This window comes from Arvicanthis niloticus, chromosome 25 (assembly GCF_011762505.2).
Source record: "Arvicanthis niloticus isolate mArvNil1 chromosome 25, mArvNil1.pat.X, whole genome shotgun sequence".
NCBI classification, from domain to species: domain Eukaryota; kingdom Metazoa; phylum Chordata; class Mammalia; order Rodentia; family Muridae; genus Arvicanthis; species Arvicanthis niloticus.
In genome coordinates, this window is record NC_133433.1 from 12,144,652 (window position 1) to 12,216,740 (window position 72,089).

General features: G+C 37.7%; 1 non-coding gene and 1 pseudogene across 1 annotated transcript; both read left to right on the plus strand.

Annotated features, from left to right (window-relative positions):
- The first annotated feature begins 20,490 nt into the window (after positions 1-20,490).
- LOC143438382 (small ribosomal subunit protein eS24 pseudogene) lies at positions 20,491-20,955 on the plus strand (annotated as a pseudogene).
- Positions 20,956-21,765: 810 nt separating this feature from the next.
- Positions 21,766-21,898, plus strand: LOC143438703 (small nucleolar RNA SNORA17). The gene has a single exon (XR_013107401.1). It is a non-coding gene; the product is annotated as a small nucleolar RNA SNORA17 (small nucleolar RNA).
- Positions 21,899-72,089: the final 50,191 nt, after the last annotated feature.

Sequence of the window (72,089 nt, forward strand, 5' to 3'; positions counted from 1 at the left end):
CAGAAAGGGAAGTCCATGTATATTAATAAGTATTTAATATGTACATTTATAATTTGTGCCAATAACAGCACAAATCGTAACTCCACTGTACAGATACAGACTAAACATCATAGAGGAAATACATGAATAACTAGACACATAGAAACTATCAAAATAAATTCAAGAAATGATTGAAAAATTTAATAGATTTTTTTTCTGTCTTTGGAAGTTCTTTATTTTGATACAGGAATACTGTTCCTCAATAAATTTCTGTATTTTCATATACACATTACACAGAACACAGCAAAATTCCTCCTAATAGCTGAAATAAAAGTACTTTCACATAAATATTACAAAAAAACACCATACATGTGCATGCCTCTGTGTTACTCTCTGTGCTATATCAAGAAGAGAGTTTCTTTTAGTTATCCAATATTCAGTTAGCTTTAAATACCGTATGCAGAAAAAGTGTAGTTTTAATAAGACAAGAGCCTTTTTTCCCCAATACACATCATGTTCAAAACTCATTCAGTATGCCCTGTCTTTGGGATTGCTTTATTTGGAACAAGAATACTGTTTCTCGTTACTTTCCTGTTTTTTTTTATATACGTATTACACAGAACACAGTAAAATTCTTCTTTATTGCTTAAAGAAAAGTAGTTTAACATAGAGCCACACAAACACAGTTCAATGTGCATACTCAGTTAAGATTACACCAGAATTTACTTAACCTGATAAATGGTACCTAGGAAAAACCCATTTGGAAAGAAATTTTCACCTAAATCAGGAGCAACAAAAGATAGCCATGTAGCTACATCTATTTATAATTTGGTAGACATTTTTAGCAGCATAATTTAACAGCATAAATGAAAGGTTTTTATATTGAAGGAGAGGAAAATATTTCAATTTGTAGTTGACACTATTTTGTGTATAGAAAACGCATTAAGTGTCCATTAAAAACATTATCAGAGGCAATGCAGTCTCATAAGAAAGCATAGTTATAAACTTCTGTAACCTTTATCTAACGAACGGTTTTACTACATCACACAAAACATTAACAATAGCAAAATAAAAGTAACTATATGACTGAAATTGATGTACCCTGTGCATCAAAATTCTATCAAGTAAATGAAAATACTATTCACAGAATAGAAGATAATGATCATACCTTTTTCATTTAACAATGTTACACTATTAAGAACACTTAGAGAACTCTTTTTAAAAAAGCTTTATAGTTGCAGTAACCACCACGGACTACTCATTAAAATAGATATTAGAGGCAGATGGACAGAGAGAATGGGCTGGGGGAGAGGTTGGAGAGCAGAAGTGGGTGGGGAAATCAGATGTAGGGAGACTAGGGGAAAGAGAACTAAATTCTCTCTTGGTGGGTGCATGTGTGGTAGTGAGCATCTCTAGGATGTGCCAGTGACCTGGGATGGGCGAAGCCCTAGAGTGGCTACAGCAGTGACTCGAGCTGAAACTCTTAGTAGCTGGGGATATGGATCTTGAAGTAGCCACTTCCTGGAGCCAGACAGAACTCCCAGTGGAGGGATAAGGACAGCAACCTACCCACAAAACCTTTGACCTAAAGTGTGTCCTGCTTACAAGATGGACAAGGACAAAGATAGAGCATAGAAGGAGGGAACGGCTAACCAATGATTGGCCAAACTGAGACCCTTTCTATAGGCAAGAATCAACCCCTGACACTATTAATGATACTCTGTCATGCTTACAGACAGTATCCTAGCATAAGTATCCTCTGAGAGGCTCCACCCAGTAGCTGACTGAAACACAGAGATCCATGGCCAAATATTTGATGGAGCTGGAAAGTCTTGTGGTAGAGTTGAGGGAAGGATTGAAGGACCTGAGAAAGATAGGGACTCCACAGGAAGAGCAACACAGTCAACTAACCTGGACCTCTGGGGGCTCAGAGACTGAATGATCAACCAGAGTGAGCATGGACTGGACCTAAACCCTCTGCACATAGATAGCAGAAGTGCAGCTTGATCTTCATGCTGTTCCATCAACTGGAGCAGGTGTTGTCCATAAATGTGTTGCCTGCCTGTGGCTCTCATTCCCCTATCAGAACTGCCTTGTCTGGCCTCAGTGAGAGAGGATGTGCCTAGTCCTTTAGTGACTGATGTGCCAGTATATGTGGAGGTGATACTGGGGCTCCCCCTTCTCAAAGGAGAAGGGGAGAATGAGTAGGGGAGGAGCTGTGAGGGGGGAATAGGAGAAGAGGGGGTGATATTGGAATGTGTAAAATTAATTATTTAATTATAAGTTATCCTCCATAATAAATTATACAAAATAAAAAAGAATCGCTGTGTTTCATGGTACATTAAAATTGTCGGAGCAGTTTATTTTATTTTTACTGGAACATAAAAATATTGACAAAAGCAAGTCATTTATTTTTAAAATAGACAAAAGCACATATCTATTATTGCCAATGACACTGAGCAATAGGGAAGTGTTAGTGTTGATTAAAACAGAGTGTAATAAGAGTGGATTATTAAGCCTCCCAGTGGCAACCACAAAAATTACTCAGTGGGAAAACTTCTTGTCACACTAGCATAAAGACCTCAATTTGAATCACGAGAACCCACATAAAAGCCAGGGTAGTAGCACATATCTGTAACTCTAGTGCTTCTATAGGACACACACCAGAGCTTGCAGATCAGCTATCTAGTGAAGGCAGTGAAGGACAGCTAGAGAACCTATGTCTAACAAGGCAGAAGGCAAGAATTGGTAGCCATTGTCCTCTGCTCTCAATACCTGAGCTGTGGGATGTGCCTGCTGCCATACAGATGTACATGTACACATTCACATGCATGCTCACACAGAGCATTTACATATGTCATACACATGCAACAAAAGATTTTTTTCATGGGACAAGACTTCTCTGTTGTGTAGTCCTACCTGTCGTGAAACTCCTTATGTAGGCCAGGCTAGACTTGAATTCACAAGGATCTGCAAGCCTCTGCCTCCTGAGCACTGGGATTAAAGTCCTGTGCCACCATACCCAGCCATAAGCCTCTTCTTTTCCTTCCTTCCTTCCTTCCTTCCTTCCTTCCTTCCTTCCTTCCTTCCTTCCTTCCTTTCTTTCTTTCTTTCTTTCTTTCTTTCTTTCTTTCTTTCTTTCTTTCTTTCTCTGTATAGCTCTGGCTGTTCTGGAACTCTGGAACTCACTCTGTAGACCTGGCTGGCCCCGAACTCAGAAATAGGCCTGCCTCTGTCTCTCAAGTGCTGGGATTAAAGGTGTGCATCACCACTATCTGTCTAAGCTTCTTTTTTAATTGACAGGTGACGAATATATAGATTTAGTGAAATTTATATAGTTGTCCTTCTTGGTATTTCTGTTTTCACATTTTGACAATATCATATCTATTGTTTTTGTAAATTAAAATATCTACCATCAGTTTAATTCTTTTAACTGCATCAAGTGCCCTGGTAGCACATACTTTGTGGAAAATGCCTGCTTCCACAACCTGTATCCTGGAATCTCGAAGGACAAGCAAGCTGCAACTTTTTACATCTCATGGATTTCCTCATTGGAAACTGACAACATTGTGGATTTGCTTAATGCCAGTAAATTGCTTTGAAGATGAAAATTGCTACCTAAGTGCTGAGTATTGTTATTGATCACTACGATTCACTTGCCACGGCACAAGTGATTCTTCATTACTGGCATGAAAGCCATTTTCTTTAGGCAAAGGGTAAGGACTCTTACTCATGATATTGACATTTTAAAAAGTGTATTATTAGGAGACATGGTATGCTGGAAACACTTATCTTCCCTTTCATTTAAGCTCCATTGCTAAAACATCTATTTTGTAGTGAGGCCTATATTTGTATGTGTCAAATGCTAATACTTTTATAGTATAGATTTTGCATGGAACTACTTTATCAATGCATTTTCAAAAACAATGATTCTTTTTGACAAGAATTTTTAAGATGCCAGTAGTGTTCAATGAAGTGCTGGTTTACCTGGTCTTAGATGGGTGATTATTACATCTGGAAATGACAATAATGTCAACACAGACATTTTATGGATTATAGAGCAGCATAGGAGGTACGGACTCAGCAAAAGCCAGTGTGGACTTCCTGAAGTATGATTGCTGAGTGTTACCTTTATTGACTGTCATTTGCGTGTTTTATAGCCTTATATTCATTCCTAATGAATATCTATTAAGAAAATATTACTGTCATACACATATAACAAAGAAATTGAGGTTCGGAGTTTGTTACATGACCAAGGATACATAGATAATGTTTCACAAAAGTACTATATTGATTTTTGGAAGAAGAGGAAGTTTCAGTTTTCTCCCTTAGGGAGTAGGTTTTAGCTAGAAAAGTGAAGAGGCTCAAATGAGAAACACCAGCATGCTGACTATGTGGTTTCTGTTCTTGGTGATATTCATTTGATAAAGAAATCCCAGCAAAGAATCTTATATCACTGTTACTTGGCTTCCAGATCCTACTTGGTAGAGTTTGTATCTTCATCTTTCTTGACTTCTTCCCTCGTATTTCTGTATCACTAGGCAACTGACAGAGGAAAACATTTATGATTTTTCAAGTTCCTTGCTTATCTGATATATCAATTTCTCTATACACTATATAATTAATATTTAGTTAATGCTGGATTTTAAAGTAACTTAATTTTTTCCTATTGTTGTGATGAAATATCCTGGCAAAAGCCACTTAAGGAAGAATTCGTTTACTTTGCATTATAAGTCAATATCACAAGTCCATCATGACAAAACATTCAAAGTAACAGAAGTTTAAAGTAGCTGGTGACATCATATCCCAGAAGCAGCTGGTGACATCACATCCACAGTCAGGAACAGATAGCAATGGATGCTTCCTGATGCTCAGTTCTCCTTCTCCATTTATATAGTTCAGGATCCCCTATCCAAGGAACAGTGCCACCCACAATAGAGACAAGTCTATCCACATCACTTAACAAAATAACACTAACCCCTTATAGCATGCCTAGAGTTCTACTCCTAGGTGATTCTAAATTCTGTCTATGTAACAGTTATCACCAACTTTTGCAGAACTGTTCCATCATCTTCTGACTCTTACATTATTAAAAGGAAATTTTATGTTAGCCCCAAGTCTTTTTCCCCCGTATGTTTTTCCTCTTAGACTATTTTAGAAAGCTCTTTTTACTACTAATGTAGTATGCTCATGTGTCTCTGTATCGATCATTTTATTCAGACTCGCCTCCACTAAAAAGGATATTTAAATTTAAAAGCCAACATTCCTTTTATTATTATCAAATCTATTTTAATTACTTGACAATTTCATACTTTATCTTTTGGAACTTTTATTAGCAGAAAATGAAATATTTCATTATTGCTTTGTACTTCTTGTGTGTTATATAAACATTCCAGTTTCTCTGTGTGCTCAGGGTGATCTACACAGTATGAACTTCCATTTGTCTAAGTTGTTAATGCAACGTATTTCTGGGACCTAAGACATTTCTCTAACTTCAAGAACACAACAAATTCAAGAATACATCAAAAACATCATCTATCATGATCAAGTAGGTTTCATCTCAGAGATGCAGAGATGTTTCAATATATGAAAATCATTGTAATTCACAATAAAAAAACCTGAAAGAACAAATACACATGATCATTTTATTAGGTGCTGAAAAAGCCTTTGATAAAATTCAACAACCCTTTATAATAAAAGTCTTGGAGACATCAGGAATACAAGGAACATGGTTAATAGTAATAGAGGAAATTTATATCAAGCCTATAGCAAATATTAAACTAAATGCAGTGAAAGTCAAAGCAATTTCACCAAAATCAGGAACATAACAAAGCTGCCCACCCTCTTCATGCTTATTCAATGTAGCACTTTAAATTCTAGCTACAGCAATAAGATTACTGAAGGAGATCAAGGAGCTGGAATTTTGAAAGGAAGAAATCAAAATACAGTTGTTTGAAAATGGTATGATAGTTTACATATATGACCTCAGAAATTGTTCCAGGTAACTCCTCTAGCTAATAAACATCTTCTGTGAAGTATCTGGATACAAGATTAACTTAAAAAAAAATAGTAACCTTCCTATATACAAGTGGCAAATGGACTGAGAAAGAAATCAGGGAAATAGCGCCCTTCATAATAGCCACAAATAACATAAAATATGTTGAGGTAGCTCTAACCCAGCAAGTAAAAGATTTGTATGATAAGAAGTTCAAGTCTTTGTGAAAGAAATTAAAGAAGCTATCAAAAGATGGAAAGATTTTTCCATATGTAAGGATCAGTAGGCTTAATATAGCAAAAATGGAAATCTTAGCAAAAGCAATCTACAGATTCAATGCAATTCCCCATCAAAATTCCAACACAATTCTTCACTGATCTTTAAAGAAAATACTCAACTCTTTTGGGGGGGAAACAAAAAATCCATACTAGCTCAAATAATCTTATACAATAATGTAGACCTTCTGGAGGTGTCATCATCCCTGATTGTAACCTCCACTACAGAGTCATAGCAAACAAACAAAAGCAACATCAACCCTCAAACAAACAACCAATCAAACAAAAACAAAACAAAAAACCCCACATGGTATTGGCATAAAAACAGACAGGTTGATAAATGGAATTGAATAGAAGACCCAGAAATAATTTCACACACCTTTGAACACAAGATTTTTTTTTTAAAAAGAAGCCAGAAATATACAATGGAAAAAAGAAAGCATCTTCAACAATGGTGCTAGACTCACTAGATCTTCACATGTAGAAGAATGCAAATAGATCCATATCTATCACCCTACACAAAATGCAACTGGATCAAAGACCTCAGCATAAAGCCAGATACACTTAACCTAATAGACGAAAAAGTAGGAAATAGTTTTCAACAGATTGGCATTGGAGACAACTTCCTGAAAAGAACACCAATATCACAGGCACTATGATTAACAATTAAGAAATAGCACTTCATAAAACTGAAAAGCTTTTGTAAGGCAAAAGACACCATCAATTGGACATAATGTCAGTCTCCAAAATGGAAAAAAACAATTTTAACCAACTCTACATCTGACAGAAGGCTAATTTCCAAAATATATAAAGAACTGAAGAAACTAGACATTAACAAATGAAGTAATCCTATTTTAAAATGGGGTACAGGTCTAAACAGAATTTTCAACAGAGGAATCTCAAATGGCTGAAAAGCAATTAAAAGAAATGTTCAACATCCTTAGCCACCAGGGAAGTGCAAATCAAAACGACTCTGAGAATCCAATCTTATACCTGTCAGAATGGCTAAGATCAAAAACCCTAGTAATAGTTCATGCTGGTGGGATGTGGAGCAAGGAGCAGCTTCTTCCATTGTTTATAAGATTATATATTTTTAAAACCTACTTTTAATAAGGGTTCTTCAATTCTTTGAACCCCCTTCTTGCCCACTGTACAAAGGTAGGGGAGAAAAGATGGTAAGTAGGACAGGGGGAGGTGGACCTGTTAGAAGTAGTTCTTTGACGTGATTCCAATCTCTGTTAGTCAGGATGCCAGTAGTCAAGTTCAGTAGTGTCAGGATACCAAACATGAATCAGCAACATTGCCATGATTCAGTAGAGACAGCCAGGCTTCCACCGAATTGGCCTGAGTCAATGGAAATGACCAGAATCAGCCATGACGCCAGGAGAAGTTCTCTGCTGTTCCTCTCTTAAGGAAGCGAAGATCAGCAAAGACAAGAGACCAACAAAACTTTACAAAGCCAGCTATGCAAGCACATCATTACTGTCCATTGAGTCCTATTTATACTTTCTCCAAACATCAAGTGTCCCCTCAGGGATTTTGCCTCAGCAAAACACAAAGTGAGTCTGTATCAGCAAAACACCAGGTGAGTCTGTATCACCTGACATATCTAGAAACTTCCACTTCAGTTGTTGGTGGGAGTGAGAACTTGTACAGCCACTTTGGAAATCAATATGGGGGTTTCTCAGAAATTTGAAAATCAGTCTACCTCAAGACCCAGCTACACTTAGTGGATGTATACCCAAAAGATGCTCTGCCATACTACAAGGACATGTGCTCTATTATGTTCACAGCAGTCTTATTCATAATAGCTAGAAACTGGAAGCAACCCAGGTATTCCTCAACTGAAGAATGAATGAAGAAAATGTGGTATGTTTATGTATGAAGAATTACTTAGCAGTTAAAAACAATGACACCATGAAATTTGAAGGCAGATTATTGGAGTTAGAAAAAAAAAAAGCATCCTCGGTGATTCACCTTAGACACCAAAAACCAATATGGTTTATACTCTCTTATACGCAGATACTAACTGTAAAGTAAAGAATAATCATGCTAAAATTCATAGACCCAGCAAGGTTAAGAAGCTAGGAGTGCCCAAGTGTGGACTCATGGTTTTCCTTAGCAAGAGGAAATAAAATAGATATGCTGATGGGCCGTGAGTATGTGAGGATGGGAACAGCGAAAACAGGTAGGCGAGAGGATGAAGGGAATGAGTACTGGAAGGAAGAACTGGAATTGGGGTGTAATTTCAGAGCAACTTAGAAATCTAGTGTGTTGCTGTAGTCGAGTACCCCTCTCTAATCTCCCCAGAGGTGGTATATACATTTCTTGCTTCCCGTCATGATGCTCTGGATTTTTGAATGGAACTCTCACACATGCAAGTGCATGCACACACACACACACACACACACACACACACACACACACACACACACGAGAGAGAGAGAGAGAGAGAGAGAGAGAGAGAGAGAGAGAGAGAGAGAGAGAGACTGAGAGACTTATATTTAATATGTTCAATCTGCTCAATGGTCACTCCCAAATTTTCCTGTCACTAATGCCTCCCTTCTGATACCCCAGAATTATTACTTAACCAAAATCTATATTTCATCTTTGTTTCCCTAGATTCAATTGGGGGGGGGTGGGCTACTGGGGCTGCTCTTCTCTAGCTCTTACATGATTGTATGCTTTCCCTTTTGCAGATATCAAGCCTGAATCTTCTTGTTCTCCCAACAATGGCGATTCTCGTTCTTCATTGGTCCCCTTGCCCATGAATCCTAAAGTCCTGCCTTGTCTCCCTGCCTAGCCATTGGCAACTGTATTTAGCAATAAGAGCCAACTGGGGGCAGGGGCCCTCAGCATCTCACATACGGGATTCTTGTGAAATTTTGGAAACTCAAATAACATAATGCAAGCATCAAACCAAATCCACAACATAGTGCAATGGAAACTTCCAAGAATTTATTAGGGTAATCTTACTAAGACTCCTAGTAATAAGTGATACAGAGCCTGGACCAGCCATCTCTTATAACCAGGCAAGGTTTCCAATGGAGCAAATTAGAAACAAATCCAGCTACAAAACCTTTGACCTATAATTTGACATGTTAGGGTAAAGGTGGCACCGAATTGTGGGAGTGGCTAACCAATGATGGGTCCAGCTTGAGACCCATGCCACCAGATGGAGACACTGCCTGAAGGACCAGAAGCAGAGGCCAAATGGACCACAACTTAAGATCATACCAAACTAGAAAAAAATGTCAATGAAATAATGCCTAATGATTCTCTATTATTCTCATCGATTTGTGCCTAACCAACTGTTATCAGAGAGGCTTCATGCAGCAACTGAAAGAAACAGATACTGAAACCCACAACCAACTTTAGCCAAAGTTCAGGGCATCTTTAGGAAGAGGGGGAGGAAGGATTGTAGGAGTCATAGTGGTCAAGGACACCACAGGAAAATCCACAGAATCAATAAACCTGGACTCATAGGGACTCACTGAGACTGAATCGACAATCAGGAAGCCAGCATGGGTCTAATGTAAACCCTCTCTGCATATGTGTTGGAGTTGTGTAGCTTGGTGTTTTGAGACTCCTAACAGAGTGTGTGTGAGTTATTTCTGATGTTTTTACCTGCTTTTGGGACTCTTGTCCTCTTAATGGGTTACCTTGTCCACACTTACTATGAGGGGAGGTGCCTAATCTTACTGCAACTTGACACGCCATGTTTGGTTGATATCTCTGGGAGGCCCGACCTTTTCTGAAGGAAAACAGAGGAGAAGTGGGTAGGGTGGGAAGATGTGGTGGGGAATGAGCTGGAATGACAGAGGTGGGGGTGGAGGTCGACTGTGGTTGGGATGAGAGAGTAAATTAATAAAAATGCTTACAATACTCTTCATTGTGAGTGCCAATGTGAGAACCCTAACTAGCATTTTATCAGTTTAGTATCTCCTGATAAACTATTAAAATGTTCTTTTCCTATCCTTTAATGTATACAAATATTTGGAACAATTAGCAAGATATGTATTATCCATAAATTACAAATTCTCACACGAGTTAAGATTATTCTGAAAATTAGAAACTATCAATTTCACTTTAATTGACTCCTAATAGTCTTCTTGGGCAAATATGTTGCAGAAAGCAGATCGCCTTAAGTGTTAACTCTTATGTATTCCTCTTTTGTGGTTTTCAATAGATCACAATAGTATCTCAAATACTGAAAAGAAAATCTTCTGGAAATTTTCAGTCACTTGTCTTTAGTTTATGTGATAGAATCTTGACACTATTTTTTTCCTGGGGGAAATAAGAATATAGTGAATAAAACAGTGGCATTTCTAGGCTAACTCCTAACTCTAAGTGAGATTTCAGAAAAAAGTATGTTTTAGAGCTACATTTAGCATGACTTAACTTATGAGGCTGGCATAAACATTTTACATTTTGGGGGTAATTGTCAGCATAAAACATACATAAACTTCTTTTTTAAAAAAATGTTTATCTGTAAGTTTGAACCACTTAATTTAATTTTTAGTTCAAAAGAAAGAACCCAGAAATGAGAGATTTTCCAAGTTAGAATATTTTTGGTAATCCAGACCTTTTGTTGCTGTTGTTGTTTGAAGGGAATAGAATTTTATCTTTTCTGTGGCATTTATTAAACTATAAAATTTGGGGCTGGAGGGATGGTTCAGCGTGAAAGGCATTGGATACTCTTCCAGTGGGAATCGGGTTTGATTCCCAGCACACATGTAACAGATTACAATCATCTGTAACTCCAATTCCAGTTGATCTGTTGTCTTCTAGCCTCTGTGGACATTACTTGAATATAGTGTACAGACAAGCATTGAGGGAAAATGTGTGAGTGCACGTGCATGTTCACACACATATTTTAATGTTATAAAATTGTATTGGAGTTCATAAACTTATTATATTCACTATTTTATGACAACAATGTGCTTATTGGAAATACTTATTGTTTTAACTATTTTTGCACTCCTAGGTCCACAGTACCCGAGTAAACAGCTTCCAGGGTGAAGTGTTTATCCAGCTCCCAGTTTGGGATCTTTCAGTTCACTGTCCATGGCCTCTAGCTCTTGGGCATGGCATCATGGTAGCAGGAGAATTTGAAAGAGGAGAAAGTTTTCTCATGGAAAACAGGAAGAAGAGCGTGATCTTTGAGAACATGACCCCACTGAGTCTCTTTCTCCAGAGACAACCTGTTTCCTGAAGTTTCCACAAAGCCTAATATAGAAGAACTTCCTGGAAACTATGAGGGTTATTACTGATTATGTACTTGACAAGATCTAGAATCACTCATACGACAAGACTGTGAGCATGCATGTGAATGTCTGCCTAGATTATATGGCTTGAAGATTAGTGGCTCTCTAGACATTCTCCATGTCTTCAACACTAGACCTGGACTACAGATGTCTCCAGCTCAATGGGCTTAGCAGATGTCAGGTTCTCTGCTTCTACAGTAGGAGGATAGCCATTGTTGGGCTACTCAGACTGTACCATGTAAGCCAAGTTAATAAATATATTATACATAATCCATCTAATATACATAAATATATATTCATCCCACTGCTTTTGTTTCTCTAGAAAACTTTAATACATAGGTCAAATATTTAAAGCATAACACCTAATGTTGGAACATTTACAGGAGAGATCAATAATTATTCATTGTTGACATGTAATTAATTAATTAAATAACTTCAAATTATCTTCTTTATTAGAGCCAGCTGGCAGAAATATTTCCAAGATCTATATCAAACTCCTACGCTAGGTGAACAATATAAATAAATGTTTAATTCCAATGTAATCCTGTAATTTTTTGTTGTTGTATCAAAAGGAAAGCACTGTGTGTATCATAAAGCCATCATCCACCATATAAGGACTGTTTGGACATTATACCCCAGCATCCAATCTATTATATGACTTGAATATGTCCTCTGACTTGTCTGCATCCCATAGTTTCTTTCTTTCTTTTTTTTTTTTTTTGGTTTTTCGAGACAGGGTTTCTCTGTGTCCTGGCTGTCCTGGAGCTCACTCTGTAGACCAGGCTGGCCTCGAACTCAGAAATCCGCCTGTCTCTGCCTTTTTTTAAAGAACAATTTGACTGGGTTAAGTTCAACAAAAGGTTGGGGATAGTGAGATGAATACTTATAGCTCCATGTTGAATTTCATTTTCAGGAAATAAAACATTGCACTTTATTGTATGAACAGGAGCCCAAAGGGAGGCCCTAGACATTTAGCAGTAATACCTCTTCCCCATCAGTACCCAATGTCATTATCTCTTTATGAGTCCTAGAATCTAGATTCCACACAAATGGCTAAAGAAAAATAGCTCTTTTAACTGGTGTCATATTATTTATCATTGATGATATTGAAAAATATCATCAAGTATTTATGATTAATTACTTCCATCTACTTTACATGTATTTTGCAGCAATCATAAAATGGTGAATGGCAGATGAATGGAGGTTGATGATTATATATATATATATATATATATTATCCATATATATATATGGATAGATAAATGGATGGATGAATAGATAGATGGATATATATATATATATATATATATATAGAGAGAGAGAGAGAGAGAGAGAGAGAGAAGGTAGATGATAGATAGGTAAATAGATGATAGACAGACAGATATATATCATCCTCATGCTTTGTTACCTCTGTGTTCTTCAACAAATAGAGCAAGAGCTGGTGACAACAGAAGCTTTAGAGATGCTCATGAAATGAGCGAGTATGGGTCCTGTCATATTTTTCTGGGAGGATCTATTTTCTCCACACCTCAGCAAGAATAATCAAGGTAGATAAAGTTTGTTGAATTAATGACATATTTTTTCATTTAAAATGTACTGAAACCAAATGCCTGCTACACATACTCAGTGAAATATTTCAAATTTCATTTTCACCTCTGGGGTTCTTGTTGTGCTCAGAACAAATAAGCCTTGGTTCCTTTCATTAGAGCTACAGCTTGATCTATGCCATTCTACTGACAAAATTTATGTGTCAGGCATTCTCAGGACAGTACACACTATTAGAATCCAAACTTTATACACAGAGTTCTACTTAATAATCATTGAACATGAAATTGGTTGCCTGACATTATCAACTGTGTGTTACTGTGAATTTCTTAGCTGCTTAATGATATTAAATAATGAAATACATTGTTTGTGTATTTTAATGTTAGAGCCCAGAAGTCTAATTAATGGGAAGTTTAAATAGTGGGGTTAGTCATATAAAATTGTCACTATTTTCAAGAAACAAGAAATAATGTATTGAGAAATTATTTGAAATAGTTATCTCCACATAATTAGATCTTTTATGAAATGCTTATGTTATTGTTCAGAGAACATATAATACTACTTGAATCATGACATCCCAGAATTTATTATATGAGTAACTTAATCACATATCTGTTTTTTTCATGTGGCTGCAACATATATTTTATACTTAAAATCATAGTCCTCAGAATATTCTTGGAAAATTGGGAGGAAATTACCTAAGGTAGCATACAAAAATAAGAACAAACACATGTTTTTATGAGCCCATGACATGACATTGAATATGCAACCTCAGTAGCTGATCCAATTACTATGGTTGTAAAATTTAGTAGCATAAGCAAATATTCATTATGCTCACAAATCATGCTGTCAAAAATCCAATCACAGCACAACGATGATAGCTCACCTTTGCTCCTTAGTGTGTGGGGTCCCAGCAGCGAGGGTCAGAGCCTGGAAACCAGTACTGGAATGTCTGCCGATTGACACAGGCTGGTGGCTAAGTCCTTGAATGCTGTTGACAACTAACTTGTGCAATAAGTCCTGTCATGTGTCTTGGGATTCATGACATTGTGAATGCAACTTAAAGGCAACTTCCAAACCCAAGAGAAACCAAAGAAAAGTTGATGTGTGTTAGAATTTCTTCAACAACAGGTCTGTAATTTCCCCTTGTTCAGGCAGTCATATACTTTATCCAACTTAAAAATGGAAAATAGATACCATCCTTGATACAGAACCAGAATGATTTAGAAAAAGAGGTTAGTATAGTTTTATGACCACTGTGGAGATTAGAATTTGCCATATTTGCCATTTTCATCCCATGCATGAAGGAAATCTTAAGATAGTGTGAGTGTATCTAGTTAAACATGACCAGATGCCATGGCTTTCCCTAATTGGAACTTGCCAGCCCTCAAGCCTCTCAGATAGTCTAGGCTGTCACTGCAATGCACTTTCAGTGGGTTTTACTGCATGTGGTAGTTGCTGCATGGGTTTCTTTACAACATTCTAGCATCATTCCTCATTCTCTCATTGTACTCTGTGTCTGCCATAGGATGTAACTAGTAACATATAACACTTTTTACATGCTGGTGAGTTTCGATTTTTATTATGTCAATATATTGCTAGTCCCAATATGATGGATGACACTAAAATCCATGGCTTCTCGTTGTTAGTGCTGTTTTCAAGTCTTTATGCTTTTACCCTCTAAAAGCTAGCTACCTAGTTTTAACATACTGTCTTTGATTTTTGTCTTTATAACATTTCTTAGGGTATCCATTTGTTCTTGATCCCAGACTCTGTACTTTGGTGTTGTTGGCATTGAATTCCAGAACATGTTGTACTTGCTTAAAATTCTTTATTGACTATATCAATATGATAACATACACAATAAAAAGGCATCATTTACAACATTCCATGTTGATGGATGAATGAATATCATTCATCCATCAACAGAAACAGTTTTCACAAAATTTTATAACTTCCTTCCTTTTATCTCCCTCCCTGTCTTCCTTTTTCTTTCTATTATTTCCTTTTAATTTTATTTATTCACACACAAAAAAACTATTTTTTACTAGGAACTTTGCTGGGCTCTGGACCTATCATTTGGGTGTATATGGTAATGAAAAGAAATAGACTTGTATCTAACAGTCATGGGTAATAAATGTCATGTTCTGCAAAAATGTCATGTTATGCAAAGTTACACATTGTACAGTGAGAGTATGGAATAAGGGCATTTGACCTTGTTCAAAAGACTTGGTAAAAGAAGATAATGTAGATTATTCTAGCGCTTGGTGTTGGGGATTGGTTCTAATGCTTTGATTTAATTGGGAGTCTGCATGTTCGAATGCTGAAGGTCTTTGTCTCCAGTTGGTTTTTGATTGATCAGTAAAGATGCAAGCAGCTAATGGTTGGGCAAAGAGAGACAGGGCAGGATGTTTATATTTGATCAGGCATGGAACTGGGAAAAGGGAGACAGAGAATTGTTATGTCTTGGGAGAGAAGGATTGGACATAGGAGCTGCAGAAGAGAAAGCCAACCAATCACATGAGAATTTGGGTAGGTGGCCACTGGCCACTTTCCTGATTGGGCCTGTGGAAGAAGAGGAAGGTTTAGGAGTACCTCGCCTTTGAACTAGCCAAGGCATTTTAAAATTAACTCTCTCTCTCTCTCTCTCTCTCTCTCTCTCTCTCTCTCTCTCTCTCCCTCCCTCCCTCCCTCCCTCCCTCCCTCCCTCCCTCCTTCTCTCCCTCCCTCCCTCTTCCTCCTTCCCCCCACTCTCTCTCTGTGTATGTGTGTGTATATCTTCCATTTGAAAATCTGAAGTGCTCTTGGGTGGGTGGCTGGAAGCACACAACCCACCGAGAGCACAAAGCAGTATAGCTAAAATTATTGCTACACTTGACACCATGTATAAAGTAATAAGCTGTTAGTTTGCCATTCATGATTCTAATACACTATTCTAATTCACGGGAAAAGAAAACTAAACCACACAATACAGAGAAGTAACTCTACTCTTTGCCAATTATCTAAATTAGGGAAATAGAAATGAGTCTTAGCTCTCTAAAGTTTATTGTAGTCAGCTGAGCTGGGTTATGAGAACCCAACTGCAATGAGAGGCAGTAGGTAAGAGACTGGCAAGAACATCTTTAGCTGGAGAGGGAAAACTTTGGTTCATCCCACGGTGAGCATCACTTCTGCCTCCCTCCAACCTCATCTTGTCCTGCTGGCTATGCCTGGCTTTCCTTTCTCATGACATTGACTTTTTTTTAAGTTGGGAAGTTAAATATTGTTTGTTAAAGATTCTTTGTAATCCTATAATACTCATGCATGTTCCATGTTAGTTAAACTGTGTGTGATGGGAAGCAAAGAGTATATTTTACTAAATTTCAAATGAATTATAAATGATAACCAACTTGAAAATCCAAGAAGAAACGTGGTGATTTTAGGAAAAGTCAAGTTTTTCACATCATAATTATATTAAATATTTCTTTTCTGGGTCAATTACTTACAGCAGTTTCTGACACTGAAAAGTTGCATCTTTTCATTTGTATATGGAGAATGGTGGATGTTAGATAAAGTAGGATAAATTAATTATAACGCACAAGAGCTCAAGTTCTGAATTTCAGGAGTTTTTATTTGAGATCTCTAGAGAATTTTTATTTCTAGAAACATATTATTAAATTAGAGGACAAATCCATTGTACATTATAAAGCCATTGAGAGTCATAATAAGCGTGTTCCATGAAATTCAAAATAGCAGAATCATATTTTACAAACTAATTGAGCATTAGGCAGCACAAATGGCACATCACAGATTGCTGTAGATTGTGCATCCATAATCTAAAAATCCAAAATCTAAAGTTTTCCAAATTATAGAATTTTGAAGATCAGCACTACTTGGGAATTTCTATATTTAGCTTCACATAGTAGCTTCAGTCAACATGCAGGGATGCTAAGAGCACTGTGTGAAATCCCTTTCTTTTGTTTCATATAAGTTATATGCAAAAAATGAGGTTTCTTTGTTTAGACTTGAATTCTTTCTTTAACATAACTTGTGATGTACATATGCATCTAAATCCAAATTGAAATCTAAACCCAAACTCAAAATAAATCTAAAATCAAAGCTCCCTGGTGCCAAGTATTTTAAATAAGGGTTAATTGGCCTACATAAACATCATGTACAATGATCTAAAATAAATCTATTAACACATGTATCTGTAACCTTTGAAAAAAAAAATCCAAGCTCAGATTAAGAAAGCTAGCAAGACATTTGTTCCGTATCACATTGAGGAAATTTTCTTCTATATGGCTTAAAGATGGTGATATACATTTCTGCTCAGACATATTAAATTCATCTTTGCCTCATCTGATAAGCTCATGTGAATTTTTTAAAGTTTAATTTGCTTACATAGTATTACCACTCTATTTTTGTCCCTACAGTTCTTTCAGACAGAAACAATTATGGGTCAGAGTGTTTGACTGTGGGATGGCAATCCCATCCCTCACTTGATGCCCTCACTTTCTGCTGAAGGTGGGCTCTACAAGTAGGAAATTTCATCTAAGGCCCTTCTCTTTGAGCCCTGAGAGTTTCTCACCTCCCAAGTCTCTGATACATTCTGGAGAGTCCTCCCACCTCCTACCTCCAGAGGTTGGCTGTTTCCATGGTTTCTGCTGGTCATCAGGGCTTCAGTCATTTTCCCTCACCCAATACCTGATCAAGGTCCCCTATTCCCCTTCCTGTCCCCTTTACCACCATGTCTCTTCCTTCCTCCCCCCTCCTGTAATTTTTTTCTCCCTCCCAAGTGGGATTGAGGCATCCTTACTTGGGCCCTTCAGCTTGTTATCCATTTTGAGTTCTGTAGACTGTATCCTAGGTATTCTGTATTTTTTAGCTAATATCCACTTATTAGTGAGTACATATCCTTTCTGATACCATGCATATCCTTTCTGGTCTGAGTTACCTCACTCAGGATGATATTTTCTAGTTTCATTTATTTGCCTACAAAGTTCAGGATGTCTCTATTTTTAATAGCTGAGTAGTATTCTACTGCATAAACAAACCACATTTTCTGTATCCATTCTTCTGTTGAAGGACATCTAGGTTGTTTCCAGCTTCTGCTTATCATAAACAAGACTCCTATGAACATAGTGGAACACATGCCCCTGTGGCATGGTAGGGCATCTTTTGGATATATGCCCACAAGTAGTATAGCTGGATCTTCAGGTAAATCTACTTTCAATTTTCTGAGGAATCTCCAGATTGATTTCCAGAGTGGTTGTACCAGTTTGCAATGGAGAAGTGTTCTTCTTTCTCCACATCCTCAACAACATGTGCTGTCACCTGAGGTTTTGATCTTAGCCTCTGATTTGTGTAAGATAGAGTCTCAGGGTCATTTGGATTTGCATTTCCCTGATCACTAAGGATTTTGAACATTTCTTCAAGTGTTTCTCAGCCATTCAAGATTCTTCTGTTGTGAATTCTCTGTTTAGTTCTATACCCTATTTTTTGATAGGGTTGTTTGCTATTTTGGTGGCTAGCTTCTTGAGTTCTTTATATATTTTGGATATTAGCTGTCTATCAGGTGTGGTGTGAGTGAAGATTTTTTCTAATCTGTAGGTTTTTGATTTGTCCCATTGTCTATATCCTTTACCTAACAAAAGCTTTGTAGTTTCACTAGGTCCCATTTATCAATTCTTGATCTTAGAGAGTGAGTCACTGGAGTTCTGTTTAGGAAATTTCTACTTGTTCCAATGAGTTCAAGGTTCTTTCATACTTTCTCTTCCATCAGATTGAATGTATCTAGTTTTATGTTGAGGTTCTTAAGAGGCTGAGGAAAAGGAGCTCCAGTGACAGGCCCATAGTGGGATCCAGCTCAAGGGGAGGCTCTAAGGACTGACACTATTACTGAGGCTATGGAGTGCTCACATAAAGAAGCCTATCATGACTGCCCTCCAAAAGACCCAACAAGCACATGAAAAAGTCAGATGCAGACATTTACACCCAACCAATAGGCAGAAGCTGCTGACCCCGTGGTTGAATTAGGGAAAAGTTGTAAGAAGCTGAGGAGGAGGGTGACCCTGTAGGAGGACAAGCAGTCTTAATTAACCTGGACCCCTGAGATCTCTCAGACACTGGCTCACCAACCAAGCAGCATAAACCAGCTGATATGAGGAACCCAATACATATTTAGCAAAGGATTTCTGTGTCTGGGTTCAGTCAGAGAAGATGCACCCAACCCTCAAGAGACCGGAGGGAAATCCTCCAGGGATTGGAGAGATCTGGTAAAGTGGGGTGTGTGGGGATGTGTGGACATCTTTGTAGAGGCAGGAGGAGGAAGTATGGGATCTGGAACAGTCAGAGGGTGTACCAGGAAGGGGATAAAATCTGGAGTGTAAAAAAAAAAAAGATTAAATAAAATTAAAAAAAATGAATTACTACTCTAGTTGGTGACATGAAGATGGGACATTGAAATCTAAAAATGAGACAGACTAAAGTCTTATACAATAGCCAACTGATTTGGTTAGGGTTCTACTGCTGTGAACATACCATGACCAAGGTAATTCTTTTAACAACACTTAATTGGAGCTGGCTTACAGGTTCAGAGCTTCAGTCCATTATCGAGGTGGGAGCATGGCAGCATCCAAGCAGGCATGGACCATGAGTAGCTGAGAGTTCCACATCTTCATCTTGAGGTTGCTAGGAGAATACTGACTTCCAGGCAGCTAGGACTAGGGTATTAAAGCCCATGTGACAGTGGCACACCTACTTCTAACAAGGCCACACCTATTTCAACACACCACACCTCCAAACAATACCACTCCCTGATCCAAGCATATACAAGCCATCATACAACTATATTCAAACATCAGACAATTTATATTTTTAGGGTTAGACAATGTCACATGATCAAAGTTCACATGTCTTTAAAGTGTATACAGTCATAAGGGCAAGGAATGTTCACATGAGTTTAAGCTGTATAAAGCTGCAAGGGAAACAATGGTAGAAATATCCTCTGAATAATAGTAAGATGATGGAAAGTATGATGCAAACCCACTTCTCCCACAACTAAGAGGAGGACAAAGTCACATTCCAAGAGCAAACCTCTGGGAGGAACACCAGTCACAGGACTGTAGAAGCTGCTCTGCCAAGGGATCACATCCAAATCCTAGGTCTGTGTAATCTGGATGAAATGGAGATATGCCATACACCTTTAATCCCTCTGGCTGGAATACAGAAGTCTTTAAGGTAAAAATTAGTTTATAGAAGGAAGTAGCCATGTTTGAAAATGACATCTAATTGAGGGGCAGACAAGGTGATGAATCAGTGAAAGACTTGACAGAATGAGTCAGAGATAGGATATGCCCAACACTCAGGAGAACAGCATAGGAAAGAAGCTATTTAAGAGCAGTGAAGGGCTCTTTTCCTCCTCTACAGCTCTGGCACTGTAGCCATCATGAATGATATGGTAACCATCCGGACCTGGAAGTTCATGACAAACCTTTTGCTTCAGAGGAAACAGATGGTCATTGTTGTCCTTCATCCCAGTAAGGCAACAGTACCAAAGACAGAAATTTGTGAAAAGCTGGCCAAAATGTACAAAACCACACCAGATGTCATCTTTGTATTTGGATTCAGAATACACTTCAGTGGTGGCAAGACAACTGGCTTTGGCATGACCTATGATTCTTTAAATTACGCAAAGAAGAATGAGCCTAACCACAGACTTGCAAGACATGACCTTTATGAGAAGAAAAAAAAAAAAAAAAAAAAAAAAAAAAAACCTCTTGAAAACAGCAAAAGGAATGCAAGAACAGAATGAAGAAGGTTGGATGAACTGCAAAGGCCAATGTTGGTGCTGGCAAAAAGCAAAAGGACTAGATCTGTGGTGACTTGATGTTCTGCTGTGATGTGCAGATTTTTGAGAGAACAAATAAACTCAAAAACTTCAAAAAAAAGCAGTGCAGGGAGAAAGAGTGAGTTAGTTGGTCAGTCAACTCATCAGTAAGTCGGGAGTGGAGTCAGTTGGGAGACATTGTAATGAGCTCAGAGGAATGAGTGCACTGTAGTGTCAGGAGTACAGTAGAACTGAGTTTGTGAGTTTGTGCAATTCAGTGCATGTCAGCAGAGGCAGTTGAAGTCAGAGAATAAGAAGGAACCAGAAGATTAGATCAAATTGTTTGAGTTAGTTTGAGGCCAAGCAGAGTAATTCAGTAAGAAGCTGAGAGAAACCAGTTTGAATCAGTCAGCTTGGAGAGTAGTTTGAGTCAGAACAGTTGAGTTGAACCAGTCAACCAGAGTTCAGAAAGAGGCAGAAAGAGTGAGCTTACTCAGATGACCTCCAAGACAACGAATATATCTAGAGACTAAAAGTTACTTTTACACAAGACCATTGTCTTGTTTTCTTGGAGTTGTCTCACAAGCCCTCAGAATTCTCCTCACACAGTTTAATTCATGTTGTAACAAGGTAGGTTAGCTGTCTTTGTGAATATTGAACTAACTATGAATATCTAGAAAAATTCTGCTCGATCGTAGTATATATATTTTTGTACATATGGCTGAAGTAACTTGCTATTAGATTACAGTTTCCTATCTTATTTGTAAATTATATTAGTCATTTTCTTCTCCTATAAATTCTTTGGATTATGTTATAGCCTCATAGAATGTGTTTCTCTTGTAAGATACAGTGTGGATGAATGTCTTCGTTCTTGAATGAGAAGAAGACTCTACAACTGCCTCTAGATGCATTGCAGGTATGGCTGCTTTGTTAAGTGTGTGTCAGTTAAGTGGCAGAGAGGAGACAGGCTGTCTGTACACTCAGTGTTCTGACCTGTGAACATCTGAATTATTAGTAGCCCTACACTCCCTGACAAAAGCAAGCCTGAGACAATCAACCACTAGTTAGCCCCATGTGGCCCAGACAGGGAACTAGACTGAAATGGCCACCAGCCCAGCACTGTACAGACCTCAGGGTTGGAAGCAGACCATACCCTAGATAACCCCTACCCGGTACAATGGATCTCCTGAGAGAACTGTACAGATACCCCCAAGATAACACCTACCCAGTGCAATGGATCTCCTGAGAGCACTCCAAATAAGATCTCAGACACTCAGAGACCCTGAGTGCCACTAAGAGGAGCAGTAGAGAAATGGAAAGGAAAGAGAAAGAGAGGAATGTGAGCACAATGAAGAGAGGCAGAACTGGAGACACGTGCGGGAACAATAAGTAGCCTCATGTGAGTAGCTGGTGAAGCCACCAAGGACAATGGTGGGGTCCTAGCCTGTGCAGCCACTGGGGGCCATATCTGAGTCTGTAGCCTTGTAGCAGCAGGTGTCTGTTACCACCAAAAGTCAGGCAGGCATCCCTGGTCTGGGGTGCCACCCAGAGACATGTTGATGTTTGAAAGGCTTCACAAAACTGGCCCCATCCCTCACCCAGGATTCATGTGAGATCTGGCCCTGGGGGGTATGAGAAGGAGAGCTGACCCCAGCCATAGCAAGCTGCTCAGGAGAGTGATTCTGCACATTTCAGAGTGGCAGGTGAGCTAGCACCAAGGATATGAGCATGGGATAGCTGGCTCTGCTACTGTGCAGGGCATGAATGAGAGAAAGAGATCCCACCTCTCCTCTGGCCCCTTGAGACATGTGGCAGATGGGAGACCTGGCCCTAGGATCATGGCAGCGGGAAAAATCATTGTGACCCTCACCATCTGGAACAGCTCCTCATCTGGGCAGCAGAGTGGAGCTGACCTAGGTGGCAATGGCATGCATGGGCAAGCAGGGCCTGAGAAGGTGGACATGGGAAACCTGGTCTCTCCACATGTCTGTCACTTATGTGATGACATGGTGCCCCTTTAATTTTGGACCAACTCTTGTCCCTTTGCCTCTTATAGCAGGCAGGAGAGATGTCCTGGGTTATGAGAGTAGAAAATCTATCCCTGCCCCTCTTTGGCTGCAATACTTGGGACAGAGGACTGTGCACCTTTCCTGGGAAGCCAGATAGAGCTGGACCTCTTTGTGGGGGTTGCAGGTAGGCTAGCATTGAGAGTCTGAACAGGGGAGAGCCAGCCCAGCCTCTTGTCTGCTGCAGCACTCTGGAGAGGGGATCCTGCATCTTGATTGAGCAGCACAAAAGAACTGGCCCTGTTGATATGGGTGGAAGAGCTGGCAGGCTGATCAACTCAGATATCTCTTAGGTCCAGATCCAGGGCTTTACATTGGTCTACCTCAACATCTACCCCACTACTGGAGTTCATGAAGGGGTCAATCCTACACATCCAAAACTAAAGGATCTCCATCACACAGAGCAAGAAGATACCTGAGAGGATTCTCAATGAGGTTCTAGTACAGATAGAGTAGCAGAAGCCAAAGGTCTCCTACCAGACCAATGGCTCATTGCAGTGAACATTAACAAAAAATGTGGACAAAAAGATACATTGTAGGACACACTGGCACATGCTACAGCTTCCTCAATGATATTTCTTTTTTCTCTGTTGGAGGGGAAGGTTTCAAGGGTGGAAAACAGGATGGGGGTAGCAGTAGATGGATGAACAGAATTTGGGTCCATTATGTGAAATTCACAAGGAGCCAATCCAAAGTTAAAAAATGGAGCAAACAAAGCAAAAAAAAAAAAAGCCAGAAGGAGGAGGAGGAGAAGAAGGAGGAGGAGGAGAAGGAGGAGGAGGAGGAGGAGGAGGAGGAGGAGGAGGAAGAGGAGGAGGAGGAGGAGGAGGAGCAGGAGGAGGATGAAGAGGAGGAGGAGGAGGAGGAGGAGGAGGAGGAGGAGGAGGAGCAGGAGGAGGATGAAGAGGAGGAGGAGGATGAGGAGGAAGAAGAGGAGGAAGAAGAGGAGGAGAAGAAGATTAAAAGATTCCACAAGTTCACATCTCTCTGGATCTGGTTAATCATGGTTTAGATTTTAAAATATTTATTCAGTTAGGATGGTAGACTATTGGGAAACTAGTTACTTCTAGCAGATTTGGGTGAGAATTTTTTTAAAAGCATACTATATTTTTCAAGAAATTGATTATATATCTGAAGAAATCGGGTCAGTTTGTGAACACAGTTTTGTGCTGAGTACTCCCTTGTCTTTACAATGTCTGAACAGTAAACAATGGTGTCTACTTTTTCTGATATTTACCGTTTATGGACTCTTTCTTTGCTCCTTTGAGATAATTACAGAATTTATCTAATAAAACTAATGAGCTGTACAGAACTTTTCAATGTTCCACCCTTTGCTTTCATTGATACTGTCTTGTTTTCTTTCTTATAATTGCATTAATTTATTTTGGGTTGTGGTATGTGTGTGTGTGTGCATTTGTGTGTAAATGTGGGCAGATGTTTGTTTGCTTGCTCATGTGTGTGAGTGCAGGCACAAGTACACCATGGTGCACGGGTGAAGTTCAAAGAGCAAGCTTGGGGTGTTGTTCTTTTGTTTTCCACCTTGTTTTGAGAAGAGACCTCTTCTTCATCCCATGAGCCTGGCTAGCTGTCCTACAAGTTTCTCTTGCAATTCTCCTGTCTCTGCTTCCCACATTCTCTAATGGACATTCTGAATCTTGTACTACTGTTTCTGGATTTTACATAGATCTGGGTATCCAAGTAGTTTCACTCGTGAGACATTTACCCAGCCTAACAATGGCAAAAGTTTTTTCAGGTTCACTTTTTGAGCCATATGTTATTTAGAAGTATGGTTAATCCCTCCAAATTTGTTGATTTTCTAGGTATTGATTCCTAGTTTAATTCTGCTCTTGCCTGAGAATGTGGTACTTAGTCTGCTGTTAATTCTTTCAGCTTAGCTATGTATATTTTAATGTCTAAAGTATTGTATAGTCCAGTTAATGGTCCTTCAAGCTTGGAGAAAATGAGAAACATGCAATTAGATGTAAAAAATTCTGCAACTAAACTTTTAAAAAATTTTACATGGATAAAAAATAAGGAGTAGATATAAATCAAATTTTTTGGCTATCACGTTCCAATGAGACTTAAAATTGCTGCAACTATTTATAGAATACCACCTGCCATGCATAACTTTGTTATTGGGCAGAGTATAAAATTATTTAGGGAAATAAATTTGACAAAATAAGCGCAGCTTTCAAATTTCACTTTTCTTGAACATCATTTATTTGTATTGACAAAAAAAGATATGATTTTTGTTGGCTATATAATAAAAATGGAAGGAAATCAAGAATTTACTGATTTTTTGGTGAAGTAAAATTAACGGATAACCTAATTATATCACACGGTGAGTATTTGCTTCCAAGGGAATTTACATTCTTGGTCACTGAGCAGTCCAATATGTTCAGTCTCTTGGAGTTGTATCATCTGAATCTAAAAGTGACTGGGTTAACTAGATTCAGGTTCTTTATAAAGAACTATGTGACCGTGTTTCATAACCGCTTGCTACAGGCTTGAAGTAGAGAAACAAGGAGGTGTTCATGAGAACGTCATACTTTAGATGTAAGATAAATGATTTGGGGGTCTGGGAAGTGATGATGTGGAGATTAATCTGATTGTAATAATTACACAATTTATGCATATAATATGTAATCACTTTATATACCTTGAGCATGTATAGTCTTTGCAAATGAAATATTTTAAAACAGAAAAGGTAAACAAATTAGCAAGCACAACATTTTTTAATACAGTCATTATTAACATCCTTTTTTGCTGTTGGTATTTCAAGTGCCAATCCTACCCTGGATCTCATTATGTAGTCTCAGTTGACCTTGAACTTAGAGTCCTCCTCCTCGCCTTCTCAAGGACTGTGATTATAAGCTTATGCCATTATGCCCAGGTCAATGACTGTTTTAATTAGTGTTTTCACTACATGATTCACAAAAGTACAGGGTTTTGTTTCTATAAACAAATAGAAATCATCTCTACTTCCTTAAACACACATCTCTCTAGAACTGGCCTTCTATCAGAACAAGGAAGTACTTTCAATACTTTAATTTATATAATAGTAAATTTATATAATTTACTATTTTTATTATAGTAAATCTGAGAATTTACTATAATAGTCATTTTAATATGATGGGTAGTTCTGGGGGTGGGGGCTTATAATATTATTTGTTACAAAATGAGAAGTCTCTGAAAACAGTAACAAGTTCAGCCAGAATTCAGGAAAACATATTGTTCAGGTTGGCAAAATGCTCTAAAAACAAATAAAATGTTGTTGGCAGGTGCTGAAATTGTTAGAAAACAACAGATTTGAAAGATTGAAAGCTCCAGTGTCCCTTGATTCTTGCCACCCTGAAGTGTAGGAAATTGAGGAAGCATTGATTAAGTGATTTTCTGAGTGAAATGTATGCTGTTGACAAGAGCGCAGCTGTGTCAAAGACCTCGGAGCCTCAGACCCATGTAGGCACAGCTCCCTCCCAACATGAGGTAAGGGTCAGTGCCATGGCAAAGCCTTCCTTTGGGGACTGAGAATGAGTATTGATAATATGTGCAGAAAGTTTTCATCATATCTTTGTCCTTTTGGATATTTAAAGCCCGAAGGCTGCTTCCCTGCAGAGACTGCTCCCACTGCAATTAGCTAAATCCATGTCTTCAATCCAGCTATATATCATAAACCCTTCTCATTGTTTTTCTGGGTGAAATACCCTCTACCACTTTTTTCAATTCTATATATAGAAACAAATAAACAAATAAACAAACCAAAACAACAACAACAACAACAACAACAACAACAACAACAACAACAACAACAAAAACTAGGCTGACCATCTGGGGTGTTGAGATTCCTCTAGCAGAGAGCCCAGATCACCCAGCCTTAACTTTTCTATGTATCTTTCTGTCATTTCCTGTACTCATTCAGGTTCAAGTCCCCAGAGGCTGTGCAGGGCACAGGACCAAAGACTTACTCTTATTTATATTATAAATGGTTCTATTTCCTATATCTGACGTCCATCTCCACTCTTCCTCCTTCTTGTATATTGTCCTCTTCCCTTTCAATCATCTCCAGTGCTCATTTTCATCTACAGAGAGACAATATCTCTTTAGTAATTTCATCATTCTGTGTCTGTGTTTATCACATTGTCGGTTTACATAGAAAGTATGCATACCAATTATTGTGATTATACATTGTTATTTACATAAAAATCAACAATCAAGATAATGTAATCAACAAAATGACTAAAATAGCAAATAAATGATAGAAGTATTTTATATGTAATAACATATCAGTGGCTAAAGATATGGTTCAGGAGGTGAAGTGCTCGCCATGCAAGCATGAGGCCTGAGATAAGATTCTTGCCATGAGAATACATATGCACACACATATAAACAACCCACACACACTTTCACACACATAAAGTACATCTACATAAGAAAACTTCAATGCTGTTGTCTCATCTACTAATTCTTATGTTGAACTGGAACTTAGCTTTCAACATGTCGTCATCCATGTTTTTAAATGAGTAATGTCACCAAGTACAGTTGCAAACAGTCAAGTGAAAAGTAACAAACTTGTCATTAAAACAGGACAGGGGACTGACAAGAAACCTGAATCCAAGTCTATGTATAGCATGTTAGAATCACACTGAACAGCAGTTCACTCTGTTATAAAGGATGGATACACAAATTGAAATGGAATGTTTATAACCAAGTGGACCTCCTAGTGCAGCAAGTCCCATTCCTGATGTCTAACTAGAAGGCTGTGCCCAGGCAGCACACATGTCAGGATCTTTGCACGTGTTGCGAGAGCACATCAGTCCTACAGAAGTCTGTTTGGATTGCTGTCTAAACAGAAGAAAATGTTGTGTTAGGTTTTTTTTTTTTTTTTTTTTTTGGTTCTCATTTTTTTATATTAATTATTTTTACTTATTTACATTTCAAATGTCGTCCCCCTTCCCACAGAAAAAAATGTTGTGTTGGATTTTTTTTGGTTCTTATTTTCTATATTAATTATTTTTACTTATTTACATTTCAAATGTTGTCCCCCTTCCCTGTTCCCTCTCCATGAGCCCCTCACCCCATCCCTCCTCTCCTTCACCTCTAAGAGGGTGCTCCCTTACCTACCCACCTACTTCCACCTTTATTATCCCCCTTCTTGAGGAGTCAAGCCTCCACAAGACCAAGCACATTCCACTGAGGCCAGACATGGCAGTTCTATGTTAAACATGTAGGGGGTGGGGAGGCGCCATGGACCAGTCTGTGTGTTCTTTGATTGGTGGCTGAGACCCTGGGAGTTCTGAGGGGTCTGGGTTAGTTGATAGTGTTGCTCTTCCTATTGTGTTACAATCCCCCTCAGCTCTGTCAGTCCTTCTCCTAACTCTTCCATAGGGGTGCCTAAGCTCAGTACAATGATTGATTGAAAGTATCTGTATCTGTCTCAGTCAGCTGCTGGTAGACCCTCTCAGAGGACAGCCATGCAGGTTCCTGTGACTTAAATTCTTTTCTTGTATGTGGCATATGTTGTTATTGTAAAGCACTTAAGCAAACGATTAAATAAGTAACAGGTCACAAATTTGTTTTCTATTTCACATTTGTGACTCTAGTCTATGAGTGAACTGCTTGTTTTAAGAAGCTCTCAAATTCTCTGAGAGTCATAAGAGTTTCCATTTGGACTTGTGATGGAGTTACCACACAGGGGAGCTTCCTGACTGGTACAAATTTGTCTTTTTTTAAAATCAATTATTACTTTACCAAGTAAGTCTTATTGTGACATTTTCCAAACATACCTCATTTGGCCTGAGTCTCCATTTCTGTTTCCCTCATCTTCCTGTGCTATCTCTTTCCCAGATCTATTATTTTACAAGTGTCTCCACCTCCACTTTAATATATTTTGTGTTCTGTTGTTTTCCCCACTACCCTACCTCCAAGCCTATTTCCCTGTCTCGTGGGCCTCTCTCTAGATTCTTTGCCTCTGCCAACATTTACTCCCACCTAGATACACACATTTAATAAGTGGATGCTAAGGGATGTGGGTGGGGAGGAACATGCCAAATCTGTTTTCTGAGCCTAGGTCAGCTCACTTACTGGAATGTTTCCCAGTTCCATGAGTTTCAAGAGATTTTTTCAGTTTCATTTTTTATGACTGATACCTAAAATTCTGTTGGGCATACCCTATACTTTCCTTATCCATTTACCTATTGATAAATATCTAGGCTGCTTAATTTCTCCATATTGTAAAACGAATAGTGGTAAAGAGGAATGTGCAAGAACCTCTGGAATAGGCAGTTTGGTATCATAAGTGACTTGCCTGGTTTTCAAAGAATCTCTAAAATTGCTACAGTGATTTGTACTGCGACAACAGTTCTTTTTCTGCCATGATCTTTATTTGTTTGTTTACTGGTTCAGTGTTGCACGGTGTAGCTCTGGGTGGCCCAGACCTCCCTACACAGATCATAATGGACCAGAATTCACAAAGATCTACCTGTGTTTGCCTGCAAGAGAGCTGGGGGTTAAAGGAGAGCTTCCCCACAGGTGGTGCTCTTTCCCCACATTCTCATAAGCGTTCCTGATTTGTTTTCTTGGAGTTAGTCATTTTCACTAGGACATGCCAATTTTCAAAGTCATTTTAATTTGCATTTTTTGAGATATTCAACACTTTTCCAAATTTATTGGGAATTTCTGTGTCTTCCTTTGAGAAATGCCTTCAGCTCATTAGTTCACTTACTGCTTAGCAGTTTGAGAGTTTCTGCAGTTCTTCCTATATTAACTCTTTGTCTGAAGTATAGCCAGAGAAGGTCTTTTTCTCATTCTGTAGTTCACTTCTGTTAATAGTTTCTTTTGCTCTAAGGAAGGTTTTTAATTTCATGTCATCTAGTTGGTAAATTCTTGTGATACTGGGGTTCTGCTTGGATTTTTTTTTTTGGCCTATTTTTACCTTCTGAAGTGTTTTTACCAGGTTCAGAGTCATAATTTTGAATTAAGGTCATTGATCTAAGTTGAACTGATTTTTGTTCAGGCTGAGAAATACACATCTGATATCATTCTTCTGTAGATGGGAATCCAGTCTCGCCAGAACCAATTGTTTAAATGATTGGTTCCTATGCCCCGCCCCCCCAGTGAGTGTTTCTGATGCCTCAGTCAAAATTTAGGTGACTAAAGCTGTACAGGTTTACATCTGGGTCTGCTATTATACCCCATTTGTCTGCATGCTTGTTTCAGTGCCAGTTCCATGCTGATTCTGTCTTTATGACTCCATAGGATAGTGTGGGGTCAAGAAATGTGATACCTAGTAGTTGTGTTCTTTCTCCTTAGAATTATTCTGGCTACCTGGGGTCTTTTGTGTTCCCAAAAGAGTTTTAGGATTTTTTTCTAGTTTTAAGAAAGATGTCATTTAAAATTTCATGGGATTTTTATTGAATCTGTACATTACTTTTGGAAGTATCGTCATCTTTCCAATTCTTATTCTGCCAATCCAGGAGCATGGAAGATCTTCTCATCATCGAATGTCTTCTTCAATTTACCTTTTCAGTGTCTTAAAGTTTTCTTTAAAAAGGGTCTTTAATCTGTTTGGCTAGCTTTATTACTACATGATTTTAGATTTTATAAGATCTATTTCATAATTCTGCAGGTTCATTATTGATGTGCATAAAAGCTTCTGATTTTTATACACTGATTTTGTATCCTGAAATTTATGGAAAGCCTTTATCACAGCCATAAATTTTCTAGTGGAGTCTTTGTAATCTTTTAAGCACAGAATCATGTTGTTTCTCTTTGCAGAAAACATGATTCTGTACTGCCTGGCTCTATTTTTTTTATACCTTTTATACCACTCTATATCTTTCACCTACTGCTTTTGTTAAAATGTAGAGTATTATCTAGATTAAGAACAGAGAATGTGCAGCTATGTTTCATTCTAGATTTTAGAAGCAATGTTCTCAGTCTTTTTCTTCTTAGACAAATGTTGGCCTTAAATTTCCCATATATAGCATTTACTATGTTGAGACATACTCCATCTGTTCTTAGTTTCTTCAGTACCTTTATTGTGAAGGTGTGTTGAACTCTATCAAATACCTATTCTGCTTTTGAGATGCTTGTGAGATTTCTTCCCCTGTTCTTATTAGTGTATTATATTTATGGGTGTGCATATGTTGAACCAACATTGCATCTCTAGAATGAAACCAACTTGGTTCTATTTGTCCTAATATGTTCTTGAATTGAGTTTGAAAATAGTCCTACTGAGGGTTTTTTTTTTTTTTTTTTTTTTGTTCAACAAGATTATTTGTAATTTGACCTCTTTTTAAAATTAATTTCTTTCTTTCCTTCTGTGTGTGTGTGTGTGTGTGTGTGTGTGTGTGTTTCTTTAACCATTTTGAGTAGTAATTTTATAAAAGCTTTGTAGACTGAGTTTGGTAGTGTTTGTGTTTTTTTTTTTTAATTTGGTGGAACAGTGTAACAAGTGTTAGTTATTAGGTCTCCCTAGAAAGTTTGTTAGATTCCATTTGGTCCTGAGTTTTTCTTTGTAGGTAGACTTCAAGTTACTGCTTCTATCTAATTACTTGTAAAACGTGTATGGAGATATTTTTTTCTTTTGGGTAGGTCTTATGCACTTAGGATTTATTTACTTCATCTAAGTTTTCAAACATATTAGAATAATGTCTTCAAAATATGGCCAACAATTGTCTGGATTTAATTATAATCTGTTTTTAACAACTTTCTAGCTCTGATTATATTAATTTGGGCCATCTCGCTCTTTTCATTAGCTAATGTGGCTAGAGGTTGGACAATCTTGTTCATCTTTTCAAATAACCAACTATTTGATTAAATATATAATTATTATATTATATATAATATATAATTTTCTACTAATATTTATATTTCTATAACATAATATATATAACTATAATATAATATATATAAACTATAATAATATATAACTATAATATTAATGTATTATATATATTTTGTTTTCAGTCTCTAGTTCATTCATTTTTTCCATGATCTTCATAATTCTTGCCATCTGCTGCATTTGCGTTTGACTTTTTATGTTCCTGGGACATAGGTTGTTTATTTGAGGCTTCTTTCATTTCTTTTTTTTGCTTTTATATTTGTGAGGCATGTGCATGTATGTGTAGAGACACAAGGTTGGATGCTGAGCCTCTTCCTCAATCAGTTTCCACTTTATTCACTGTGGCAAAGTCTCAGTTGAACCAATTCCTCACTGATGTGGGTAGCCTAGCTAGCCAGCTTTTTCCAGGGAATTTTTGCTTTTGACTTTCAAGAAAGCAGGAATTATAAATGAGTGGGACACCCATCGAGCACTTTTATAGTTTCCAAGGATCCAATGAAGCCCCCACACTTGTCCAGAGAGTACTTTATCAACTGAGCTGTTTCCCAAGTCTCTCTGAGTTTTCAGTGTGAGTGTTTACAGCTATAAACTTCACATTTATTATTGACTGGTCTGTGCTCTAGAACTGATCTATTGTACTTTCATTATCATTTGAGTCTATGAAAGTTTTAATTTCTTCACTGACTCACTCTTCACTTCAAAGTAAGTTGGTTGGGATCCAAATAGTTGTGTATTTTCTGAGATTAGTTATTGGCTTCCAGCTTAAACTGCTCTAGTTTGATAGAATGCTGAAAATTACTTCAATGTAAGTCTTGTTTTCTTGTAGTCTGTTTTGGATAAAGTTCTTTGAGCCACCGATAAGAATGTCCTTTTTCCTATCAGTTGGTTGGAATTTTCTGTAGATATCTGTTAATTCTATTTGATTCATGATTTAATTTAACTCTGAAGTTTATTTGCTAATTTAATTTGGAAACTCTATCTAGATGTAAGAGTGAGATATTAAAGACCTTTATTTTTGTGTTTTAAGATGTATAAGATGTGTATATATATTATAATTTATACATATTCATCTGGGTTGCTATTCTTTAGCTAGTCTATAGCAGTCTTCTATATTCTGGCTGATTGGTCTGAAGTTTACTTTATTATATATGACATTTGCTACCTTGGCTGGTGGCTTCCATTTATTCACCTGGGAGTTTGATTTTCAACATTTGACTATTTCCTAGGTATGTGGCACCAGTTCTTAAGACATCTCATGAAAACTTGGCTTTTCATGTTGTTCAGCAAATGACATTTGGGTCAGTTAAGGCATAAAAGTCCTCTGAGCCTTTCTCCTATAATTTCCAAAGATGGTTTCTGTGTCGTTTCCTTTAGTTGCTTTATAGACAATCCCAGCCTCTGTCTTACACCTTACATCACTACTGTGAAAACTTGGCATTGTATTTCCAACACAAACTCACTATCTTTATACATACATTTCTCTCCACTGTTGTGCTAGTGTTTCAATAACTGTATAAACATCTTCTGTTTTGTATATATTATATAATAGCTACAGATTTTATAAATGCCATCATTATCAACACTGAGATTTTTCTTATGTTTTCTGCTCGTGTTGAGTCTTTTGGCCTCAAATATTTTTCAACCTCCCATTTAACATGTTTGACATAGCACATCAGTTCAAATAGATGAGGTATGTCCTATGGAATAGATGTCTTAGTCTTGTTTTTGTTTTGCTGCAATTAGTATCCTGAGATATTCTCCCTTTTGTCACAGACACATTTCCTTGCTTCTCTATGATTACATAAACACAGAACTAATGTGTAGGGTGCTGACAAAGGCCAGTAATCATCCTGTCTCAGCCTCCTAAATGCTAAAATTATACATGCAATCCACTATGCTGTTTAAATCTTTAGTTACAATTTGATATATGAGTATGATAAATTCTATATTTGATCAGATGTATTCAGAAGGGATTGATTCTCTATCACTCTCTGCAGCTGACAGAAGTGAGTTAATTCATGTTTCCAACAAGCACACTGTAGGCTGAAGGATAAGTTCTATATACTTCTATATTTCTAGTGTCCATCCCAATGTTTAAAATGCAGTAGTCTACAGTTTACAATCTTCTTCAGCTTCTAACATATCTCATAGAATCTTTCATAACTGGTTTATAATGCAACATAGCATATCAGCTAAAACATGTAGTCTCTAGAGAAAGCAGATATTCTTTGAAGTCTTATAAAAGATATTTTCTAACTGAGCATTTGGAGAAGTAATTACTTATGATATTTTAGGCTTTAAGTGAACCAGGTCATATCCCTAAGTAACTCTCGTTTCAATGGACTTTTATTTATTTATTTACACTTCAGATGTCATCCCCTTTTCCCATTTCCCCTTTCTAGAATCACCTATTTCATCTCCCTTCCTCCTTTTTGCTTTTATACCATTTGAATTACATGCAAGTATTCAGGTCAGTTCTAGGTTGAGGGACTAACAATACAATAGATATAAATAGTCAAGAAACAAGCAAGACAATAAACACGAATAGTCAAAGAACAAGCAAGGCAATAAACAAAAGTCTGTGAACACTCCCATGATCACTTCAATGGACTTTTATTATTAAGAAGAACTTCCAAGGTAAGGTAGTTGGTTAACTTTATGGCTCAGTAGTCCATTCTCCTTTTTTCTTCTTCTCTTTTTTCTTTTTTATAATAAGTAGAACTTTTCACAGGTGCTTAGGATGCACCACGGAAATCTATAGACATAACCTGAACTGCAGCCAGAAACATGGGTGTCAGTTAATATAATTCAATATTTTAACAGATATAAATATGTTTAGAGTAAGTAATGTATAAAATCAGCCTAATGTGATAATACATAAATAGTGAATACGTTAAAATGAAAATTTTAGGATATGCTTAGAAGTTTCTAATATAGCGAAAACAACAACAAAGTAAGAGGATTTGGAAACATGGGGCTAGAGGAGGCTAGCTTATATATTTCTCCATGTGGTACGTAGGTGTTGATGACAAACATGATATTCAATGATGGGTGACAAAATGTTACTGTTCTGTCTTTAAAGGAACATTGTGCCACAACACATGTAATAGAACTATCCCTTACCATTCCTTCAAAGTCATGTGTCCAACTTCACATTTCCATGCTGTAGTAAGATAGAACTGAAAAGTGATGACAAGACTCAGTCTTGTTTGTGTGCTTAAATCTTTTTAGTATACTTAAAAGTAACAGAGACACTCTTCCTATGGAAAAGCTTCTGAAGGGGAAGGTAAAGAGGGACAATGGACTACTTCACAAAAAGTACAATCCATGGCAAATTACGCACTTCGTTAAAGCCTTGGTTTTCTTTTATGTAAAAATAAAGATAATGATAGCCTCAATCTAGTTAGGTTGCTAAAAAAAATAAATATAACAATGTATAAAATGTGATTATTAAAGGACATGGGATATTTTAAATATACAATAAGTGGTAGCTATTATCATTGTTCATTAGTAGTAGAAGGAACAGCAGTCAACAAGACTCAGTCAATACTCAGGGACGTATGCTTATTACCATGCATTAACATAAAAGGGAAAATCACTGAACTAAGTGACACATTAAACAGATATAATGGTCCCTTGTGCTTGGAACTAAAATCTGCATATTGACTTCACAGCTGTAGTACTATTAATTAAATCCTGTCCTTCAACATGTAAATAGCTTTTTGATAGACTGCTGCTGCCAGATTCTCTGGCTTCCTACTGCTCTCACTAGGAGTACTCGAGCATCTTTTGAAGTCTCCAAGGCTATTTTTCATGCATTAATTTAAGATCAACAGGGGTACAATTAAGTTATTGTTGCTTCCTTGGAAATTACATGATGTGGGATTATTTTACTTCCAAGTAACACATGCAGCCATAAAGATAAGCATTTTTCATCTGGCATATGCAAGCTACCAAGAACCATACTAAAAATTCAACTCATACTTTTATTTTCCAAAAGAGCTAACCTAACATTATTCTCGGGCATTTGATACTAAGCAAACTTATAAGCCAATTTTCTTTACTATTTAACATTTTGAGAGGTATAAGGCATTTTTATTTTTGTGATCCCTGGGTGTTTTCAATGTTTTAAATTCTCTAAGCACTTTCATATGTATATTTATACACAGGCAATTTTATACATAAAAAGAAAGCAGATAATGTAAAGATTTTCACAGTGATTGGTCCTACATAATTCATTGATTTCAATTCAATTTCTTCTAAACAAAATGATCGGAACCATGGCTGATATTACCTGATTGCCTACTCTGGATACATACATTATTTTATATGTTTTGTTCCATGACTGCAGTGGCCGTCTAAGGCAAGCAGTATTTTCTTTATCCTATGCAAAGAAGGGAGACAGACTGTGTGAAAGGAGGCCACCCACTGAGATTCAGCCGACAAATCTCATATATTATCAAATCTGACTTTTCAGTGTGTACTGGCTTTCTTTCTGCAAGGTATGATGTTTACAGACCTTTTCTAAGGTAATCTGCTTTATTAGTACTTTGATTTATTAAGACAAAAGCAATTTTAAGATACCTTCAATAGCACCTGATATCTCATGTGCATGCATCAATCCACATATATGAATTTGTGGTTCTGAGAATAAATTCCCATAAAGACCCTGCAAATGCTTGTCAAGTACCTATATATAACCAACTACCTTACCTTGGAAGTTCTTCTTAATAATAAAAGTCCATTGAAAGTGATCATGGGAGTGTTCACAGACTTTTGTTTATTGCCTTGCTTGTTCTTTGACTATTCGTGTTTATTGTCTTGCTTGTTTCTTGACTATTTATATCTATTGTATTGTTAGTCCCTCAACCTAGAACTGACCTGAATACTTGCATGTAATTCAAATGGTATAAAAGCAAAAAGGAGGAAGGGAGATGAAATAGGTGATTCTAGAAAGGGGAAATGGGAAAAGGGGATGATATCTGAAGTGTAAATAATATCTATATATTCAGTTTCTACTATTCCATTTTGTCAGGTCACAATTGCCTGTGAAATTTCATTTTTTTTTCTTGTGAAATTCTCCATTTGTATAACTTACTTGAGGATTCAATAAAGTCAACGAACTAAGGTTGTGTGTGTGTGTGTGTGTGTGTGTGTGTGTGTATTATTCCTAGTACTTACTTTAAATTCCTTCTACGAACATGGCTTGGTGAGCAGTTGATCTAGACTCAGTTGTTTATTTTTCTACCAGTTTTCAGTTTGCTTAGTTTTGGGGTTGTATATGGCATTCCAATTTCAAACCTTTAAAATTGTGAATAGAGGAAACTAAGATGTCAATTTCTGTTTGATGGTTTTGATCTGCCCTTTGTAAACATAGGTTTGTTTTTATTTCTGAATGCTAGAACTTGAATAATTCTGCCTTTTATGTCTCAGTTTAAGTTAAGCACATAATCTTGACAATTAGTGTAAAACTGCCTTTTGCCTTTTTTAATGGATGGTTATTACATGGGTAACCATCAAGTGAAATTTTGGAATGAGATATTTGTGGTGCTCTGGTTCCTAGTACTTCAAGCATAACATCTCAAGGAATCAATTTAGAGGCATTTATAGAAGCAGCATTTTTGAAATTATAAAAATTCTGGCAGCATTGGAAGCTAGATATTGACTTTAAACTTTATATGTAAGTATGAAATAGACATTTGAGAATGGCAATGAATTGATAGCATATGTAGCTGAATTCCTTAACCATTGAAGAAAAAAAAAATCCAGCTTGTTTGTTAATAGCATAATCAATTCACTTAATGAATAACACAATTAAGAATTTTGAAAAATACTCTTAAATTTCCATAAAAATTAAAACTGTGGAATACATTTGAGTAGGTTTGTGCTTTAGTTATTTTTTTATTGCTATAAAACACCTGACTTGGCAGCTCTTAAGGATAGTGTTTAATTGGGCTTATGATTTCAGAGAATTAGAGGAATAGTGGTAGGAATGCCTGAGAATTCACACCTTGATCTGAAAGCAAGACAGACAGACAGACAGACAGACACACACACACACACACACAGAGAGAGAGAGAGAGAGAGAGAGAGAGAGAGAGAGAGAGAGAGAGAGAGGGAGAGGGAGAGGGAGAGGGAGAGGGAGAGGGAGAGACAGAGACAGAGACAGAGACAGAGACAGAGACAGAGAGACAGAAGGAGAAAGACAGAGAGAGAGAGAGAGAGAGAGAGAGAGAGACAGAGAGAGCAAAATGGCATGAGTCTTAAAGTCTGGCCCAAGCGACAGTGTCTTCCCTCAAGGTCACACCTCCTAATCTTTCCCCCAAAATTCTCTAAACTCAGGTGGTCCAAGTACATATAAGCCTTTGCAGGAGCATTTTCATTTAAAAGCACAAAAGGTTTCAGATTAGATGCTGCCTTCATATGCACAGAAAGTCAGGATAAGTAAGAATAGACTCTATTCTAAAGCTAGAGAAAGAAGAAGGCTGTCAGAATTCCACATACGTGTGATGGGGCAGTTGAAAATTGTGAAACAGAAGAGCGACTCAGTGAAAAGGAGGAAGCTTTACACAGCTTCATCTGTGCAGCTCCCAGATATAAAGAACAGACATTTTAGAGGTAAACTAGGCTCTTCTTATGGAACATGCCTAATTATCCTAATCACAGTGTAATTCCACAATTCTTAAAAGCCTTAAATCTAGTGTCAGGGTTTAATGAATTAGTAATTCCTCTGTTGAGATGAGTTACCAGTGGAGAGGAATTTTGTTTTATTATATCTCATGGTTTAGATGCATGGAGCTAGGCATAGTCTTAAGACAAAAGCCAGTGTCCGAAGGGCCTATCACAAGTCAGGGTACCTGAATTTAAATAGCCTCACACGAAAATTAAAAGACTCTAGGAGGCAACCGTGATGAATAGAGGCCAAATACTATCAAACCAAAATGAACAGATGGCAAATGGCTCTGCTCATACAGAGAAATTTACAGGAGGATGGAAATGTAGTCTTTACTATGTGATCATAATTTTGGAGACTGATATCACTGAGCCTGAATATAATAGATGGATGGATGAACTTTGCATCCATCCACAAGGAAGTTTTACTGCTGTAGAATCTAAGAACTCTCCAACTCCAGGAAGCTACTAAACATCCACAGCCACATCCCTCCATCAGTGTTTAAAGTTTGATGTGTCATAAAGTACAAAGACAGACCAATATGTCCACATGTTCTGTGTTTTGCTTGCTTTTCCCATTCTCCACACATCTGGGAGATGTGCCCTAGCTAGATATGCCTCAGCAATCTCAGGGTCTACAAACCCAATAGTCTGATAAAGGTTGAGAATCTGCCTGAAAAGTTAATAATAGCAAGAGGAAGTTTGAGGTACACAGAGAAAGAGATTAGTAAAGTGAAGATAGTTCACTTAGACATGCAACACAATAGGCTTAGAACAAACATACTTCCTGTAAAACCGGAGTCCTCAAGTTCATCTGTGACCACAACCACATCTATCTGACACATTCTGACTTTAAAGTACCCAAAAGGAAATGCTCAGGTGCTTCTTCTTTGTAATTTTTCACACTTGTTTTTCTTAATTATTACTAATATTTTGACATTATTTTATTTTTAATTATTTATTCCATTTTTTGAGATTTTAATATAGGTATACAATTCCCCTTTCCTTCCTTCTCTCTAAACCTCCTACATATACCTCCTTACATTCTTTGAGATTCATGCCTTTTCCACACTAATTGTTGCTATTCACAAATACACAGACACAGAACATCCCTCCATAGTTGTTGGGAGTACAAACTTGCACAACCACTTTGAAAATCAATTTGATGGTTTTACAGAAAACTTGAATTAGTTCTATCTCAAGACCCAGTTATACCACTCCTGGGCATATGATGCTCACTATACCTCAGGGACACTTGTTCTACTATGTTCATGGTAGCTTTATTTGTAATAGCCAGAAATTAGAAACAACTTAAATGTCCCTCAACTAGAGAATGGATAAAGGAAATGTGGTACATCTGTACAATGGAATATTATTCATCTACTAAAAACAAAGGCATCATGAATTTTTCAGGCAAATGGATAGAATGTGAGAATATCATCCTGAGTGTGGTAACACAGACTATGAAATAAACATGTGGTATGTATTTACTTATAATTGGACATTAGCCATAAAGTGCAGGATAGCCATGCTACAATTTACAGACCCAAAGAAGCTGGGTAATAAGGAGGGCCCAAGGTAGGATGTGTGATTCTCAGAGGAGGAAACAAAATAGTCATCAGAGGTGGATGGAGAGAAGTAACTGGGTGGTAGCTGTGGTGAGGATGGGTATGAGGATAGTGACCAGCTGTGGGGGCAAAAGGAGGTAGGAGTGGGCTGGAAGTGAGAATGAAAATTGGTGGGGACATCTTTGGAACTAACTGGAGACCTTGGGACAGGGTAGGCTACAGGGAATCTATAGAGGTGACCCAGCTGAGACTCCACCAGCTTGAGATAGAGAAATGACCACTTAGTGTAGCCAAGCAGGACTTCAAGTAGACAGAGGAGGCATCAACCCACCCACAAAACTTTCAACTGAAAATTTGTCCTGTCTACAAGAGCCACAGCTACAAGAATGGAGCAGACACTGAGGGAAGAACTGGCCAATGACTGGCCCAACATGAGACCATCCCATGAGAAGAGAGCCAACTCCCCAACACTATTAATGATACACAGCTATGCTTGCGGATAGATACAGAGCATAAGTGTCTCCCAGGAGGCTTCCCCCAGCAGTGGACAGAAACAGGTGCAGAGACCCACAGGCAAACATTAAGCAGAGCTTAGGAAATCTTGTGGAAGAGTAGGGGATAGAATTGAGTGTTCCAGAGGGGTCAAGGACTCCACACAAAGACCTACAGAGAGAACTAACCTGAACCCATGGGGCTTCACAGAGATTAAATATCAACAAAAGAGTATGCAGGGGCTGTACCTAAGTGCCCCCCCCCACATTTGTCACAGATGTGCAGTTAGTTTTCATATGTGTTCCCTAAAACTTGGAGCAGACACTGTCTCTCATTCTGTTGCCTGCCATTGGATCCCCTCCCTTCTCTGGACTGCCTTATTGAGTTTCAATGGGAGAGGAGGTGCTTAGGACCTGCTGGGAGTAGATGTCCCAAGGTGGGGTCTTACCCAAGGGAGGCTCTCCCTATCAGAGAAGAATGGAAGGAGGTAATGGGAAGAGGGATTTGTAAGGGCAGAGCTGGGAGGAGAAGAGAGGGGGATGTGACTGGGATGTATGAATTAAATAATAAACAATGTGAATTAAAAATAAACTGTGGCAGAGAAAAAAGAAGAAAATACATTCATTAGAACAGGCCTCCACAACTATCAATTTTGATTGGTTGTGGTTTTTTTTATAATGCTCTTTGTCTGTTCAAAGTAAAGTTTCTTCATGAGAAATGAGGACTACTACATAAATCTGTGAGTATAAAGACAACCATTTAGGGATTGTGCTGATTTAGTGAAGTGATGGTTGAGGGTCCTCTTCCAAGAGCCATATCTTCATTAGGCCTGGTAGTTGAATATGTTTTCAATACCAGGCATAATTTCCCTATTGTTGACTGAGTCTTACATCCAAGATTTATGCTTTTGATACTCCTGGCGGTGCATACTATTAATCTCAGTAATAGGGAGATAAAGACAGGCAGATCTTTGTCAGTTCAAAGCTAGCCTTATGTAGAGTGAGAACTTGTCCCAAACCAACCAAAGTTTTATATGTTATTACCCACTTTACATTTCTTTTAATTTTCTTCATATTTGCTTTTATTAGTCAATCTTTTCTCTTTTTTCAAATGACTCGCTCTATATGCTTCCACTTCTTAGCAGTTTTTACTAATCCCTCTCTAGAATTACCTCAGTTTGTGTTTTCCTTATTGCTTCTATTACCACTTTCAGGTCTTGCGCAGTTTTAATTATTTCCTTCTCCTGTTTAATTGTATTTTTCTGTATGTCATTAAAGAATTTGTTTCCTCTTTAAAGACCTCTATCTGATTGATTGTATTTTCCTGTATTTCTTTAAGGGATTTATTCATTTCCTTTTTAAAGTCCTCTATCATCATTATACGATTGGATTTAAAGTCATTTCCTTGTGTTTCAGTTGTGTTAGGCTATCCAGGGCTTGCTGGTATCATATTTGATATGCTGGTGTGTAGAATGTTGTCTATATGCAGGTGAGGGCAGGTATAAGATAAGGTAAAATCCTGTGATTGGACAGTGGAAAAGGAAGGCAGGCTGAAAATTTTAGAGAAAAGGGCAGAGAGACAGAGAGGAGAGAAAAAGGGAAGGAGAGGAAGAAATTAGATAGAACCTATAGGAGAGGAAGAGGAGCCAGAACCACACAGTTCTGGTTCTGGAAGCCATAAGTATTGGGGATTTCTTAATTAGATAATTAAATATTAAGTGGGGTGTGTTTGCCCCATCTAGCTTTGTAGCTTGCTTATTTTAATTGAGTTTTGAGTTCATTGTGTGGACATTTTGTAAATTGAGAATTTACTAATATAAATCTGACTGATAAATTGTAGGCCTCTAGAGTTTTGATTTTACTGGGGCTGGGAATGTGTGCAGAATCCTCAACAAGAGAACCACGGGATGGGGGGTTGCTACATGGGGCTAACCATGGAGGCAGCAAGGTTGCTGGGGCCAGAGAGTAGCTGGTGCTTGCGGGACTGTGAAAGGATGATTTGGTTTCCATTAGAGCACTGGCTTAGAGATAGCCAGAGACACAACAGGTGTCCATTGCCTGTGAGGGATGGCACATATCTCACCATGCCGCCAGATTCCGGACTCCTGACAAATGGTCTAAGACCTCCATTTGATCTGTACTGTTCAGTCACATAGGGCAACGCTCCTACCAGCCCCTCCACAGGTAGAGGGCATGACTACAGGCCTCAGCCTTGAGAAATTTCCATATCAATGAGATACCTAAAGGCCAGAGGATGTAGCCAATTAAGTATTCTTTCATGGTCCCACAGGTGCTAACTCAGGATGGTGCTTTTTAAAATATTTCCTCCTATACTGGTGTTACATAGACTATCCGGGTGCTTTGGAAGTGTCATGTTGCCCTGGCTTTTGTTGATCATGTTCTTTCAAAGTCCTTTAGCCATTCAGATGGTTTTGGTCTCTGGATGTTCTTGTTGTAGTAAGTATTGGGAGGAGGTTGAAACTGGATAGTCTTAGTGTAGCAGTCCTCTGATGCATATCCAGGTCTGTATGGTTCAGTACCCTCTGTTCTGGTGAAGGTGGGTAGAACAGTGCCAGGAGAATGGAGGTCCCCCTGAGATAGCAGACTGCTCAGGGCAGCTTGGCTTGACCCAGAGGGCTCAGAGAGCAGAGAAGATGGATGGGGGAAGGGAAGCTTACCTGTATGGTTCAGAATCTTAGATCTGATGAAAGTGGGAGGAGAGGTGGCAGGAGAATGAATGTCCCCCTGGGCTAGCAGGCTGCTCAGGGTAGCTTGGCTTGGTACAGAGGGCTCGAAGAGCAGAGAAGATGGGTGGGGAAGGGAAGCTTACATGCATGACTCAGGATCTGAAGCCTAATGATGAAGATAGAGGAGGGATGTCAGGAGAATGGAGCTCTCTCTGGGATAGCAGGCTGCTCAGAGCCAAGAATATACTTTCTTCTTAGCATTTCATGGAACTTTCACCAAAATTGATCATAGACAAGGATATAAAATAAATATTGTTCCAACATACCACAATTTCTCTATAACTATTGTATTCCTCTTTCCTTACAAGATCTATGAAGAAACAACAGAAATCTTATAAACTTCTGGAAAATGAATAAATCTCTTTTGAATAAAAAAATGGGTCAGTTCAGAAAGTAATTAATGACTTTCTACATTTGAATATAATGGATACAAAACACACTAAAATTTATGGAACACAATGACTGTGGTTTTAAGTGGCAAGTTCATAATACTAAGTGCTTGCGTGAACATATTGGAGAGCTCTCATATTAGCAGCATAACAGCACTCCTGAAATCCCTAGAACAAAAAGAAGAAATCACAGCCAAGAGGAGTTGATTGCAAGAAATAATCAAACTCAAGGGCTCCAATCAATAAGATGGAAACAAAAAAAAAAAACCAAAACAATACAAAGACTGAAGAAAGTCAGTTCTTTGAGAAAATCAACAAGATAAACAAACTCTTATCCAAATTAACTAAAAGGCAGAGAGACGACATCCATTTAACAAAATCAGAAATGAAAAGAGGGACAGAAAAACAGACACTGAGGAAATCCAGAGAATTCTAAGACATGTTTTAAAAACTTGTACTCCACCAAATTGAAAAATCTAAAGGAGGTAAATACTTTTCTCTGTAGATAACACATAATAAAGACAGTTACAGAAAGCCTGTAACCAAGATCAACTTACATGGACAGAAACTCGAGGTAAGGCAATTAAGTCAGGAATAAGACAAGGTTGTCCACTCTCTCCATAAATAAGAGAGCAATTCTTTGAATAACATACACATTTTCCTGAGTCACCAATTTAGAAACATAAAAAAATGATGTTATGTTTTGAATAATGCGATTCCCGATACTTCCGTGTGGAATCTCCCTGTCCAGTTGATTTACTTCTTCATCATTCAGTATCAACATTTGCTGTCTAAACTGAGTGGTCCACATTTGCTTTCCAGAGTCATTTTAGCCACAGCAAAGCACACTTGTGGCCTCTGACTTGTGGCTTGTGACTTTGAAGGTCTTCTGCTCTTCTCACACTGTCATGTATTTGCCATTATGTTGGTGGGGGATAGAGTATGCCAGGAGCACATTATCATGTTCAACTAACTGAACGTTGAGAGACACTTGAGGTGCTGTCCCCATAATTTGACTTCTTAGGAGCCTGCTGAGATGATAACCTCTAAAGCTGCCTGGTCTCTTAACTTCTTTCTTTCTTCTTCTTCTTCTTCTTCTTCTTCTTCTTCTTCTTCTTCTTCTTCTTCTTCTTCTTCTTCTTCTTCTTCTTCTTCTTCTTCTTCTTCTTCTTCTTCTTCTTCTTCTTCTTCCTCTTCCTCTTCCTCTTCCTCTTCCTCTTCCTCTTCCTCTTCCTCTTCCTCTTCTACACAGGTGGCATTATTTTTCTCAGTAAACCTGTAATGATTTTAGTAAGAGAGAGTTTAGCCACCAACTGAAAACCTTGAGCTGCTGAGGGTAGGGCATGGATGCTAATGTTAATGAAAGCAGCTGGCTGCCTCCCAGGAAAAGCTCAAATGGCTTCCTGGGAGATGTGCGGCTGTGCATTTTTAAAGGAAATTCAAATATAGAGGTGGAACTCTTGATGGAGGAAATTGAACATAAGGTCATTCTAGAACAGCAGTGTGTAGAACAAACAGAACACCAGCAAAAATCATTAAGATTATGGATTCTCTTGCTGTGAAGTTAATTAGTAAACTTAATGCACATAATCTCATGGCTGGGAAACTTAATTAGAAGGAAAATTAGAAAGATAAGGAATTTAGGTTGCATTTGCAAAGGCTCATGAGATAAAATCAGATTTAACATCATGTCTGTCACTTTTTTTTTTCCTAACAAAATAGCAATTCATGGCTTTGGCTATTTTTGTGTAACAAAATAAAACTTTACTTCCAATTAAAAGATAATAAATAAAGTTTTAGCTAGCTCATCAAAGAGGATCAGAGAACCTTAAAATACACTTATAAAACAGAACTCTGATAATACAAAGACTCATTGCTACATGCTACATTAGTTTTCCGTAGTAGTATCCGTTTTTAAAAAACAAAGAATCTTATAAAATAGCCCAAATAATTTCTCTTTGCACAAAGTTTATTGTTGATTTTATGAGAAGTTGTCCATTAAACATGCTGAAGCAACATGTTCTTGAATGTGAAGGTATTATAGTAGGGTTACATTTGATTTTATTATGTAACTGGGCATCATAGAATGCCCTCAAAGCTCCTGTTGGATGAGAACAAGAGTTCTAGACCTTTTGTCTTTATATAAAAATACAGAATGAAAACGAAAGAACAACTGCATAGAACAAGATAGAAAAAAAAAACTGGCTGAGGTGCAATAGCCACCTTGTACCATATGCTAATCATGACCAGATAAGGACCAGTCTCAGATTCCCTATCTCTGTGGAATTACTGTAAACAGCCTTAGTTTACTTAACTCTCAATTCTTCTATATGATATAATATCTGTTAAAGCACGTTGGCTGTTTTTATATCACATCTAGTGCATTGCAAATTGATAAGCAGATTTTAATTTAGAGCTTATGCACATAGCAGTTGAACTAACACTATACAAGCTATCTCTGATCTCATAAAACTTTGGACATAATGTAAGACACTGACAATTTTAATAATAGCAAATTATGAAGCCTAAGGCAGAAAACTGCCCTACAATTCTGAGCACACAGGAGTATGAAATGCCCCTGCACTCACCCCTTTCCTTCTACTTTTTCTCTCCTCTAGATCCAATGCTTTACCAATTCTGTTAAGCTTCCATATGAAGCCCCTCTCATGACTTTTGGGCTATTGATAGTATATTAATATAGCAAAATATCATTAGGAATCATTTTACTGACGTGTGTGTGTGTGGTGTGTGCGCGCATGTGTGTGTGTATACGAGAGCAAAAGTGAGAGAGAGAGAGAAAAAGAGAGAGAGAGAGAGAGAGAGAGAGAGAGAGAGAGAGAGAGAGAGAGGAGAGAGAGATAGGGGGAGAGAGAGAAACTACTCCAGCTATCTGGGCAGTGTTGGGCATGGGCTTTATTTCAATTTGATTGTTTCCTGCTGTCTATTCCTCTTGGGTATGCTTGTTTCTTGTTGTTCCAGTGAGTTCAGGTGTGCTGTTATTTTAAGATACTGAGAGCTGAGAAGAAAGTTTTTTCTATTGTGCTTGGTGAAATAATTTTCTGTACATATCTGTTAGGTCCATTTTGTTTATACCATCTGTTAGCTCCAGAATTTCTTTGTGTTATCTATTGGTGAGAGTTGGTTATTGGAATCTCCCACTATCAATATGTGAGGGTCAATATCTACATGTGATTTTTCTATAGTAATGTTTCTTTGGCAAATTGGACATTTCTGTGTTTGTGGCATAGATGTTAATAATTGAAATGTCATCTTGGTGGACTTTTTTGTCTGATGAGTATGTAGTGTTCTTCCCCATCTCTTCTGATTGGTTTGTATTCACAGTCTATTTTATGAGATAGCTACACAGTTTGCTTCTTAGTTCTATTTGCTTAGGCTATCCTTTTTCAATCTATTACCATGTGTTAATATCTATACTTGATGTTGAGATGTATTTCTTGGATGCAGCAGTTGGATGAATCCTGTTTTCCTACCCATTCTATTTGTCTGTCTCTTTTGGGGGGTAGCATTGAGATCACTGATATTGAGCTATAACAATGACCAATCATTGTAATTGTTTGTTTGTTGGTCATGGTAGTCATGGTGGTGCTGATGGTTGTTATGGTGTGCTTGTGTTTCTTTTTTGATTTTGCTTGTTTGAGATTATTCCTTTTATACTCATGGCTGCACTCATATTTTATGGTCTTGTGTGTTTCAGCTGTATTGAAATATTAAGAGCTTGCTGTAGTGTAACATCTGGGCTCTGGCATTAACATATTTCCCTGACTGTTACTGAATGTGTTCTTATGCTGGTGTCTAGGCATCTGGGTTTGGGTTGATTATAGGTCTAGGTAATGATTTCTGAGTTTGTTTTTGTTAGATGTCTCTCTTTTTCCTTGGTTTATTTTCTTTTTGATCTTCTGCTCTGTGTGTCCTGGGAGTTTTGGCTGCATGTGTGACATATGATCTAGCAGAAAGTCTATATCGAAATTGGGAGTTGGAGTTATAGTGGCTAGTATGGCTATTGGTGTAGAAGGAGATTTTTGTCTGAGTTGGGGCTGGGAAAGGAGATGGTATTGGGGATACTGTTGGGGTTGCAGTAAGACAGTAGAGGAGGCTTGAGGGTGTGTATCCTACCTAGATTACTGGTAGCTGGTGCAAATTCTGGTTCAACATGAGTCTCTGCCCATGTTAGAAATGGGGAATGATAATAAAGAAGGAATGGGGGATTGAGTATATAGTCTGGGGGGTGGGAACTGAGAGCCTGGAGGAGGTTTGTGTGTAGGCAACATACCTGGTCTTCTAGTAGGTATGGCCAGTGGTTGGGCAGAGTTAATCTGCAAAATTTAGGAGCTGGAACATAGTGATGTGGGGAAAGACAATTGAGGATTGAGTCTTTTGGAAGCTAGAGATTGGGAAAGGTACTTGGGCATCTGATCTACCTGGTTTTCTGACACCTGTGGCCTGTGGCAGCTATTTTTTTTTTAAACAAAAGCTATTTTGACAGCCTTCTTGCCTACAATTTTAAATTTTTCATGTTTCATTCTTCACTACATTGAACATCGTTTCTGTCTTTGTTTGTTGTTATTTATTATCTCTTTTAACTTAGATAAGAGCCACTGAAGACTCCTGATTCTTCTGACTGAATGCTACCATGTCTTGAGATTTCCTCTGCCAAACAAATTATTTCATTGCTTTTCCATTCAGCTTTATTGAGTTCTTAGAACATCGACAGAAAGAAGCCAAGTTCTCTGTCAGAATATGATTAATGGCTTTAAGCACAGATCCTGATAGTCTTTGTTTCCTTCTGAAACTACATGAGCTGGGCCACCAGTGTCTGCATTTCCCTCAGCATTATGGTCATCTGAATTCCTTATTCTGTCAAATCTATCTCTGATTCATTGCTTTGTCTGCCACTCAATTAGACATCACTTTTAAACACGGGTACTTTCTTCTACAAACTAAATTTACCTTCATAGTTTTGGATTAAAAGTGAATACTAAGAACATGTCTGTATTTCAACCAAAGGGATTAAAGTTATATGCTAGGGGCTGCGCCACGATATAACTAGAAACAGATTCAAATATTCTGTAACACAAATTTTCTTCATTGGTTACTTTCTCTAACAAATACCTGGAAAAAGAATGTGAAGGAAGCAAAAGAATAGCTGTGTATACAATTTGAGGGTATGAATCATAATGATGGGGAAGGATGGGAGCAAAAATAGAGGTAGTTGATCACATTGTTTTCACAGTGAGGAAGGAGAGATGATTGTTGGTATTCAGTCAATTCTCTTAGTTTTTATTCAGCCAGGGGTTCCAGCCCATGGAATGATGCTACCAATATTTTAGGTGTGTTTGCTCTATTATAAAGTGGTAATTTAAAATTAAGATCACTAAACAGGTGAGAAAGAAAACAGGCAAAATAGAAAAGGTAAATTGACTTATTAATTTGAATGATTCATTCCTACCTCTTTATTATACTTTTATATCTTAAATAATGGGTTTTTACTCTTATTTAGATATATACTGAATTCTCATTGAATTCTCTCAGATCTAAATAGCTGCCATTTTATAAGGATGCAAACTTTCATTCCTTTAGCCCTTGTGATACAGAATAAATGCTCAGCTTTTGGCTCTACTATCATCACATCTACTCACAAATTTGACTCCTACCTTCTTCAGAACCTTGAGGAACAACTTTCACATCAAAAACGGCTATCAGTAGTCTTCAACCCCTTTAGAGACTTAAGAAGCAATTAAATATTACCTGAATATGCAAGAAGCACAAAGACACATCTTCTAAAACTTAAACAATTGACAAAGACATCTGACTTCCTGGACAGTCTCTAATAGTCTTTATAATGTCAAAGAATCTGTATTCAGTCTTCTGACCCAGAACATCTTTAGACTTTAAGTGAAACAGGAATTATAAAGGAGAAGTTTACCCTGTATTGGTAGAGCTTAACAATTGACTATCCTGCCTCTGTTTGTCCTTTTTAGATATTATGTCTCAGATGACATTAGGGCATTTCTTGCCCAGTCATTAGCTTGCTACAACTGAAGTAACTCCACATGGAGGTATTAATGCTCAGCTCTTGACTTCAAGTGGGATGGGGATGCTGTCAGGAGCAGACATGAGATGCCATCAAAAGAACTGTTAACAATTAAATGATTTTAAATGCCATATTCTGTGGACTTCTGATGCTTTTGAAGTTGTGCTATAATAACAGAACTGAATTGTCAAACATTGTTTATTTTTAGCTGTTTACTATTTGAATAACCTTGAAGACACTTCACTGTAATTAACTAAATTAGAATCCAATATGACAATGAGTTTGACTATCTGACTATTAACTTGCATTATTAAGTCATTGTAAATAGTTTTGATAGTTTGTAGTAGTAGCTATTAGAAGGACTTGGTGTAATAAAGAAGGAGCTAAAGATATGTACAACAGGAGTGAGGTCAGTAGATAAAATATTGACTGGATTTATCTGCACAAAACTTTACAGATTACTTAGTTATTTTTTTTTTAACTCTCCATGAACCTGCAAGGTAGTAAGAAATAATGAATGCTTAGCCAGATAATTACTCCTAATGGATGTGCATGTAGACATTTTCTATTATAAACCTCTTATTTAATTTATGACCTTTTATATATACAATTTATATACAAACCTATAATGAACTTTTTACCATGTGAAATGACTCTGAAAGTCCTGTGAAAATTGTCTAAAAGCACAGATGCTGAGAACAGGCCTCCTTCACTTTTTCTTTTGGAGACTTTAGCTTAGAGCCACACAATTTCTGCTGAGGTTGAACAAAGGTTACTTTGCTTAGCCTCCTAGTGCTGTTTTACTATGAGGTATTAAATGGGAGACTGCAGCTTGTAGCCTCAGAGCAACCTGGACAGGCAGATCAGTTGTGGAAAAAAAAGTATCTTACACTTAAGATGAGTAGGAAATGGTTTATGGCCTACTTTCTAAGTGGAGACAAAATATGATTAAAAGGGTCCTCAGTTTCTCTTGGCTTCTGACTGAATTACTGTTTGGCTTTAAACTAACTGGCAATTTGTGCTAATTTTCTGGCTCCTTTATTTCCTTGGAACCTATCTCTGTCAAACTGTCCCAGTCCAAACTGCCTCTAAACTCCACAATCTGTACTGCCACCCACCGAACTGCCAATACCTCAACTTCCTACTTAGCTGAACTGCATAATCAGAACTCAACTGGCTGATCAAAACTGACCTGAACTCAATTCCAGTGCTTTCATTCAACTGTTCTGATTCTGAACTCTTTAACTTTGAATTGCACTGAGCTGACTAACTGAATGAACCCAGATCTGCCTGCCTTTGACTTCTGAGAGCTAGGATTAAAGGAGTGTACCACCAGTCCTGGATCTAAGTTTTTCTTTACCTGAAACTTGCTCTATACCAGGTTGACCTTGAACTCAGAGATCTGCTTGCCTCTGTCTCCTAGGATTCCAGCTAGATCACACAGATCTAGATGGTCTTTGGATGTGATCACTTGCCAGAGGTGCTATGTTTCTGGGTAAAAAAAAAAATATTCTGCAAGTATAAAACAGATGCAGAAAAGAACACACTCTGCATTTAATAGAAAAGTTTGAAGCTGTTAATTTGAGGAAGCAGCTGTCCTGCAGAACAGGCCATGGCAACAAGGACTGAATGCATTTTAATCTGTGCTCACCTCTCACAGAGATTCTAAAAGAAGGTGGAACTTTTTCTTTCTTTTTTTTTTTTAATGCTTCAAGTTTTAATTTTACATTTGAAAAGAGTAGAAAGAATCAGGTGACAAGTTTTGCTGCAGTACAAAAGAATTGCAGGTCCTTAAAATCAATGGCTGTCAATCAAAGCCTAGACCTTGGTGATGTGCATGAATAATTGAAGACTGATTTGTTAGCTGCAGAAGTAAAGTTGGGCTGGCATAGAGAAGCATTGTCACTTGCCAGCAAGTTACTATGTTTTTAAAACCACAGGCAGAAATTTACAAAAAAAGATTAGGGCAGTTACCAACTGTAAATGTGTGGCATGTTTTAGATTTAAGATTTCAACCTGGAAAGCTGTAAACTGACAGCTGGAATTGGGAATGAGGCTATAAAATTTGTTGAGAAACTGTGTTGTGCTGAACGTGTCTATTTAAGGCTGTGGTTTAGTCCTGAACCCACATGTGCTGTGGGGGCTTAATATGAGCATGCAAACAAACACACTCACTGAAGGGTGACACATCTCTTGAGACCATTAAGCACCTTTGTAGTGCTCAGTACTCCAGTGCAATTGGATGCCATCCAGATATGGAAATAAACTTCTAGATGTTGTTTAAGAGAGAATACTGTGAGTTTATGCAATATAGTCCTGAGACTAACTGTTGAATATAACTACTTCTGTCCTATGCCAGAATTCTCATATGTTCTTAGTTGTTTTTTCAACCATGAGTTAACCAAAACATCACTACTGGGAACCAGAGAGAAAATTGTCAGGGCAAATTCCACTAGTGTATACTAAAATTAGTGAGTCAAATAGTATTACTTGAAGTAATAACTTGATACTATAGGATTCACTAGCCAACTTGCTTAGGAAATATTAAGTTACACAAACAGAATTTAGCTAAAGGAGTACTGACTCCAATATGAGTGGAGATAATTAATATTATCAAAAGTTGGTAGAAATAGTAGAAATGAAAATTTCATACCATATTTAAAGCTTAGGGTTGCTGAGAAGAAAATGTTCTTCTGGCTGTTCATAGAACTTTTATCTCCAGTCAGGCTCTAGTCCCATAACATAAGGAGGAAACCCCTGAATGAGCCATTAGGCTGACCTCTATGTCATGTTGGTGACTCTAAGGGGCAGCTTAAAGCACTAGTGCAGGGCTACCAACCATCATTAATTCCTGCTCGTCCATTAAGTCCCCTGTATTCTTTTCAGGAAAGCATAGCTCTGCCAAGTAGGCAAGATGACCCTGGGTTATAACCCTGGGTAAAACAAACAAATGATTGGTTGTAGTTAAGAACTAATTCTTACAATATCATTTCTGTATAAATCTTCCATATGCCTATATGGCCAGGCTTGCAGTCTCCTTTCTGTTTAATTTACTCTAAGTGTAATCTAGACAAGGATCCATATAAACTAACAAAATCTCCCATGCAAGGTGGCTCTTCTTTGGGCATCAGCCAGGGACAGACTCGCACTATCATTAATGAAACTTCTCTTAGTTTTCTTGATTTTGGAGAATGAATTTTCACTGGGGGTAGGGAACATATTTTTATATCACTTACATTTGGTGTTTTACCTATCCTGTAGCCTACTATAACAAATTACCACAAACTGTGACACTTGTGTACAGTAAATGTGATTCAGAGCGAAGGGTTCCTAAGTAGCAACTTTAAAATCAAACGAAATTGCTCCTCTGCAGCCAAAACAGCTAGAGAGGGAGAATTGCCATTAGGAATGCCTTTTTTTTTTTTTTTCTTCAACTCACAATCAACCAACTGCTACTATTGATTTCCTAATTTGTGGCATATTTATTTTCTGAGTAGTCTGTAGCAATTTGCCATAAGTGGTTTTTTGTTTTGTTTGTTTATTTTGAATCGCAACAAAAACAAATACAGGACTCACATATTTCAAAAACTCCCCAAACTTAATTTAATTGCAATGACAAAAGACTCCCATGCACACACATGACATAGACTCACAGTATATGCTTTTCTCCATCCTCCAGCCTAAAATGACCACACATGTCCTCATGTCATCATTCATGATATTCTCATTCTACTCTCACACGGTAAATATCTCCTTGACCTCAGAAAATGGAGTAAGTAGTAACACAGAGAAACTTATAAAATACAAAGCTTTCAGAAAATCAGAACAGTTGTGTCTTTCTTTAGTAACTTAACTCTAAAAGCAATGTCTCACCTGAATATAAAACCTTCCCGTAGCTGGGCAGTGGAGGTATAATCCTTAAATTCCAGTACTGAAGGTGGCAGGGGGGCGATCTCTGAATTCAAGGCTAACCTGACTACAAAGCAAGTTCTAGGACAGTCAGGACTACACAAAGAAACTTTGTATTGGAATACTAAAAATAAAGAAATACAGATGGTAAATAAATTAATAAAAAATAAAGTTTTCTTCCTGGGACTAACCAGAGGTATCCATTGAAGATGCCAGTGTGAGAGAACTTCATGTGGTGCCCATCAGCACTTTATGAACAGGCACTGAATCTTTGTTTCCTCTAAGTCCTTCCATATGTGCTAGATTCATTTGTAAAATGTGATGGACAAGCACTAGAAAAATAAATCATTTATACTTTTAATGTAGTGCACTGATTTTCTAAATAAGAGTAAACCAGTCCACGGCATGAATTCTTCTACAAATGACTGCACAATAGAACTAAATATTTTCCTTAATTTAAAATTCATATACTATGATGACAGTAATTGTTATCATTCTTTATAAATTGTATAACTGTTATCAACTCTAATAGCTGCACCATGAGTAACTGTCACACAATGTACTCTCCTAAATTTGATTTGTAGTTATTTGTCGTATAGTTTATTTTAAAATACACAGTTTTCTATTTTTAGCCATACTAACATACATCAAATTCCTTTAAAAATAATAAAATCCATGTTTTACTGTAAGAGTTATTATTAAAAATTGAAAAGAATATTTAAGTATAAAATTAATGGGAGACAAAATCAGATACCAAACAGGTAGGTATTCTCTCTCTCTCTCTCTCTCTCTCTCTCTCTCTCTCTCTCTCTCTCTCTCTCTCTCTCTCTCTCTCTCCCTCTCTCTCTCTCTCCCTCTCTCTCTCTCTCTGTATTCTTACTTTTTTTAAAAAAAATCTGAGGCTGTACATGGACCACTTAGGAGCTATCTCCACTTTCTTTTTTTCTTTATTATTTGTATTGATTAATCATTTTATATGTTTACATTTCAAATGTTGTCTGCCTTCCTGGTTTTCCCTCTATGACCCACTGACTCCATCACCCTCACTTTTGCCTCTAAGAGGGTGCTCCCCCACCCACCAACCCACCCACTCCTGCCTCACCCCTCTAGCATCCCCCTTCTGTGGTGCATCAAGCCTCCACAGGACCAAGTACCTCCCCTCCCACTGATTCAAGATGAGGCATTTTTCTGCTACATATGTAGCAGGAGACATGGAGCAATGACTCATGTATACTCTTTGGTTGTCAGTTTAGTCTCTGGGAGTTCTGAGGGGTCTGGTTAATTGATACTATTGTTCTTCCTATGGGGTTGCAATCCCCTATAGCTCCTTCAGCCCTTCCCTTAACTTTTTCACTGGGGTCCCCAGGGTCAGTCCAGTGGTTCATTGTATCTGCATCTGTCTTAGTCAGGTGCTGGCAGAGCCTTTCAGAGAACTGTCATACCAGGCTCCTGTCTACAAGCACATCTTGGCACCAGCAATAGTATCATATGGGGCTTTGGTGTCTGCTGATGGAATGGATCTCATGGTGGAACGGTCTCTGGAAGGCCTTCCCTTCAGCCTCTGCTCCCTTTTTTGTCTCTACATTTCCTTTAGACAGGGAGAATTCTGGGTTAAAAGATTTTTAGATACATGGGTGGCCCCATCCCTCCACTGGGGGCTATGTCTATCTACAGGAGGTGGTCTCTACAGGTTCTATCTCCCTGCTGTTGTATATTTTGGTTTCTGTCATTCCCATTGGGTCCTGGAACTTTCTAGTGGTTTCCCAAGTCCCCCCCACCCCCAGCCCACTGCTACATACTTCTATTCATTCTTCTGGCCCTCTGGACTTATCTCCTGTCTCTTCCCATACCGGATCCTGCCTCCCCTCTTTCCCCCTCCTCCTTCCCTCTCCTACCCTGGTCTTTCCCTCCCTCTACCTCCAGTGATTATTTTGTTTCCCCTTCCAAGTGGGTTTGAAACATTCAGATTTTGACCTTTTTTGTTGTTAAGTTTCATACGGTTTGTGAGTTGTATTGTGAGTATTCTTATCTTTGGGGCTAATATCTACTTATTAGTGAGTACATATATTGCATATCATTTTGGGTCTGGGTTACCTCACAGGATGATATTTTCTAGTTCCATCCATTTGCCTACAATCTTTGAGAACTCATCATTTTTAATAGCTGTGTAGTATTACATTGTGTAAATGTACCACATTAACTGTATCCATTCTTCCGTTGAAGGACATCTGGGTTGTTTCCAATTTCTATTATAAATAAGGCTGTTACTGTTATGAATATAGTGGAGCACATCTGGTTGTTATAAGTTGGAGCATCTTTTGGGTATATGCCCAGGAGTAGTATTGCTGAGTCTTCAGGTAGAGCTATTTTCAGTTTTCTGAGGAGCTGCCAGATTGATTTGAAAAGTGGATGTACCAGTTTACAATCCCACCAGCAATGGGGTTGTGTCTCTCTTTGTCCACATCCTCGCCAGCATCTGCTGTCGCCTGAGTTTTTTAGCTTAGCCATTTTGATTGGTGTAATGTAGAATCTCAGGATTGTTTTGATTTGCATTTTTATGATAACTAAGGACATTAAACATTTCTTTAAGCGCTTCTCAACCATTCAAAATTCTTCAGTTGATAATTCTTTGTTTTGCTCTGTACCCCATTTTTAATAGGGTTATTTGGATTACTGGAGTCTAACTTCTTGAATTCTTTGTGTATTTTGGATATTAGCCCTCTATCAGATATAGGGTTGATAAAGATCTTTTCCCAATTGGTAGGTTGCCATTTTGTCCTATTGACAGTGTCCTTTACCTCAGTTACACAAGGTACCATATGTCAGTTGTTGATTTTAGACTCTGAGGCTTTGGTGCTCTTTTCAGGAAACTTTCCCCTGTGCCATATTTTTGGAAGGCTTTTTCAGTATCTAATAAGATGATCATGTGATTTTTTTCTCTAAGGTTATATATATATATATATATATATATATATATATATATATATATATGATTAACTTGACGAATTTCCCTATATTGTACCATTCCTTTGTCCCTGGGATAAAACCTACTTGATTTTGGTGAATGATGGTTTTTGATGTGTTCTTGGATTTGGTTTGTGAGAATTTTATTGAGTATTTTTGCATAGATATTCATAAGGAGATTGATTTGACATTTTCTTTCTTTATTGGGTCTTTGTGTGGCTTAGGTATCAGAGTAGCTGTAGCTGTGGCTTCATAGAATGAACTACATAATGTTCCTTCTGTTTGTATTTGGTGGAATAGTTTGAAAAATATTGGTATTAACTCATATTATCTTGAAGCTCTGATAGAATTCTGCACTAAAACCATCTGGCCCCAGCCATATATATATATATATATATATATATATATATATATATATTTAATGACTTTTTAATGACTGTTTCTGTTTCCTTAGGGGTTATAAGACTGTTTAGATAGTTTATCTGGTCCTGTTTTAACTTTGATACCTGGTATCTGTCTAGAAAATTATCCATTTCATCTAGACTTTCCAGTTTTGTTTTATATAGGCTTTTGTAGTAGAATCTGATAATTTTTGGCATTCCTCAGTTTCTGTTTTTATGTCTCTGTTTTCATTTTTGCTTTTGTTAATTAGGATATCGTCCCTATACTCTTTAATGAGTTTGTTTAAGGGTTTATCTACTTGTTGATTTTCTCAAAGAACCATCCCAGAGTTTTGTTGTTTCTTTGTATAGTTCTCTTTGTTTCTATTTGGTTGATTTCACCTCTGAGTTTGATTATTTTTGCTGTCTCCCCCTTTTGAATGTGTTTGTTTCTTTTTATTCTAAAGCTTTCAGATGCTGTTAAGTTGGTAGAGTAGGATCTCTCCAATTTCTTTATTAAGGTACTCAGTGCTATGAATTTTCTTCTTTGCACTGATTTCATTGTGTCCCATAATTTTAGATATGCTCTACCTTCATTTTCATTAAATTCTAGAAAGTCTTTGATAACTGAATAAGGCACTGATGTTACTCAGAATGATTTTCTTCTGGTTCTAAACATTTGCTTGCAAATTTTGTGATTTTTTAACAACTGAGTACTATTCCCTTGTGTAAATATCCCACATATTCATTATCCATTCTTCTCTTGAAAGGCATTTCAGTTATTCTAGCTTCTGGAGGCAACAGCTTTTCCAATTGTCATCAGAGAGATTTCTTCCTGTAACAGATGGGAGCAGATGCAGAGACCCACAACCAGACACCATGTCTAGAGCAAGCCTATAATTTACATATTTTCATTTTATGTGTATTAATGTTTTGCTTGTTTATATGCCTGCATGAGAGTGAGTGTTGGATCCTTTGCAAGAGGAGTTATAGACGGTTGTGAACTGCCATATGGGTGCTTAGATTTGAACCTGGGACCTCTAGAAGGGAGAGAGAATCTAAATAAGATGTCTACAGTAAATCCATGCCCTCAGAGCTGAGTGAATCCCAGGAAAGAGGTGGTAGAAACAGTATAGGAACCAGAAGGAATGGAAGACACCAGGAGAACAAGGCCCTCTAAAACAACTAAGCAAGGTACATGTGAGTTCCCAGTGATTTAAGCAGCAAGCAGAGGACCTACATTGGTCTGCTCTAGGTCCTGTGCATATATACTATAGCTCTTATGTTAGTGTTTTATGGGACTCTTGATTGTGAGAGTGAGTGGGTCTCTGACTTTTGTGCCCTAATTTTGGAACCCTTTTCCACCTGTTGTATTGCCATGCCCAACTTTAATATAGTATTTGTTTCATTTCATTGTATTTTATTTTGTCATATTTCATTGTTATCTCTAGAAGTAGTTTTGTTTTTTTCCTAAGGAGAGTTAGAAATGGTATGGATCTGAAGGGGAGGGGAGGTGAAGACTAGAGGGAGGGGGAAGCTATAATCTGGAAATATTGTATAAGAAAGAAACTCTTTTCAATAAAAGGGGAAAAGAGTGTTTTTAAAAAATCTTAAGTTTACTGATAATATTTTTTCACTAAGATTTTTCACTATTCCCATTACAGAAGAAGACTCTGGCTCACACTGGCCATTAGGGCCATCATCAGAACCATTAAGGCCTCTCTGTCATAAAATCTGGGTTCTCTTACAGGGAAGAGAGTGATTCTCCCATCTAGAAAGATTAATAGCTGCCTAAGAAAAGTAGCCATGATCTGTCTCAGAGTAACTATGGCGATATTCCACATATCCTCATTTGTGTTAACAACCAAATATTGGAATTTCTGTCTCCATGAAGACAGAAATTAACTGCTCAAAGTATAACTTGGAGTCATATAAGTTGAGAGGAATTTCTGTTTAGGGCTTGGTTCCCATTTGTGCATTAGCTAGAATCAGACTTGCACTATTATTAAAGAACTTTTCCTTTATTATTCTCTAAGAGCTGGAGTGATTTCTCACTGTAAAGACATATTAATTCTATAATATCATCATTTCACTATTAAAAGCTTGTTGTCTGTTTCCCCAAGAGTAAAGCCTCTTTTCCAACTGAGATAATCAATTACCAGTTACCATTTAATGCAGCCAGGTGGTTCTGATTGCTGCAATTTATATGAGGAAACGTAGCTATTCCATAATATTTGTCTTCCCCCAACACCAACTTTCTTGGTTCTTCTTTGATATGTCTGGATGTTAAAATTAGTTCCCACATTGTTACCCCTGAAATAAAGCACAGTCTGAAACAAGAACTGAGGTTGCCAAAAATCAGCCCTAGGAAAGGGAAGGATGTTATTCTCTGCAATATGCTTTCACAGCTGGAAGCCGGGCACTATTCTTTCACCTCCTCAGGCAAGAAAATGCATCATCCAGAGTCCTACATGAGCTAATACAAAATGACATCTAAAGTCAAAGTTTAATAGAAGTATGTCTTTCCAGTGAGGAATTACTCTACAGGTTTAGAGACTAATAAACAGAAACGCTCTTTATAGTGCTTGTCTGGCTCTGTCGAATGCCCAAAGAGGAGCTATCCTGGAACAGAAGGCTTTACTGATTTATATTCATACACCTAAGGCTTGTGCACTCCTTATACACTGTCATCCTTTAGGTCTCAACCTCAGGTTATACTTTGAGCAATTAAACACAGACAGTTTGACCTCTTGTATAAATGAGGAATTTTCAGAGTGAAGATACTGCCAGAAATTTAAGTTTTTCAGTGGTTTGTTGTTGTTGAGGTTTTGTTGTTTGTTTTGTTTCCCAAATAGTTGTTCTCTGAAGTCATCTTGACCACCTGGCAGAATTACGCTTTTTCTGTTAAGAGCAAAGAGGCTGTTAATAGCAGCCCAGGTGGCTGTAACTCTGTGCTATTCCTTTGAGCTACCTGATAAAGGCATGTTCTTTGGGGATGGACCTAATGGCTGGTCAATCCTGGTGAACAAATGTTTACATCCTGACATGATGACATGATAAATTTTGCTCATCCCTAATAGGGTGTTTAGCATACTACTTATCATTACAGCATTTTAGAAGCAGTGCTTTCTTAGCTAAATTCTACTTTTTATGACTTAACATGTCCTAGAAAAATGTATTAGCAATCAGTTATATTACTTTGAATTTTTCTGCATCAAAAGAATAAGGTGAGAATAGTTACACACACATACAGGTATAATAGCCACTCAAAATTTAAAAATTAATTTAAGACAAGGAAGCATGAGATAAGCCAGGAAGTGATAGCAAAAAGAGAAGAAAAGGTTTCCACCAGGGACTTAGTGAACCAGAATAAATGTTAGCAAGACTAATAAGATATGGAGAAGAATTAACTATTGGTTTTAAGAATGGAATCTCTAGTGCTTTTAATACAAAATCTATGACAATAAGGTGGGAAGTGGAGGTCTCTGATGCTGCAGGAAAGGAGCATGAAAGAGAACTCTCAGATTGCAATAGAAGTTAAAAAAATTACTTCCCAGGTTATTGCCAATATAAATAAAACACTGAATTAGTAACTAAAGGAAGACAAAATGTTATGGATGTGGGGCTTGGGGGTTTTGGTTGTTTAAAATATAGAAAGTATTAAAACATATTTGTGTGTCAGTGGAAATGCTCAATTTGGAAAAAAAAAAAAAAACTTTTACAAGAGAGATGGGATAACATTAGAACATGGTCTTAAACAGACCAGGGGTGAAGTCTAAGCAAAGTTAGGAGCTCAACAAGGCAGGTACAGGGACACTGAAAGAGAATACAGGGACATAGAGAGTCAATTAGAAGACAGGATATACAGTGTTTTGTTTTCTATTTTGTATGATGAATGAGAAACATCCATAGCTAAGAGTAAGAGGAATTTTGAGGTGTTTACAAAGACAGGAGATTGCTAAAAGAAATTAATCAGGGTATTTGAGGACCACTAGGCAACACTACAATATTTGTGACAAAGTGTATAGCCATTGACCACACTTTGACATTTCTTAACTTTATCACGTTATATAGAACTATTACTGTGTAAAATTTGCATCTTCCTAGTTTGGTCTCAGATTCATCTTAGTATCTTTTACAGGGCATAGTCAGTGTCCTGGCCAGTAAACAGTCTTTTCATATGCTTCATGAAATTTACAACTGAGTAAACAGAATGAGAGGCCTCAGAAAACATGTCTAGCCATTCTCTCCTATGCCCTGTCCATTATTAACAAAGATGCTTAGCATAGGAATTTATGGTTACTTCTACTAACAAGAAGGAGGTTTGAGTAATGTTACTGTGTAAATGTATCACTAATGGCATTTGGAGGGTCCTTTGTAAAACCTTGAGTGTTCTGAGCCCCTCCGTGTCCCCTTCGCCCGCGAAAGAGGCACATGAGGCAGTGTTCGGGTGGTTACCACAGCGAGGCTTTATTCTTGTATCAGCAGAAGCGGAAAGACCCCAAGCCCAGAAAAGGCACTGCTATATGTACCCTAGAGTGGCGTGTTCACTTCTGATTGGCTGTTCACTCATTACCCATAATATGCCCCGGGATGGGCAGTGACTTTGGCGCGCTTTTTGCCTTTTGCACCTGTGTAGTTAATTGTTTACTAGTGGGAGGAAAGGATGCCCGCGCCATCTTGTAACGGCGAATGCTATCACGCTCACGCGGCTCCTAACACTTGAGGAGTGTTCAAGTTCTTTAAGTTCTCTGCCTATCTAGCTTCTTCTTTTGAAACATAAAACACATGTGCATGTCTGTTATTATTTTTCTTCCTGTAGGTGTTGTGTAAACGTATGTCAACTTCTTTCTTAACATTGTGGTTTGTGGTAGAAGCTATAGACTCTGGGCTATAAATGAGAAAAATTTTATCTTCTAGATGCAAGAAAATTCCAACTAGAATAATAAAATCATGATAACTAAAGGTTGCATACAACACTTGACATTTTTAATAAAGTTTTATTTATTCTGATCAGGTTAAAAGCTCATACAATTATGCTTCATTTCTGCACTGTAAGCAATGACTAAAGAATCAAGGTTTTAAAAGTAATAATCAGGCCACCTGCCAAGGATGGAATGTTGTTACACACGGTTTTTCAACTGAGACATATCATCATAGTGGTCTCTCAATGACCTGCTAGGACATTCTGCAAAATGGTGCCACGTCCTCATGAAAGCAACTGGCCCTCAGAAAAATGGCATCATATCACCTAAAAACTACCATGACATTACATACCTAAGCCCACGAATGATTCTAGCAGGGTCAGTCTTGGGTGTGGAAATTACATATTTATTTTCATCATGATAATTAAATCTTTAGGAGGAATAATGAAAAGAAATATTTGTGTGTAACTTTCCTCATGCTGCAGATCTTATGTAGTATTTGGAAAGTTCTTTCTAAAAAATTATTTTATTCTTAATCTTATGAGATATTACATTCAGATTTGTATACTTTCCTCTGCTTTTAAACTCCCATATGGGGGTGGCTGACAGCCCACAGAGCAGACTACATTTTCATCAGTAAGAAATGGCAGTTTCAGCAAAGTACATGGCTGTGAACTAAGTACAGAAGAATTCAAAAAGCTGAGGTGGGACAATTATAAATTCAATGTCAGTCTGGCCTCACTAGGAATTGGATGACTATTGTGAGCTGACAGGTGGGTGCTCTGAAGCAAGGCCATATACAATCACAAAGTTTCTGAAAGTACATCTGAAACAATCAGACTAATCATTAAAAAACTCTTGCTAGGAAGTACCTAGGGAGTAACTCTGGCCAAAGGTCCTTCCTGATACTTGGGTGCAGCTTGAGTTCAGCTGTGGGTCAAGATCTCAGGATTTTTTTTTTCTTTTTCTTTTAAGATGAAAGCAGGTCCCAAGATGGAGTAGGCTTGGCCTCTTGGTATGTTGTTGTGAAATAACAACAGAAACATTTAAAAAACTTGCAAATAGATAAGCATGGTGATTGACACCTAATCCAAGCCCTTCAGAGATAGAGGCACATGGAATTCTCTATGAGTTTGAAGCTTGGTCTACATAGTGAGTTCCAGGACAACCAGAGCTAGACTTTGTTTCAAAAACCAAACAGACAAAAATCTATCAAATAACTAACCAGGCAACTCTAGAATGCAAGAAATAATAATCCAACCTTGATAGTTACCTATATTAAACAATTTATCATTTCAATTTTGTATTTAAATAAAGACTTATTATATAAATCTAGGAAAGAAAATGCTCTTCTGGGTTCTGATATGAAAATGAATAATGATCCTTTGGTACCACAGGTATGTAATTATATTTTACTATGAAAAAAATATAGAATGATGTGTTTTAAATACACATCATTCAAATTCTGCATGTTTGGGGACTCTGTTCCTTTAAGTCTGACATTCACAAATCTGTCTGGCTTCTGTCTGGGTTTGTAATCCTTCCCCTTTCAGGTTTCCAATTGCAAGCCCTGTGCTGGGATTCCCTGCTCCTGAATGAACTCATAACCCTTTCCCAACTTTATCTCTTCCTTCTGACAAGGAGACTCTGTCACTATTCCTTTTATCTTGGGGGTACCATCTATTTCCTCTTGGGCTCTTGGCCAAATGAATGTCAAATTTAACTACAATTAACTTTCATTGAGAGCAATGAGGATTGTCTGGTTATTAAAAATTTCATGTTTATTTCTTTATTTGAATGTATTCGTGTGCATAACTGAGTCCTTCAAAAGACATTTCCAGACAAGCATTTGTCTTCTTGTCTATTCTTTCTCAGTTCCTAGACATTCAGGTTCATGCTTCTGAAGACCTTTTGAAAGATTCAGTGGGTCAGACAATTACCTAACAAAATCAGTGAGCTGAAGAGTACTATAAAGGGCAATGTCGGTCATTACTAAAAGCAAAATAATAGCTAGTATTGATCTCAAGCATTGATCTTGCCTTTTTCTTTCTGAATGATTTTACAGTGTTTATTTAAAATAGTTTCTCAAAAATCAATACAAATTTTAAAAGCTTTCATTTCTTCTTGTCCCCAGCACCTGCACACACTGTTGAGCATAAGGTATGGGATTTAATGTCATCATTATACATAAATCTGTTCAACTTCTCTGTGTAGTTTTATATATAGCTGCCATTCATGACTTTATATTTTTAAGAAGTCTTCCAATGCTCATGCAAGGAACCTCAAATAACATTACTGAGTCACGTAAATACACCAAAAAAGACATGGCAATAGGAAGAAGGTTAGTTTGGAAGAAGGGGTTCAGTGGGAGGTGGAGGGGAGAAGGAGGTTAATGAAGATGAATATGATCAAAACACATTATATATTCATGAAATTGTCAAAATTTTAATTTAAAATACGGCTTATAATTTTTCTCACTAAGTAAATCAAAATAACATCAAGAGAAGAATTACACAACAGGAAATCTTCACTGCTGTTATTTATACTGTGACCTGACAGCTAGCTTTTATTCATTGTTATTCAACAATGAAGCTGGCACTGTGTTAGGACCTCCAGATACAGATAGAAATAAAATACAGTCCTCTTCAGTTTAATGTGGGAGAGTGGACACTGGCTGCTGTGGCAGAGGTTCCTGCAACGATCATGGGGGATGGTAGAGTTGAGTCAGCTAGGGGAATGACTTGGGGAAGGGGTTAATAGGGGGCCTAACAGATGGATCATAATATCACTTTTTTTTATAATGTTCTCTCTAATTCCTAAAGAAACGTTTATGGCACCCTCTACTACCCTGAATGTTAGAAATAAATTTTAAATACTGTGATATAACATTCAGAGAAAATTAAGCAGAAACAGACATGCCCATGGGTCTGTTTCTTCATGCTTTACAATGTTTGATAAGCAGATAACACACTTAACTAGAACCACCTCAGGGTCCAACTGTCTATAGAATAATGACCACATCCACGCAATAGGCATGAACTCAGGTCACAGGGAAATGCAGGTAAGTGTTTGTCAAATAAGTGCCACATGAAGTCGAAAGAACTGTTGTTTTGTGAGATAAGAAAAAGTAAGCCATGTTTTCAGCAGTTTGCAGGGGTGGGGGAAGTGGTGTCTTCCATTTCCTGTGTCTTCTTTTGAGAATGGCCCTCTGCATTTCATCACTGCCAGTTTCCAGGTTGCATTACCATCCCCTTCCAATTAGTGGCTCAGGAAGCTCAAGCTGTGCCATCGTTATTGTATTGGTCTCTTTTGTTCTGCTGCATCTCCTACAGTAGGATTCATGACAGGTTTGCTGAAGGCTGGCAGAGGCAAGAAGTATTGGTGGCCTAAGATAAACTATGACAGTGGCAAGCAAGACTTTTACAAGTACAGCACAATGTGAACCTCAATAAGACTTGTCTAGAGCAAGATCAGAGTGTACAGCTGAGACCCAGGAGGGAACAACAGCCAACTGATCTAATGCATAGCCAGCTGTGAATGGTATAAGTAGCATGATACTGTGCTTAGAAAAGGCCCAGGGGTGACTTAAAAACTAAACGGTGGGTGTGTGTGTGTGTGTGTGTGTGTGTGTGTGTGTGTATGTAAGACCCCCTGCAAGGGGACCCTCACCCAAGTCCGGAACTGCACGAACCCAAGGACACACGAGAGACCTTCTTGATGCAATTGCAGAGGAGGTTTAATGATGAGGGCCCTCGGGCTGGAACATATCTCACGCAGGAGATAGAGGTTCCGGCCCAGAACCCAGGAAATTTGGGATATTTATGGGTAGGGGTTGGGGGGAGTGGGAAAATTGGGCATGCTTACATATGATTGGATATTTCAAACATCAGCAACTTGCAGAAGTGGCTACGTGCGAGCTGGCAGATGACTAGTTACTTTTGACCATGAAACCTTGGACTTCTCAGAAAGGGGGAGAGAAAAGTAAACACCAGATGGCCCATTACTCACTTGGGCTTGTCTGGGCAAGTCTTAACATGCCTTTTCATTTGGGTCACCCTGCCCCTGCAGGGGCTTAATATTTTTATTATGACTATATTTAACAAATTGTTGGTGGTCTTTGCTGACCATGAATTTTTGTTATTGTTACAATGCTGCTTTCAAATTTTGTTCTCACATGTACTATATTAATTAAGCTTATATTAAGATAGTTACAAAGTCAAATAATCATCCTCCTTTCTTATCTGGGTTACTATAAGAGGATGCCTACCAGACCTAGAGTGAGTCTGCCTGAATCAGTTAAGGCAACTGGGACAATTCTTTAGTTGATTCATCCCACTCAGAGGATGCTAATTTATGGCAAATTGACTTAAAACCAACTATCACAGAAGGTAAGAAAGGAGTGTTCCAGAAACAGGCCGTTGGAGTCAACTGTTTCTAACAAGTCCAATCAGAAATACACAAGAGTGGGCTTTCTGATCTCTCTTTGTTTTACAATTATTTTTATTTTATGTGTATGGGGTGAATTGAATGCATGCCTCATGCTTGAAGAGACCAGGAGAAGGGCCCAAATCCTCTGGAACTAGAGGCTCAGTTGTGAACCTCCTGGTGGAGCAACAGAACCTGGTTGTTTTTTTTTTGTTTTTTTTTTTTTTTTGTTTTTGTTTTTTTTTTTTTTTTTTTTTTTGTGAAATAGCAGTAAGTGCTCTTAAACACTGAGGCAGCTCTCCTACCCTTTTCATTCATATCTGAGATATAATCTCATTCTGTTGTTAGCCTTAATAGATTATCCACATTCTGACAGGTTTCCATCCTTCTTCTATTTTTACATCATGTACTTTATGTTGAGTTCAAACTATGCAATGGATCCAGGCTTGGAGTGTGACCCAGGTATATATATCATTGGAAAGCCAATACTCACAGGGATATGGCATGTCATCTAGCCATGAGATACAATCACTGCACACCCAGGTGTCTTAGCTGTGTGTGCTGTACTTCTGTTACTCTCAATTCAGAGACATTTAGCAACTACAATGATTAGGTCTCTAGCAGATTTGATATAGTCACCAAAGGCTATAGAAATAAGAGGTCTAGTGAGAAATGATCATGAAAAAGGTAGGGATACAAAGAACATTTTTTCTTTTCTGTTTTTTAACTGTTGGGTCAATAGTTCATCTTTTGGAAAGCAAGTAAGTCAAATGCTGCCAGCACTTGTAGGAGAGACATTCTGTGAGCACTTCTGCTAACATATAAGATGCCACTGTTCCTTGTGGTTGCCCAGAGTATCTCTGTTTATTATTTTCTTTGCAAAGAAAATTGTTCTTGAAACTCCCATTTGAAGATGTTGCTTCCTTTCTTTTGGGGAATCTGATGGATAGAAATTCAGATTTTCCTTGCTTCACATCCTAGTATTTAAAAAAAAAAAACTGAAAGCATATCACTCTAGTTAAGGAGTGCAGCTGGTTTGTTGATGCTTCAATAATACTGTTTGGGTTGTTTTTAAAGGAAGTGTAGCTATAGCCAAACTTCAAAAAAGGTACTCTTAGCCAATGGAAGAAATGTATCTCTCTTAACCCATCTTTTAAATTTTTAAAATATCGTCTGCCTATATCTCATAGTTTTTCCCAATTTAATAAAAAATATATTCTGTTTTTCATATAACATATCCTTACAGTTCCTTAGCACTGCTCCTCCCAGTTCTGCCCCATCTACCCTCATATCTGGATCCACTCTCTTTCTGTTTCTCACCAGAAAATAACTAGTTTCTAAGTGATAACAATAAAACATAACAAAATAAAACATAACATGATAAAACATAAGCTATCATATCAAAGTTGAATGAGGCAAACCAACAGAATAAAAAGGGTCCCAAGAGAATCATCCCTTGTCTAAAATTACTAAACTAAAACTATAAATACATACCCAGGGCCTGGTAAAGACCTCTCTAAATCCTGTGCTTGCTACTTCAATCTCTGTGAGTTCATATGAGCTTTAATCAGTTAGAGGGCTTGTTTTCCTGTTGTCTTCCATCCTCTATAGCTTTTGCACTTTTTTTTGTCTCCTCTTCCAAGGGGTTCCCTGAGTTTTGAGGGACAAGACTTGATGGAGACATCCCATTTGAAATTTTGTGATCCAAGCTTTGTGATTCAATCTCTTTGCATAAGAGCTTATGGAGCTCGGTATTTGTTCCTATGGGTTGTTAAAGGAATCTTCTCTGATATCGACTGAATAAGGTATTGATCTATGTATATAGCAAAATATCACAAAGAGTTATTTTATTGTTATTTTTTTCTTTTAACCAGTAGTATTTGGTTTTACCCTAGGTCTTTGGGATATTCAGTTTATGGTTCTTGGTTACCTACATAGGTTGGGTCTGGGTTCCATCTTGTAAATTGGGCCTTAAGTCAAATCAGACCTTGGTTGATTATTCCACCAACTTATGTAGATCAATGGTTTTGTGGTTGAGTTGATGTTTATGTTTCTCTTGTATTAGCCTGCAGAGTACCTTATGATACTGAAGATTGTAGAAGATGGGGAAGAAGGCTTGGAAAACTCGGTGTTCAATGACTTGTGTGAGTGTTACCTTGCTTTCCATTTATGGGCAACCATCTGGGTTGTTTGGGAATTTCTATGGAACCCCTTTGGCAAACAACTCAATTGGATATAACCCACACTTGTTACTGGATACTTTGTTTGTCGACAAGAGATGCTCAGTTGGGTCTCCATCCTTCTCTTTATATGGAGTCTTTATTAGGATTATTGCCATATTTATTAGAAGTTTTAAGCATACTAGTTTTCTATACCATCCTTCAAATGCCCCTTAATTTTAGCTGTCTTTCCCAGAATTCCCTCCCTTAAGTCCATCTCAAAACCAGTGTCTAGAGTGAGAAGAACAGGTACACTATTTGCCTGTGAAACTCTCCTACTCTCAATTTGGTTCATAGAGACTGCACACACTGCTACCCTTTTCCTCCCTACCTACCATCCCCATGAAGTGTCTCTGGTGCCAACTCTGGCAGACATCTCCTGCTCAAGTACAGGCAACACCAACCAAAAGAGTAGACTTACTGGACAGAGGCCATGCCAGCCACCTGAATTCTAGATAGGCTACTTTCCCTGGGAATTCTTCTATCCTTTCAATCCCCTTGCTCATCTGTCATGGCATTATCCCTAATCACAGCTCATCTCCTTGTTAACATGCCTCAGATCACCACTTTGGCAGAGCCTCACTGCTCAAACCAAGGAAGGCCATACCAGGCACCAGAAATCTAGAACCAAACATAGAGGACTCCCTTTTAAAACAGAGGCTATGCTGGCTACCAAAAGTCTAGGACATACAGACCAGAAAATCAAAGAGAAAACAGAAGCTAAGTAATAAAACACCTATTCAGCAAAGATAAACTCAGAGATCAGAACCTACATCTATACTCATCCCAAAGGCAAATGCCTAGACAAGCGAATAAGAACACAATCAGCAACATGTAGGACAATATGTCACTATCAGGGTCCAGGTATCATACTACACCAAGCCATGGATACTGTAATATCGCTGAGCTGAAACACACACACACACAAAAAAAGACCTGAAAAGTAACTCTAGGAAAATGGTGGAGGTCCTTAAACAAGAAATGAATTACTCCATTAAGGAAATTAAGGAAAAGACAAACAAAAATTAGAGGAAATAAATAAATTCTGTAAAGAAGCCAAAAAACAAAAACAAACAAAACAAACAACCTAAATAAATGAAAGAAACAAATAAAACTATACTAGACCTGAAAATGGAAAAGAAAGTAAAGTAAAAAAAAATAAAATAAAAATAAAAAAAGAAAGAAATTGAAGAAGATATCAGAAAACAGATCTATAATACTCATGGATCAATAGGATTAACATAGTAAAAATAACCATTTAACAAAGCCATCTACAGATTCAACACAAGCCCTATCAAAATTCTAATACAACTTTTTACAGACCTTAAATGAACAATATTCAACTGCATAGAAAAAAGTAAACAAATCTCCATATTAGCTAAAACAGTCTAGTATAATAAATGAGGAGGTATCACTGGAGGTATCACTGTCCCCGATTTCAAGTTGCTCTATAGAGCCAAAGTAATAAATACTTCATGATATTAGCATGAAAACAGAGAGGTTGATCACTACAATCTAATCTAAGACCAGAAGTAAATCCACACACTGGTGAAAACCTGATTTTTAATAAAGAATCCAAAAATATACAAAGAGTCTTCAATAAATGGTGCTGATCTAAGTAGAGGTCACCAAGTAGAAAAATGCAAATAGATCCATATCTGTCACCCTGCACAAAACTTAAGTCCAAGTGGATCGAAGACCTAAGTATAAATCCAGATACATTGAACCTGATAGAAGAGAAATTTGGGAATAACTTTGTATTGGCATAGGAGACAACTTCCTAAACAGGCTATTCATAGGGCAGGAACTAAACTTGTTGGGAGTCGACTTTAATCAGAAAGCAGCTAGAAAGCAGTTATCAACTTTGCAGCCATCTGGAGCCATATACCCTGATGAGAGACTTGTTTTTCAATAGCCTACAACAGCTGAATCACACTCTGATAAATATCTTGTTTATTCCACATAGCTTGTTTTGCTGTTTAGTGACCCCCAGCTGCATGGTTCACGTGGTAAAATGTTTTCACCTGTATTCTCCTGTTTGTGTTTATAAATATCCAGGATTTCCTTGTAAGAGTGTGTTGTAGTAGTAGTAGGTGTAGTGGTGTGTGTGTGGTGGTCAGTAGGAGGTGTGAATATAGTCTGTGGGAGACAGTAAAGGAGACTTGACTACAGATCCTCTGGCTTGTCTCTATTCTTCGTGTCTCTTCTGCTTCTTCCCCCTCACTCTCTCTCTTGCTAAACCCTGACCTGAAAAACAGAGCGGGCTGTTACAGTTTGGCACCCAAAGTGAGGCTCCAGTAAGCATTACATAAACTAAACTAACTAAAATCAATAATTAATAAATTAATAAATGGAACCTCATAAAACTAAAACGCTTCTGTAAGTCAAACAACACTGTCCATAGGAAAAAGATGGCAGGTTACAGAATGAAAAAAATTATTTTCACCAGCTCCACATCTGACAGAGGGCTAATATCCAAAATATACAATGAACTGAAGAAACTTGACATCAACAAACCAAATAACCCAATTAAACATCAGGTACATTTCTAAATGTAATTCTCAACAGACAATTCTCAAATTGCTGAGAAACACCTAAAAAATATTCAACATCCTGGGTACATCATGGAATTGCAAACCAAAACTAGTTTGAGATTCCATCCTAAACCTACGATATTGGCTAAGATAAAACACACATGACAACTCATGGTGGCAAGGATATAGAACAAGGGGAATACTCCTTTATTGTTGGTGGGAATGTAATCTAGGGAACATGCCTAATAATTGAGATACAGTGTCTGAACTGTTAACCAGGCAAGGCTTCCAGTGGAGGGACTGGAACTTCAACCCAGACATAAAACATTTGACCTACAATATGCCCTTCCTGCAAGATGTGCTGGGGTAATGGTGGCACAGAACTTGTGAAAGTGGCCAAGCAATGACTGGTTCAACTTGCAGGTGAAACCATGAGAGTGAACCTGTATCTGACACTGCTTAGATGAGAGGCTGACCCAGTCATCATCAGAAAGGCTTCATCCAGCAATTGATGTGTACAGATGCAGAGACCGACTGTCAGAGCATAAGCAAAGCTTAGGGAACCATATGGAAGAGGGCAGGGAAGGATTGTAGGAGCCACAGGGGTAGAGGCCACCATGAGAACATGGCCCACAGAATCAATTAAGCAGGGCTCATAAGAGTTCACAGAGATTGAAGTGATGATCAGATCACAGAGCCTATATTTGTTTAAGCTAGGTCTTCTGCATGTATGTTAATGGTTATATAGCTTGGTATTCTTGTGAATTCCCTAACAGTAGGAGTGGGGTTTGTCTTTGCTTCTTTTGCCTGCTTTGGGGATCTTTTTTCTTCTACTGATTTGCCTTGTTCAGCATTGATAGGGGCCACCATGAGGGTGTTGAGAATCAAACCCAGGTCTTCTGGAAGAAAAGCCACCCTTCTTAACCACTGAGCCATCTCTCTAGTCCTCAGATATCTTTTTTTTTTTTTTTCAAATTGGTTTCTTTGGAAAATTCCAATTCTTCTTTTTTTATGCATTTTTCTTTATTGGAAATT